The following is a 71700-nucleotide window of genomic DNA, read 5'->3' as shown; positions in this document are numbered from 1 at the left end:
GGGGGCCCGTGGAGATTATTGGCTTGTGCCCATCCCAGTCCTGCAACCAGTGATTTGCCCAAGGTCATACAACAGACAAGGGGCGGAGGCGGGATTGGAACCCAGGTCCTTCCGACTCCCAGGCCTGGGCTCTATAACTAGGCCATGACCTCCTCTAGACTTTGAACTGGAGCAGGGATTGTCACCGTTTATTGTTGTATTGTTCTTTCCCAAGTGCTTAGTACAGTTCTCTGCAAACAGTAAGCGCTCAATAAATAGGATTGAATGAATGAATGAATGACCAGCCATGGCCCTGCCCCTGCCCCTGCCCCTGCCTATCCAACCGGCGGGCACCGGGCCACTGGGTGATGATGCCCCCGCCCAGTTCTCGCCCTGGAGTTCGCTCCGGTCAGCGGGTTCAGCCCCGCGGTGCCCTCAGTGCCCTGCCGCAGCCGGCAGGTGCAGCGAGGGAGAGGTCAGCGGGTTCCCAAGAGCTTGGGTGCACGCTCCTTCTGCACCGCCTAAACTCGGTCACCCCGACACCTGGCAGGGCATCCACGCCCAAAACAAGCGCTGCACCCTCCACCTTCTGCCCAGCCTGCCCCTCCCCCAGGGCTTTGCCCCCTCAGCCCCGCACCCCCACCCTCTCCCAGCCCCACAAGCCCCCAGTCCTCTAATAATAATAATACTGGTATTTGTCAAGCACTTAATAATAATAATAATGCTGGCATTTATTAAGCGCCTACTATGTGCAAAGCACTGTTCTAAGGGCTGGGGAGGTTACAAGGTGATCAGGTTGTCCCACGTGCCAGACACTGTACTGAGCACTGGGGTAGTTACGAGCAAATTCATTCATTCATTCAATCATATTTATTGAGTGCTTACTGCGTGCAGAGCACTGTACTAAGCGCTTGGAAAGTACAAGCTGGCAACTTATAGAGACGGTCCCTGCCCAACCACAGGCTTACAGTCTAGAAATCTAGAAAGCAAATCGATCTGGACATAGGCCCTGTTCCGCACAGGGCTCAAAGTCTTCATCTCCAATTTACAGATAAGGTATTCCCCTCTTTCCCCAGCCCCTTTTCACCCTCCAGGCCCCTTTTCACACCCCCATTCCCCTCTTTCCCCAGACCCTTTTCACCCCCCCCATCCCCTCTCCCCCAGCCCCTTTTCACCCTCCAGGCCCCTTTCCACACCCCTATTCCCCTCTTTCCCCAGCCCCTTTTCACACCCCCAGTCCCCTCTTTCGCCAGCCCCTTTTCACATCCCCAATCCCCAGCCCCTTTTCACACCCCCAGTCCCCTCTCCCCCAGCTCCCTTCCACACCCCTAGTCCCCTCTCCCCCAGATCCTTTCCACACCCCTATTCCCCTCTTTCCCCAGCCCCTTTTCACATCCCTATTCCCCTCTTTCTCCAGCCCCTTTTCACCCTCCCCCAGTCCCCTCTCCCCCAGCCCCTTTTCACCCTCCAGGCCCCTTTTCACACCCCCATTCCCCTCTTTCCTCAGCCCCTTTTCACACCCCCAACCCCCAGCCCCTTTTCACACCCCCATTCCCCTCTCCCCCAGCTCCTTTTCACACCATCTTCTGCCCAGTTTTTTTTTACACTCCATTATTCTTTCACACACCCCTTTCTCCTCTCCCAGACCTTCTTTACCCCCTTCCTCACGACCCTTTTTCACACCCCCATTCTCCTCCCCCATCCCTCTAGACTGTGAGCCCATTGTTGGGTAGGGACTTCTCTATATGTAGTCAACTTGTACTTCCCAAGCGCTTAGTACAGTGCTCTGCACACAGTATCCATAGACAAGTGGTGGAGCTGGGATTAGCTGTTTATTTTACTTGTACATATTTACTATTCTATTTATTTTGTTAATGATGTGCATTTAGCTTTAATTCTATTTGTTCTGATGACTTGACACCTGTCCACATGTTTTGTTTTGTTGCCTGTTTCCCCGTTCTAGACTGTGAGCCCGTTGTTGGGTAGGGACCGACTTGTACTTCCCAAGCGCTTAGTATAGTGCTCTGCACACAGTAAGCACTCAATAAATACGATTGAATGAATGAATGAATGAGTGAATTAGAACCCAGGTCCTTCTGATTCCCAGGCCCGGTCTCTATCCACTTCGCCATACTGCCTCTCTGTTCTGACCTCCACCCCGGCCCCCGGCCTGGCCTCTTCCCTGGTCCCCGTCCTGGCCCCCGGTCCGGCCCCCAGGCCGAGCAGGTGGGGTGGTGCCCAGCAGGTGCCCGTTCAAGGTGGGTGCACCCCACCTGCCCTGCCTGGGGAACCACGAAGCTTCATTATCGCGGGAGACTGGGCGAGCCTCTCCCAAGATTCGGGGGTTTCTTCCTGGTTCACGGGTTCAGGGCGGGGATTGCCCGCCACCTCGGGCAGTGCACAGTGGACGGGTCAGCCCCGGGGAAGCCACGGGTGAGTGGGGCTCCTCCGCTGCAGAGCCCGGCCCCCGGCTGGCCAGCCACACCCCAAGCTCGGGCCCTCCTCACTCCTCCAGCGGCCAAGTGGACCCATGTGGATGGACTTAGGCCCCACGTGAGCCCGATTCCTGGCATGCTAGCGGCTCATTGTGGGGGACAAAGTTCCTCCGGCCCGGGAGGGCGGGGGCCTCCTCTGCTGGGGGGGTGACGTCGCCTGTGGATCTCTCTGGACTCTTGGAGAGTCCAATCGAGGGCTCTGCTCCCAAGAGCCCAGTCCAGTGCTCTGCTCCAGGGAGGAGCCAAGTTCAAGGCATTGGTGCCAGGAGGAGTCCCGTCTAATGCTCTGATCCCAGGAGGCCAGTCTAATGGTCTGCTGCTCAGAGCCCAGTCCAGTGCTCTGTTTCCAGAAAGAGTCAGGGCAGCTCTGCTCTTACTGCAGGATTTAGAGGCTCTTACAACTCATTTTGCAGCCTCTCGCTGACTCATCTCCATTCACTCCTCACCTCTCCCTTTCCTTCCCCTCCCCTCCCCCTGCCCTCCCCTTATCTCCTCCTCTCTTCCCCCTCTTCACCCCTCTCAGTCAGTCATTTGTATTTATTGAGCACTTACTGTGTGCAGAACACCGTACTAGGGCACTTGGGAAAGTACACTACAACAATCAATAGACAAACCTCCCCCTTCCCACTCTCTTTCGTCCCCAGCCTTTCTCCCCGCTCCCCACATCATACTCCCAATCTCTGAACCTCTCCAGGACCCTAGGTCCCCCCAAACCATGGGGACCCCCCAAGATTCCCCTCACTACAACTCTCCCCTCTCTCCTCCCACTTGACTGCAAGCTCCTTGAGAGCAGGAATCATGTCTATCAACTCTATTGTACTCTCCCAAGTGCCTAGTACAGTGCTAGGAAGTGATCAATAAATATCCCCCATTGAATAATTGCTTGACATGATGGCCAGGAGGGCTCTCCCTCTCTGGGACATGACTGCCTGTCCATGTCTTTTCTGGGACCCCAGCTGGACGTCTGGTAGGGGTCGAGGCTGGTTGGGTGGGGAGGTGCCTGGGTAAGTCAGATGGAGGTAGAGGCCTTCCCTGATTTCCCTGATTTAAGCCCCTCTCTGACTTAGAGAAGCAGCATGGCTTGTGGAAAGAGCACAGGCTTGGGAGTCAGAGGTCATGGGTTCTAATCCCGGCTCCGCCGCTTATCAGCTGTGTGACTTTGGGCAAGTCACTTAACTTCTCTGTGCCTCAGTTGCCTCATCTGTAAAATGGAGATTAAGACTGTGTGAACCCCATGTGGGTCAACCTGATGACCTTATATCTACCCCAGTGTTTAGAACAGTGCTTGGCACATAGGAAGCGCTTGAGAAGCAGCGTGGCTCAGTGGAAAGAGCACGGGCTTTGGAGTCAGAGATCATGGGTTCGAATCCCCACTCCATCACTTGTCAGCTGTGTGACTTTGGGCAAGTCACTTCACTTCTCAGTGCCTCAATTCCGTCATCTGTAAAATGGGGATTAAGACTGTGAGCCCCCTGTGGGACAACTCTATCACTTTGTAACCTTCCCCAGCACTGAGCCCACTGTTGGGTAGGGACTGTCTCTATATGTTGCCAATTTGTACTTCCCAAGCGCTTAGTACAGTGCTCTGCACATAGTAAGCGCTCAATAAATACGATTGATGATGATGATGATGTTTTTCTCCACAACATTGCCAAGATCCGCCCTTTCTTCTCCATCCAAACCGCTACCCTGCTCATTCAAGCTCTCATACTATCCTGTCTGGACTATTGTATCAGCCTCCTCTCCGATCTCCCATCCTCCTGCCTCTCCCCACTTCAATCCATACTTCATGCTGCTGCCTGGATTGTCTTTGTCCAGAAACGCTCTGGGCATGTTACTCCCCTCTTCAAAAATCTCCAGTGGCTAACAATCAACCTACGCATCAGTCAGAAACTCCTCACCCTGGGCTTCAAGGCTGTCCATCCCCTCGCCCCCTCCTACCTCACCTCCCGTCTCTCCTTCTCCAGTCCAGCCCGCACCCTCCACTCCTCTGCCGCTAATCTCCTCACCGTGCCTCATTCTCGCCTGTCTCGCCGTCGACCCGCAGCCCATGTCCTCCCCCTGGCCTGGAATGCCCTCCCTCTGCCCATCCGCCCAGCTAGCTCTCTTCCTCCCTTCAAGGCCCTACTGAGAGCTCCCCTCCTCCAGGAGGCCTTCCCACACTGAGCCCCCTCCTTCCTCTCCCCCTCCCCCCTCCATCCCCCCACCTTACCTCCTTCCCTTCCCCACAGCACCTATATATATGTATATATGTTTTTACATATTTAATACTCTATTTATTTATTTTACTTGTATATATTTATTCTATTTATTTTATTTTGTTAATACGTTTGCTTTTGTTCTCTGTCTCCCCCTTCTAGACTGTGAGCCCGCTGTTGGGTAGGAACCGTTGCCAACTTGTACTTCCCAAGCTCTTAGTACAGTGCTCTGCACACAGTAAGTGCACAATAAATACGATTGAATGAATGAATAAATAAATACCATTATTATTATTATTAAACCCCTCATTTCCTCTTCTCCTGCTCCCTTCTCTGTTGCCCTGACTAGCTCCCTTTATTCATTCTCCCTCTCAGCCCCACAGCACTTATGTCTGTATCTATCACTTATTTATTTCTATTAATGTCTGTCTCCCTCCTAGACTCTAAACTCATTGTTGGCAGGGAAGGTGTCTGTTTCTTGTTATATTGTCCTCTCCCAAGCTCTTAGTACAGTGCTTTGTACACAGTAAGCACTCAATAAATATGATTGAATGAATGAATGGAGACCCCCCCACCCCTCCACTGGCTGTGGCCTTGTTACATTATTATTATTATTATTATTATTATTATTATTATTGCCAGGGTGGGTTCCCCAGGCAACCTGAAGCCTCAAGCTTCCCAGCGGCAGTGAAGGGGGTTTCTGGGGAGGTGGAACTGCAGCCCCTTCCCCTGCTCGTATCTCCAGCCACCCTTGGTGGGGCTGGGGGAGGTGAGGGGGCTAGAATGGGGTCACCGGGAGAGGAATCAGTGTCCGGACAGCTTAGCCAGGTTTGGGGCACAGCTTACAATAATAATAATACTAATAATACTAATACTACTACTACTACTAATAATAATGATGATGATGATGATGATACTGGTATTTGTTAAACATCTGCTACGTGCCAAGCACTGTTCTAAGTGCTGGGGTAGATACAAGGTAATCAGTTTGTCCCACGTGGGGCTCACAGGCTTAATCCCCATTTTACAGATGAGGGAGCTGAGGCACAGAGAAGTTAAATGACTTGCTCAAGGTCACACAGCAAACAAGTGGCACTGAGAGCATCCATCTCCGGTGGCCCGGTTTGGCTGCCCCTCCTCGCCCTGCTATATGCCTGGCCCTGGGGTGAGGTGGGGGTGGGGGGGAGAAGGGAGGGGCACAGTGTCAGCTCCCTTGTTCAGAGGCCGAGGAAGTGACATCGAATATCTCCCCCTTCCCTGATGAAACTCTCATCATCATCATCATCATCAATCGTATTTATTGAGTGCTTACTATGTGCAGAGCACTGTACTAAGCGCTTGGGAAGTACAAATTGGCAACATATAGAGACAGTCCCTACCCAACAGTGGGCTCACAGTCTAAAAGGGGGAGACAGAGAACAAAACCAAACATACTAACAAAATAAAATAAATAGAATAGATATGTACAAGTAAAATAAATGAATAAATAAATAGAGTAATAAATATGTACAAACATATATACATATATACAGGTGCTGTGGGGAAGGGAAGGAGGTAAGATGGGGGGGGGATGGAGAGTGGGACGAGAGGGAGAGGAAGGAAGAGGCTCAGCCCGAGGATGTTGCTGGGAGCAGACCGAAGATGTCACCAGAAGGGGAGGGGGTGATCACAGTTAGACACTGCCAGCCTCAGCCCTGGCAGGGATTGAGAAGCAGCAAGCCCAGCAGTGGGACTGGAGGAGGTTCAGATCCTGGGCGAGGGTCTGGCCAGTGCTCCTGGCAGCAGGGAGCAGTGGGAGCTCCGACCCCGGGCGAGGGGATGGTCAGCAAACCAGGTAGCTGGAGACGGTGAGGAGGCTCAGACCCCAGCTGGATGTCTGGTCAGCAGGGGACAAGTGAAAATTCAGGCGAGAGTCCAGGCAGTGGTCTAAGCAGCCGGGGACAAGTGGCGTTCAGACTCCGGGTGAGGGCTTGTCAGTGGTTGGGAGATAGGCCTCAAAGACCTAACTGGGTCGAAAAACAACCTACGCACTTAGATCAGTACACTTTCAGCACTTGATATTCACCCCACCTTCAGCCCAAATGTCTGCCTTCGGGATACGCACTCAGAGTTCCCATGTAAAACAAACTTTTCTTGACTTTTTCGGTCCTGACGCATTGTCTTTTGTGTGGCAGAGCTCTGAGTTTACATTAGGCAAGGAAAAATTACATTTGTTAAGCCAAATCTCTTTGGGAATTGGGCCTTCCCCCAACAATCTAGATTGATGTGACACACTTGGTCTGTGAGCCCACTGTTGGGTAGGGACTGTCTCTATATGTTGCCAACTTGTACTTCCCAAGCACTTAGTACAGTGCTCTGCACACAGTAAGCGCTCAATAAATACAATTGATTGATTGATTGATTGGTGCCGGAGCACATTTTAGCAGCATCTAATAAGGAACATTTGTTGTATAGACCAGAAGGCCAAACAGAGTGCTGCCAGGAAACAAGAAGTGAGTTACTGTACAGGTAGGGAGACATGTACTTGAGGGGAAGCCTTTAAAATACTCTTCTTTAATAGAGTTTGACATAGCGATTTTTTGCAAAAAAAAAAAAAATGGATAGAGATTAGGCAGTTTGGAAGGCCCTGGCTAGAGGCATAAAACATTTTGTCCTATATTTCCAGAAACAAAACTTCCTCTGCAGTGGTAGCAGACTTGACACCTGTCCACATGTTTTGTTTTGTTGTCTGTCTCCCCCTTCTAGACTGTGAGCCCGTTGTTGGGGAGGGACCATCTCTATATGTTGCCAACTCGTACTTCCCAAGCACTTAGTACAGTGCTCGGCACACAGTAAGCGCTCAATAAATACAATTGATCAATTTGCTTGATCCTTCCTTCCTTCCTTCCTTCCTTCCTTCCTTCCTTCCTTCCTTCCTTCCATCCATCTTTCCTTCCTTCCTTCCTTCCTTCCTTCCTTCCTTTTCATTGAAAGCTTACTGTGTGCAGAGCACTGTAGTAAGCATTTGGGAAATACAATGAACAGACACATTCCCCTGCCCACAATGAGCTAACAATCTAGAGGTGGCAGACAGACATCAATTCAGATAAACAAATGACAGATATGGACATAAGTGCTGTGGGGCTGGGAGGGGAGAAGGACAAAAGGAGCAAGACAGGGTGATGCAGAAGGAAATGGGAGAAGAGGAAAGAAGGGACCTAGTCTGAGAAGACCTCTTGGAGGAGATGTGCCTTCAATATGGCTTTGAAGTGGGAGAGTCATTGTCTGTCGGATTTGAGGAGGGAGGGCATGCCAGGTCGGAGGCAAGGCATGGGCCAGGGGTCGGTGGTGAGATAGGCAAGACTGAGGCCCAGTGAGAAGGTTAGCACTAGAGGAGTGAAGTATGTGGGCTGGGTTGTAGAAGGAGAGTAGCGAGGTGAGGTAGGAGGGGGCAAGGTGGCGGAGTTTTTTAAAGCTAATAGTGAGGGGGTTTTGTTTGATGTGGAGGTAGATGGGCAACACTGGAGTTTTTGGAGGAGCGGGGTGACCTGTTCTGATCGTTTCTTTAGAAAAATGATCCGTGCAGCAGAGTAAAAAGTAGGGACTGGAGTGGGGAGAGGCAGGAGAATGGGAGGTCAGCTAGGAGGCTGATGCCTATTCCGACTGGATCTTATCCTATCCCGATTGGATTACTGCATCAGCCTCCTCTTTGTTCTCCCATCCTCCTGTCTCTCCCCACTTCAGTATATACTTCACTCTGCTGCCCGGATCATCTTTGTGCAGAAACACTCTGGGAATGTTACTCCCCTCCTCAAAAATCTCCAGTTGCTACCAGTTAACCTACGCATCAGGTAAAAACTCCTCAATCTCGGATTCAAGGCTCTCCATCACCTCGCCCCCTCCTACCTCACCTCCCTTCTTTCCTTCTACAGCCCGCACCCTCCGCTCCTCTGCCGCTAACCTCCTCACTGTGCCTCGTTCTCACCTGTCCCGCCGTCGACCCCCGGCCCACGTCCTCCCCCTGGCCTGAAATGCCCTCCCTCCGCACATCCGCCAAGCTAGCTCTCTTCCTCCCTTCAAATCCCTACTGAGAGCTCACCTCCTCCAGGACGCCTTCCCAGACTGAGCCCCCTCTTTCCTCTCCCCCTCCCTATCCCCCCGACCCTACCTCCTTCCCCTCCCCACAGCATCTGTATATATGTTTGTACAGATTTATTACTCTAATTTACTTGTACATATTTACTATTCTATTTATTTTGTTAATGATGTGCATCTAGCGTTACTTCTATTTATTCTGATGACTTGACACCTGTCCACATGTGTTGTTTTGTTGTCTGTCTCCCCCTTCTAGACTGTGAGCCCGTTGCTGGGTAGGGACCGTCTCTATATGTTGCCAACTTGTACTTCCCAAGCGCTTAGTACAGTGCTCTGCACACAGTAAGCACTCAATAAATATGATTGAATGAATGAATGATGCAGTAATAATAATAATAATAATAATAATAATAATAATGGCATTTACCACGCACTTATTACAGTGCTCTGCACACAGTACGTGCTCAATAAATACGATTGATTGAATGAATGAATGAATGAATGATGCAGTAATAATAATAATAATAATAATAATAATAATGGCATTTACCACGCACTTATTACAGTGCTCTGCACACAGTACGTGCCCAATAAATACGATTGATTGAATGAATGAATGAATGAATGATGCAGTAATAATAATAATAATAATAATAATAATAATAATAATGGCATTTACCACGCACTTATTACAGTGCTCTGCACACAGTACGTGCTCAATAAATACGATTGATTGAATGAATGAATGAATGAATGATGCAGTAATAATAATAATAATGACATTCATTAAGCACTTACTATGTGCAAAGCACTGTTCTAAGTGCTGGGGAGGGTACAAGGTGATCAGGTTGTCCCATGTGGGGTTCACAGTCTTAATCCCCATTTCACAGATGAGGTAACTGAGGCACAGAGAAGTGAAGTGACTTGCCCAAAGTCACACAGCTGACAAGTGGCGGAGCTGGGATTTGAACCCATGACCTCTGACTTCAAAGCCCGTGCTCTTTCCACTGAGCCACGCTGCTTCTCTAATCCAGTAATCCAGGCAGGATAGGATGAGTGATTGTATTAACATGGTAGCAGTTTGGATGGAGAGGAAAGGGCGAATTTTAGTGATGTTGTGAAGGTGGGACAGACAGGATTTAGTGATGGATTGAATATGTGGGTTGAATGAGAGAGAGGAGTCAAGGATAACACCAAGGTTTCAGGCTTGTGAGATGGGAAGGATGGTAGTGCCGTCTACAATGATGGGAAAGTCAGAGGGAAGACAGGGTTTGGGTGGGTAGATAAGGAGGTAGATAAAGAGTTTATTCTGCTGCTTGGATCATTTTTCTACCAAAACGTTCAGTCCATGTTTCCCCACACTTCAAAAACCCCCAGTGGTAGCCCAACCACCTCTGCATCAAACTCCTTATCACTGACTTTAAAGCACTTAGTCACCTTGCCGCCTCCTACCTTACCTGGCTGCTTTCCTTCTACAATCCAGCCTGCACGACTCTAATGTCAACTTACACACTGTACCTAGATCTCATCTCTCTCGCTGCTGAGCTCTCCCCCACATCCTACCTCTGTCCTAGAAAGTCCTCCCTTTTCATATCCATCAGATGATTACTTTCCCCACCTTCAAAACCTTATTAAAAGCACAGCTCTTCCAAGGGGTCTTCCCCAATTAAGTCCTCATTTTTTCTTCTCTCTTCCCCTTCATTCAGTCATATTTATTAAGTGATTACTGTGTGCAGAGCATTGTACTAAACACTTGGGAAAGTACAATAATGATATAACCCTAATTGTTAGGGTTAGGATTGTTAGATTAGGATTCTATCCTAATCCTCCTCGACCTCTCAGCTGCCTAAGACACTGTGGATCACCCCCTTCTCAACATGCTATCCAACCTTGGCTTCACAGACTCTGTCCTCTCCTGTTTCTCCTCTTATCTCTCTGGCCGTTTATTTTCAGTTTCCTTTGTGGGCTCCTCCTCCCCCTCCCATCCCCTTACTGTAGGGGTTCCTCAAGGATCAGTTCTTGGTCCCCTGCTGTTCTCCATCTACACTCACTCCCTTGGTGAACTCATTCTCTCCCACAGCTTCAACTATCATCTCTACGCTGATGAGCCCACTGTTGGGTAGGGACTGTCTCTATATGTTGCCAATTTGTACTTCCCAAGCGCTTAGTAAAGTGCTCTGCACATAGTAAGCGCTCAATAAATACGATTGATGATGATGATGATGACACCCAAATCTACATCTCCGCCCCTGCTCTCTCTCCCTCCCTCCAGACTCGTATCTCCTCCTGCCTTCAGGACATCTCCATCTGGATGTCTGCCTGCCATCTAAAACTCAATATGACCAAGACTGAACTCCTTATCTTCCCTCCCAAACCCTGCCCTCTCCCTGACTTTCCCGTCACTGTAAATGGCACCACCATCCTTCCCATCTCACAAGCCCACAACCTTGGTGTCATCCTCGACTCCGCTCTCTCGTTCACCCCACACATCCAATCCGTCCCCAGAACCTGCTGATCTCACCTCCGCAACATCTCCAAGATCTGCCCTTTCCTATCCATCCAAATGGCGACCTTACTGGTTCAATCTCTCATCCTCTCCCGACTGGATTACTGCATCAGCCTCCTCTCTGATCGCCCATTCTCCTGTCTCTCCCCACTTCAGTCTATACTTCACACTGCCGCCTGGATTATCTTTCCACAGAAACGCTCTGGGCATGTCACTCCCCTCCTCAAAAATCTCCAGTGGTTGCCTGTCAACCTTCGAATCAAGCAAAAACTCCTCACTCTGGGCTTCAAGGCTATCCATCACCTCGCCCCTTCTACTGCACCTCTCTTCTCTTCTTCTACAGCCCAGCCCACACCCTCCACTCCTCTGATGCTAACCTCCTTACTGGGCCTCGTTCTCGCCTGTCCCGCCATCAACCCTTGACCCACATCCTTCCCCTGGCCTGGAATGCCCTCCCTCCACACTTCTGCCAAATGAACTCTCTTCCTCCCTTCAAAACCCTATTGAGAGCTCACTTCCTCCAGGAGGACTTCCCAGACTGGGCCCCCATTTTCCTCTCCTCCTCCTCATCCCCCCTGCCCTACCTCCTTCCCCTCCCCACAGCATTCGTTACCTATACATATTTACTACTTTATTTTGTTAATGATCAATCAATCAATCAATCAATCAATCGTATTTATTGAGTGCTTACTATATGCAGAGCACTGTACTAAGCGCTTGGGAAGTACAAATTGGCAACACATAGAGACAGTCCCTACCCAACAGTGGGCTCACAGTCTAAAAGGGGGAGACAGAGAACAAAACCAAACATGCCAACAAAATAAAATAAATAGGATAGAAATGTACAAGTAAAATAAATAAATAAATAAATAAATAAATAGAGTAATAAATATGCACAACCATATATACATATATACAGGTGCTGTGGGGAAGGGAAGGAGGTAAGATGGGGGGATGGAGAGGGGGACGAGGGGGAGAGGAAGGAAGGGGCTCAGTCTGGGAAGGCCTCCTGGAGGAGGTGAGCTCTCAGCAGGGCCTTGAAGGGAGGAAGAGAGCTAGCTTGGTGGAGGGGCAGAGGGAGGGCATTCCAGGCCCGGGGGATGACGTGGGCCGGGGGTCGATGGCGGGACAGGCGAGAACGAGGTACGGTGAGGAGATTAGCGGTGGAGGAGCGGAGGGTGCGGGCTGGGCTGGAGAAGGAGAGAAGGGAGGTGAGGTAGGAGGGGGCGAGGGGATGGACAGCCTTGAAGCCCAGGGTGAGGAGTTTCTGCCTGATGCGCAAATTGATCGGTAGCCACTGGAGGTTTTTGAGGAGGGGAGTAATATGCCCAGAGCGTTTCTGGACAAAGATAATCCGGGCAGCAGCATGAAGTATGGATTGAAGTGGGGAGAGACAGTAGATTGGGAGATCAGAGAGAAGGCTGGTGTAGTAGTCCAGACGGGATAGGATGAGAGCTTGAATGAGCAGGGTAGCGGTTTGGATGGAGAGGAAAGGGCGGATCTTGGCAATGTTGCGGAGCTGAGACCGGCAGGTTTTGGTGACGGCTTGGATGTGAGGGGTGAATGAGAGAGCGGAGTCGAGGATGACACCAAGTTTGCGGGCTTGTGAGACGGGAAGGATGGTAGTGCCGTCAACAGAGATGGGAAAGTCAGGGAGAGGACAATGATGTGCATATAGCTCTAATTCTGTTTATTCTTATGATTTTGACACCTGTCTACATGTTTTGTTTTGTTGTCTGTCTCCCCCTTCTAGACTGTGAGCCCGATGTTAGGTAGAGACCGTCTCCATATGTTGCCAACTTAGTACTTCCCAAGCGCTTAGTACAGTGCTCTGCACACAGTAAGTGCTCAATAAATACGAATGACTGACTGAATGAATAACCCTTGCACTTGGTTTGGCACCCTTTATTCACCCTTCCCTCAGTCCCACAGTACTTATGTACATATCCGTAATTGATTTATTTATATTAATGTCTTTCTCCCCTCAAGACTGTAAGGTTTTTGTGGGCAGGGAACAAGTCTACCAACTCTGTTATATTGCACTCTTCCAAGTACCTACTACAGTACACATTAAGCATTCAATTAATACCACTGATTAACTTATCCATTGCGTGTTTAAGGGAAACTCCTACACATTTTGTCTTTGACAATACAGTTGGGCACACTCTCTATCACCTTGCCATGCAGGTGTATTCTCCAAAGCGCTTAGTACAGAGAAGCAGCATGGCTTAATGGAAAAAGCACGGGCTTGGGAGTCAGAGGTCGTGGGTTCTCATCCCGACTCTGCCACTTATAAGCTGTGTGACTTTAGGCAACTCTGTGCCTCAGTTACCTCATCTGTAAATAGGGGATGAAGACTGTGAGCCCCACGTGGGACAACCTGATTACCTTGTATCAACCCCAGCACTTAGAACAGTGTTTTGCACATAGTAAGCACATAACAAATATAATAATAATAATAATAATTATCACAGTGCTCTGCATAGAATAAGCACTCAATAAATACTATTGATTAATTGCTTTAGATTAATGCAGTCCAGTAGCACAGAGTGCACCTTGATTATTTCATCAGCCTCCTTGCTAACCTCCCTGCCTCCTGTCTCTCCTCACATTGATCCATTCTTCACTTTGCCCTCCAGATCATTTTTCTACAAAAACATTCCACATCTTCCCACTCCTCGAGAACCTCCAGTGCCTCTATTTATTTCACTTGCACATATTTACTACTGTATTTATTTTATTAATGATGTGCATATAGCTATAATTCTATTTGTTCTGACGATTTTGACACCTGTCTACATGTTTTGTTTTGTTGTCTGCCTCCCCCTTCTAGACTGTGAGCCCATTGTTGGGTAGGGGCTGTCTCTATATGTTGCTGACTTTTACTTCCCAAGCGCTTAGTACAGTGCTCTGTACACAGTAAGTACTCAATAAATACCATTGATTGATTGATCTCTATCCTATGCCTCTTTCTACTAGCTCCTCATTCACATCTAAGCACCCCCTCTCACATGCTTCAAACAGAAAAATGTCTGAACCATTCATTCATTCATTCAATCACATTTATTGAGCACTTACTGTGTGCAGAGCATTATACTAAGCGCTTAACCAGGTCCCTTTTAGTGGAGAGCATTTTATACGCACACACACACACACACACACACACACACACACACACAGTTCTTTCTCATCATTTGAAGACCCCACTAATGATGAAATTCACTAACAATAATAATAATAATAATAATAATAATGGCATTTGTTAAGCGCTTACTATGTGACAAGCATGGTTCTAAGTTCTGGGGTAGATTAAAAGTAATCAAGTTTTCCCACGTGGGGCTCACAGTCTTAATCCCCATTTTACAGATGAGATAACTAAGGCACAGAGAAGTTAAATGACTTGCCCAAAGTCACACAGCTGATAAGTGGTGGAGCCGGGATAAATGGCGGAATAATTAAGGCATTTGTTAAGTGCTTACTATGTGCCAGGCACTGTATTAAGTGCTGAGGTTGATATAAGCAAATTGGATTGGACTTACTTGCCATCCCACATAGGGATCACAGTCTTCATCCCCATTTTCCAGATGAGGTTTCTGAGGCCCAGAGAAGTGAAGTGACTCACCCAAGGTCACACAGCCGACAAGTGGCTGAGCAAGGATTAGAACTCATGACCCCCGTTTCCTCCGCTGCCCCTCCCCTCCCCATTGCCTCCACTCGCTCCCTCTGCTCTACCCCCCAACCCACAGCACTTGTGTGTATATATGTACATATTTATAATTCTATTTATTTTATTAATGATGTGTATATATCTGTAATTCTATTTATTTATATTGATGCTATTGATGCCTGTTTACTTGTTTTGATGTCTGTCTCCTCCCTTTTAGACTGTGAGCCCGTTGTGGGCAGGCATTGTCTCTTTTGCTGAATTGTACTTTCCAAGCACTTAGTACGGGGCTCTGCACACAGTAAGCGCTCAATAAATACAACTGAATGAATGAATGACCTTCTGGCTTCCAGTCCCCTGCTCTTTCCACTACACCATGCTGTGTGGGAGCCTGGTATGGCCAATATGGGATCCACAGTCCCGGCCTTATTGTGCACACAAAAAAAGCTGTACTTTCTTGGTTTTGGCTCTCCACACGGCAGCTATTTGGGTCTCCTGCTGTCACTCATTCTCCTCGCGCATCCCACCCTGGGATGGGCTAGCATGAGGACGAATTCGATGCTAGGAGACTGAGGAGGTTCCTGAACTTCGTTGTCCATGATCTTGCCTTGCCGTTTGTCAGTGAGTGACACCTGAGTGACACCTGTCAGTGACCCCTGTGGAACTGGTGGAGAAGTCGAATGTGGGGGTCTGGGTTCAGCCAAAGAGAAGGTCAGACAACCCTTCAGCTCTGGACACCTTTAGTCTGGTTTGGAGCGTGATATTAATTAATTCATTCAATCAATTGTATTTCTTGAATGCTTATTGTGTGCAAAGCACTGTACTAAGGGCTTGGGAGAGAACAATATAACAATAGACACATTTCCTGCCCACAAGGAGCTCACAGTCTAGAGGGAATGAGACCCTGCTGCCGCCACACTTAGATCGTCTTTCCGAGAATGTGCTGACCTTCTAGATTCTGTTTTCTATTTCCTCATCTATCACTGGATCCTTCTACATTCTGTTTTCTATTTCCTCGTCTATCCCTGGATCGTTGCTCGCTGTGCTGACTGGAGATTTTATCTCTGCGGCCAACACACAGGTATGCAGGGGCTTAAACTGCGCACGGACAGAAACACGTGGTCTGGAGTTGCCCACGACGTGTTGGTGGGGTCTACCTCGGCGCGCGCGCCGGTACGCAGGGTGTGAAGTTGCACGGGCTCGTTTAGTGGGGTCTGCCTCGGTAAACACAAAGGTACACCAAGTTTCTGAAATGCACACACGGTCTGAAGTCCACACACTGACGTTCGTGCAATTTTTCTAGGCGTGCGCACACATAAATGCAGTCTGAACTGGCTCCCCGCTTGGCTTTAAAAGCAGCCACTGGGATTCCACCTCGGTCTCCACCTACTGCATTGAGTTTCACTGGGGGTCAGATGGACGACGCAACCCTCCTCGCCGACCTCACCTGGATATTGGGTCACATGCCTCCCCGCCCCCACCTTACCCTCCCCGCTGACCCCACCTGGACACCAGGTCACATGCCTCCCCGTCCCCCCCCACCCCTTCACCTTCCCTCTGACCCCACCTCGACACCAGGTCACATGCCTCCCTGCCTCCACCCTGCCCTCCCCTTTGACCCCTTTTAGACTGTGAGCCCACTGTTGGGTAGGGACTGTCTCTATATGTTGCCAATTTGTACTTCCCAACCGCTTAGTACAGTGCTCTGCACATAGTAAACGCTCAATAAATACGATTGATGATGATGATGATGATGATGACCCCAGGTCACCTCAGCTCTCTGAAGCCCCTCCCACTCAGCCCCAGCACCCCTTTTCCCCTCCGTCTGCCACCAACATTTCCCCATTTTCCCTTAGAGAGCCGCAGCCCCCAATTCGTCATCCTCCTTCCCAGAAGCATCCTCTCGTGGTCCCTTGTCTTTTGAACTGAATTTTACAGTACATCTAGCCTTGGTGGGGGGACAGTGTGGGACTGGTTGGGGAGGTTGGGGGGGTGGGAAAGGGGGTGCTTGCCAGGTGGCATTGCCAGGAAGCCCCCTTTCCTCTGCTCCCCACTTTTCGTTCATTCAATCAAATTGAGTGCTTACTATATGCAGAGCATGGTACTAAGCGCGTGGGAAGTACAAGTCAGCAACATATAGAGACGGTCCCTACCCAACGACGGGCTCACAGTCTAGAAGGGGGAGACAGACAACAAAACAAAACAAGTAGACAGGTGTCAAAACCATCAGAATAAATAGAATTATAGCTATATGTTGATGGCATTTGTTAAGCGCTTACTATGTGCAAAGCACTGTTCTAAGCGCTGGGGGGGATACAAGGTGATCAAGTTGTCCCACGTGGGGCTCACAGTCTTAATCCCCATTTTACAGATGAGGTCACTGAGGGTCAGAGAAGTGAAGTGACTTGCCCAAGGTCACACAGAGGACATGTGGCGGAGCCGGGATTCAAACCCACGACCTCTGACTCCAAAGCCCGGGCTCTTTCCACTGAGCCACGCTGCTTCACTTCATCATTAATAAAATAGAGTAGTAAATATGTACAGGTAAAATAAATAAAGTAATAAATATGTACAAATATATACAAATGCTGTGGGGAGGGTAAGGGGGTAGGGCAGGGGGGCAATGGGGGGGGAAGGAAAAAGGGGGGCTTAGTCTGGGAAGGCCTCCTGGAGGAGGTGAGCTCTCAGTAGGGCTTTGAAGGGAGGGAGAGAGCTAGTTTGGCGGATTTGTGGAGGGAGGGCATTCCGGGCCAGGGGGAGGACGTGGGCCAGGGGTCGATGGCGGGACAGGTGAGAATGAGACCCAATGAGGAGGTTAGCGGTGGCAGAGGAGCAGAGGGTACGGGCCGGGCTGGAGAAGGAGAGAAGGGAGGTAAGGTAGGAGGGGGCGAGGAGATGGAGAACTTTGAAGCTGAGAGTGAGGAGTTTTTGCTTGATTCGTAGGTTGACAGGCAGCCACTGGAGATTTTCGAGGAGGGGAGTGACATGCCCAGAGCGTTTCTGTGCAAAGATAATCCGGGCAACAGAGTGAAGTATAGACTGAAGCGGGGAGAGACAGGAGGATGGGAGATCAGAGAGGAGGCTGATGCAGTACTCCAGTCGGGATAGGATGAGAGATTGAACCAGCAAGGTCGCCGTTTGGATGGAGAGGAAAGGGCAGATCTTGGCGGATCTTTTCCTCTGCTCCTCCTCCCCTCCCCATTGCCCCGGCTCCCTCCCTCTGCTCTACCCCCCTCCCCGCCTCACAGTACTTGTGTATATATGTACATATTTATTATTCTATTTATTTTATTAATGATGTGCATATAGCTGTAATTGTATTTATTTATATTGATGCTATTGATGCTTGTCTACTCGTTTTGTTGTCTGTCTCCCCCCTTCTAGACTGCGAGCCCATTGTTGGGTAGGGATCATCTCTGTTTCTGAACTGTATTCTCCAAGGGCTTAGTACAGTGCTCTGCACACAGTAGGTGCTCAATAAATACAGCTGAATGAATGAATGAATGAATGAAAACTCAGACATGCTCATTTGACTACTAATAAAGTAAATGTCAGCTCCTCACACCAGGACCCTCTCTGACTCACTCCAAACACCAAAGGGAGCTATTTGTCCCCTGACTGTCGGCCGCCCAATTCTTGGGGTGTTGTTACAAACATTTTCAAAAAGTCCAGCCATAGTATTTATTGAGCACTTATGCTGTGCAGAGCACTATTCTGAGCATTTGGGAGAGTACAACAGAACTAGTAGAAAAGATCTCACCCCTAAAGGATCCTACAGTTCTCTGGGGAAGGTAGACACTAACTACAGATATGGAGAAGCAACTGAATTAAAGATAATAATAATAATAATAATAATAATAATAATAATAATGGTATTTGTTAAGTTCTTGCCATGTGCAAAGCACTGTTCTAAGCACTGGGGTTGACATAAGGTAATCAGGTTGTCCCACGTGGGGCTCACAACCTTAATCCCAATTTTACAGATGAGCTAATTGAGGCACAGAGAAGTTGTGACTTGCCCAAAATCACACAGCTGGTAAGTGGCGGAGCCGGTATTAGAACCCACCACCTCTGACTCCCAAGCCGTGCTCTTTCCACTAAGCCAGGCTGCTTCTCTTAAAATACGGACATAAGTGCTGTGGGAATGAGGTAGGTATTTTAGGTGCTTAGGGGTGGAGAATTCAAGTGCTGGTAATACGTTTATGGATATATACATATCTATAAATTATATTTTATAAAGTATTTACTTACATTAATGTCTGTCTCCCCCTCTAGACTGTAAGCTCAATGCGGGCAGGGATCGCATCTACCAACTCTGTTGTATTCTCTCAAGCACTTAGTACAGTGCTCTGCACACATTAGTGTTAAAGAAATTCCACTGATTTATTAATCAATACAGTACAGGGGGAAATAGGAGAGGCAAATGGTTAGTCAGGGAAGGCTTCCTGGAAGAGGTATGATTTTAGTGGAGCTTTGAAGATGAAGAGAAAGGTGGTCTGTCAGATATTAAGGGGGAAGGATTTCCAGGCCAGAGGGAGGGCATGAGCAGGGGTTGCTGGTGAGAGGGATGAGATTGAGGCATACTAATTATGTTGGTGTTAGAAGAACAAAGTGTGCAGGCTGGTTGATAAGCCAGGATAATAATATTAAAATAAGAATAATATTGGTATTTATTAAGCGCTTACTATGTGCCAATCAGTGTTCTAAGCGTTGGGGGAGATACAAGGTAATCAGATTGTCCCATGTGGGACTCACAGTCTGTATCCCCATTGTACAGATGAAGTAACTGAGGTACAGAGAAGTTAAGTGACTTGCCCAAGGTCATACAGCTAAGTGGCAGAGGCAGGATTAGAACCCATGACCTCTGACTCCCAAGCCTGGGCTCTTTCCATTAAGCCACGCTGCTTCTAGATCCATAGAGAGGGAGAACTGCTTGAGTGCCTTACGGCGAATGGTAGTGCTTCCCTCTCCCTCTTGGTTGTAAGTTCCCTATAAGCAGGATCATGTCTACCAACTCTACTGTGTTATATTCTCCCAAGTGCTCAATACAGTGCTCTGCGCAGAGTAAGCGCTCAATAAATAATAATAATTATAGTATTTGTTAAGAATTTACTATTTGCCAGTCATTATACTAAGTGCTGGGGTACACACAAGAAAATCGGGTTGGACACAGTCCCTGTCCCACGTGGGGCTCACAGTTTCAATCCGCATTTCACAGATGAGGTAACTGAGGCACAGAGAAGTAAAGTGACTTGCTCAAAGTCATACAGCAAAGTGGCAGAGCTGGGATTAGAACTCATGACCTTACAACCTCCAGGCCGATGCTAATGATAATAATAATAATAATTATGGTATTTGTTAAGCACTTACTATGTGCCAAGTACTGTTCTAAGCATTGGGTAGATACAAGGTTATCAGGTTGTCCCACGTGGGGCTCACAGTCTTAATTCCCATTTTACAGATGAAGCAATTAAGGCACAGAGAAGTGAACTGACTTGCCCAAAGTCACACAGCTGACAAGTGGCGGATCCGGGATTTGAACCCACGACCTCTGACTCCCAAGTCTGTGCTCTTTCCACTGAGTCACACAGCTTTTCATTCTGTCCATTATGCCATGCCGCTTCTATAATCCTTGACTGATTGATGCAGAGATGGACAGGCAACCACTGAAGGCTTTTGAGTCTTAGAGAGACAGGCACAGAACAATTTTTTAGAAAAATGATCTGGGCAGCTAAGGGAAATATGGACTGGAGACAGGAGAGGCTGGAGTCAGGGAGGTCAGCCAGGAGACTGATGAAGTAGTGACAAGTGTTTGGCCCAATGGGATGAAAGTTCTCCCAAGCACTTAGTACAGCGCTGTGCAAGTAGAAAGCGCTCAATAAATACCATATATTGATTGATTGAGAGGAAGAGTGAGCCCGTTGTTGGGTAGGGATTGTCTCTATCTGTTGCTGAATTGCAGTTTCCAAGCGCTTAGTACAGTGCTCTGCACACAGTAAGCGCTCAATAAATACAATTGAATGAATGAAGGGGCTGATTCTGAGAACGTCTGACCTTTGCTCAGGAACCAAACCCACAATCACGGACTCAGTTGATACCCCAAAAAAAAAATCAATCAATCAATCAATCAATCGTATTTATTGAGCACTTACTATGTGCAGAGAACTGTACTAAGCACTTGGGAAGTACAAATTGGCAACACATAGAGACAGTCCCTACCCAACAGTGGGCTCACAGTCTAAAATCAAAAAATCAATTCCAACATGAGATGCTTTAATTTACATGAGCCTCTGAAATAGGTTTTGGGTGGGTCAGTAAGGTTGGGCTGAATCGTCTGCCTCAGGATCTCACAGGAGAACTCCCCTGCTCGACTGAAAAGCACCTCAACCGGAGGGGTTGCATCTTCTCACTTTACGCCCCCAACCCCTCAGTACAGTGCTCACAACAGACCATGAGCTCTCTGAGGGCAGGGATCACGTCTACGGCACCCTCTCAATCCCTCAGTACAGAGTGCTGCCCAGGGTAGACTGCCAGCTCCTTGAGGGGAAGGATTGTGGCTACTACCTCTATTGTCCTCTCCCCAGTGCTCATTATAGGGTTCTGCACCTAGTAGGAGCATGGACTGTGCTCTTTTAGACTGTGAGCCCACTGTTGGGTAGGGACTGTCTCTATACGTTGCCAATTTGTGCTTCCCAAGCGCTTAGTACAGTGCTCTGCACATAGTAAGCGCTCAATAAATACGATTGATTGATTGATTGATTGATTGACTGGCAGACAGGCAGGCGATCTTCCAGCTCTCTGCTCCCTCTGCCCATGATTCCTCTTTCCACAGCCTGTCTGCCATCTTGGGAAGTCCCCTGTAGTCACTCGGGTGGAACAGGCTAAATCCTGCTAAGTTACGCCCCTTAGAGGGGCGACTATCACGATAGGAATGAGGACTCTTGCTCCCCCAACTGCAGCTGGCAGCCGGGGTCCCCCCAGAGAGGGAAGGCAGAGATCAGACACCTCCCGTGGCCCCTCAGCCCCAAGCACTAGTGGGAAGGGGCCTCTGCTCCCTCCAGAGCAGGGCTAGAGAGGGAAGGAGGGAGTGAGCGCCTGTTTGACGGTGGAAGGGGTGGCAATGAGCAGGGGCGCAGGTGAAGTCCGGCTCAGTCCGTGACCACCGGTCAAGCCCCCTAGGCTGCTATGACGGCGGGTCTCGGGGCCATGAGGACCCCAGAGCTCCCCTCCCCTAGTCCCAACACCTATCTGCTTTGGCTTTCATTTTGGGTATTGGTCCTTGCTTTCAGAGTATTTTTATTGCTTAATTTTGCTGTCATATGTGACATCAGAACCCCTCAAACCCTTACTTTGGGACCCCTTTGGAGGACCACAGACTTCATCTGATCTCCCCCGCCCCCCAACCGGGCATTCTTTCCCAGCGCTTAGTCCAGTGCTTTGCACACAGTAGGCGGTATGAGTACAACGACACCCAACCCCATGGCGGGACGGGAAGCAAAGGGGGTTGGGACCCCAGTTCAGTGAACCGAACTCACCCCCTGGGCTGCCATCGCGGTACTCCCGCCCCAGGCTCTGCCGACCGGCCCCTCCAGCCAGGAAGGAGCCGGGGGCGGCAGAACCCGCCTGGCCGGAGGGTGAGGTCCCGGCAACCTGGGCACCTGGGCACCTAGCGGCCCCTACCGCCCCCGCCCACCTGGCCGGGGCTCAATGCATTCAGCCAGCCACTCCACGCCCCATTGCCCGGCTCTGGTGCCTGGCACCATGCCCTGGGCACCGCGCCCTGCAGCTGGCGGGGGTGTGTGACTGTGGTTAGGTAGAGAGCCTGCAGGGTCATGACCAGGCTAAGGGGGCAGGGGGGAAGAGGCCAGCCAGCCCCAGGGGGCAGGAGGGCTGGTTCCAGGCTCGGCATCAGGAATGTCCCGCAGGCTAGGCCCTTTCTCCCCGTGCCTCAGTTTCCCTCACTGTGACAAGCTGCTGGTTGGGTCAGCCCAGGATCGATGCCGGTTGTGTGTGTGTTGGAGGGCAGTCACCACAGCAAAGGTCAAAGCCTGGGGCAAACCCAGGGCCAGAGGTCGGAGCCGGGCAGGTTATCTGCTCCATACCGGGTCAAGAGGTGGGTCTTGGCCCGGGGCAGGGAAGGGGCAGGAGAAGGCTAGGCCGCCACCGAGGTGCTGGGCATGGAGGGAACCAGGCCTGGCTGGGAACAGGGCGCTGGCCCAGTTGGTCTCCAGAGGTCAATCCGGCCCAGCCCAGCCAACCTCTCCTCAGCTTCCCCAGGGGCAGAGTGGTGTCAAGGTCTCCAACTGGGGGCGAGAGGGCCCAGCATTCTCTCTCTCTGGGGACCTCCTGAAATTCAAAAATAGCCGTGTGAAAGGGGAATGGTGGCTGGGTTTGGGGCAGCAAATAGAATCAGTTGTTGCGAGCCACAGCATTAGGATTTTTGACCTTCCATAAGGGGGCTGGCTTCCTGACCTTCCCCCGTCCTCCCCACCCCCCATCGCACCTTGGCCAGCTGCACTGGCCGCCTCTGCAATCCCCCCACCCCCCAAATTGGCCTAATTGCAATCCACTTCCTCCTCCACCCTCGGGGTGAGGGTGTCCTCCCCCGCAGGGAGAGGCATTTGAGTCTCACCACTGAACCGCCCAGCCGGAGCGCGCGGGCCAGGGCCGTGGGATCCGAGGAGGACAGGCGCCCTCTTCCAACCAGAACTGGGCTGACCTCCCTGTCTTGATGATGATGATAATGGCATTTGTTAAGCGCTTACTATGTGCAAAGCACTGTTCTAAGCGCTGGGGGGGATACAATGTGATCAGGTTGTCCCACGGGGGGCTCACAGTCTTAATCCCCATTTTTACAGATGAGGGAACTGAGGCCCAGAGAAGTTAAGTGACTTGCCCAAGGTCACACAGCAGACTTGTGGTGGAGCTGGGATTTGAACCCATGACCTCTGACTCCAAAGCCTGGGCTCCTTCCGCTGAGCCATGCTGCTTCTCTAAGCAGTGTTGGCTGCTGAGGGCCTGGGGGACCGGAGTGGGGACAGAGGCACAAGGACACGGCTAGGCAGCAAAGTATCAGGACTCCGGTCTGCGCCAAGGCGGTAAAGGTCTGGGCACAGACACAAAGCCCATGGGGTGCCTTTATGCACATCGACATGTACACAAGCCATGTCGGAGGCAAATACCTAGAGAGCCTACATGCTCTCTGGCTGAGCCTTGGGCGGGCACTAGAAGTCAACACTCTAAGGGAAGAGGCGATGGAGGCCCTAACTATGCCCAGCTCCTCCTGGGCCCCCCTGGTTTGGCTGGTAATAACAGTAATAATTACGGTCCTTGTTATGCGCTATGTGCCAAGCACTGTTCTAAGCCCTGGGAGAGATACAAGGTAGTCAGGTTGGACAGAGTCCCTGTCCCACATAGGGCTCACACAGTCTTAATCCCCATTTTACAGACGAGGTAACTGAGGCACGGAGAAGTGAAGTGACTTGCCCAAGGTCACACAGCAGATATGTGGCAGGGCCGGGATTAGAACCCATGACCTTCCGACTTCCAGGCCTGGGCTCTATCATCATCATCATCATCATCAATCGTATTTATTGATGATGGCTCTATCCACTGAGCCACGCTGCTGTCTTCCCCCTCCCAAAAACCAGGCTGTTACTGGGCGACCCCCTTCTGCCCCTCCTCAATTTGCCCCCTGAAGGGCCGGGGGTGCCAAATTGCAGGGACTCCCGCTGACTGGACCCTCCCCACCCCACATCCCCCCGGTCCGTGGCTCCCCGCTGCCGCAGAGCGTGAGGAGCGGGGCTGCAAACTGGGTTCCATGTTCCCGTAGGCCAGGGGGTCGGAGGAGGTCCTCCTCACTTTCCTGCGGGATACTACTACTAATAATAATTATGGTACCCATTAAGCGCTCACTCTGTGCCAAGCACTGTTGTAAGCACTGGGGTAAATACAAGGTGATCAGGTTATTCCATGTAGGGCTCACAGTCTTCTTTTAGACTGCGAGCCCCCTCTTTTAGACTGTGAGCCCACTGTTGGGTAGGGACTGTCTCTATGTTGCCAATTTGTACTTAATAATAATGGCATTTATTAGGTGCTTACTATGTGCAAAGCACTGTTCTAAGCGCTGGGGAGGTTACAAGGTGATCAGATTGTCCCACGGGTGGCTCACAGTCTTCATCCCCATTTTACAGATGAGGTAACTGAGGCACAGAGAAGTGAAGTGACTTTTCCAAAGTCACACAGCTGACAATTGGCGGAGCCGGCATTTGAACCCATGACCTCTGACTCCAAAGCCCGGGCTCTTTCCACTGAGCCACGCTGCTTCTCTAGCGCATAGCGCTTGTACTTCCCAAGCGCTTAGTCCAGCGCTCTGCACACAGTAAGCGCTCAATAAATACGACTGGTTGATTGATTGATTCATCCCCATTTTCCAGATGAGGTCACGCGGGCCCAGAGAAGTGAAGCGGCTCGCCCAAGGTCACACAGCGGAGGCGGGATTAGAACCCACGGCCTCTGACTCCCAATAATGGTAATAACGATGACGGACTCTGTGCCGAGCGCCGGGGGAGATGGGAGGAGGCGCTGAGGTTGTCCCACCGGGGACCAGACGATCCAGTCTGTCTCCGGATGAAGGGACTGGGCCGAGGTCGGGCGGAGGCGGGCGGAGGCCCTCCTGGGGGCGGCGGGCTCACACGTGGTAGACCCTCGGCCCGTCGCCCTCGCCCAGGTCCAGGCCCGGGTTGACGCGGCCCATCATGCTGCGGCGGAGGAGGTCCCAGCCGCGGGAGGAGGACGAGGAGGAGGAGGAGGAGCAGCAGGAGGACGGAGAGGAGGAAGAGGAGGACGGGGAGGAGGAGGAGGAGGAGGAGGAGGAGGAGGAGGAGCAGGGGGCGCAGAGGGTCGGGGCCGCCCCGTCGGAGGCCTGCTCCAGCTCCTCGCGCTCCGGGCACTTGAAGGCTTCGGCGTAGCGGCGCATGCGCAGCGGGTTCTGGTCGTGCCGCTCTTCCACCCTGCGGACCGGGCAAGGCTCAGTCGGGGGGCGGGGCGGGCGGGACGGGGCGGGGCCGGAGGGGACGGGGCGGGGCCGGAGGGGAAAGGGGGCGGGGTCTGTGGGGGAGGAGCCAAGGTGGAGGGCGGGGCCTGTGTGGGCGGAACCGAGAGGGAGGGAGGGGTGTCTGGGGAGGAGCCAAGTGTTGGGCGGGGTCTGTGTGGGCGGAGCCGAGAGGGAGGCAGGGGTCTGTGGGGGGAGGAGCCAAGGTGGAGGGCGGGCCCTGTTGGGGAGGAGCCAAGAGAGAGGACGGGGTCTTTGGGGGGAGGAGCCAAGATGGGGGGTGGGGCCTGCGTGGGCGGAGCCGAGAGTGAGGGAGGGGTCTCTGGGGAGGAGCCAAGTGGTGGGTGGGATCTGTGGGGGCGGAGCCGAGAGGGAGGGAGGGGGTCTGTGGGGGCGGAGCCAAGAGGGAGGGATGGGTCTCTGGGGGAGGAGCCAAGAGGGAGGGAGGGGCCTGCGTGGGCGGAGCCGAGAGTGAGGGAGGGGTCTCTGGGGAGGAGCCAAGTGGTGGGCGGGGTCTGCGTGGGCGGAGCCGAGAGGGAGGGAGGGGTCTGTGGGGGGAGGAGCCAAGGTGGAGGGTGGGCCCTGTTGGGGAGGAGCCAGGAGAGAGGGCGGGGCCTGTGGGGGCGGAGCCAAGATGGAGGGCGGGGCCTGCGTGGGCGGATCCGAGAGTGAGGGAGGGGTCTCTGGGGAGGAGCCAAATGGTGGGCGGGATCTGTGGGGGTGGAGCCGAGAGGGAGGGAGGGGTCTGTGGGGGGAAGAGCCAAGATGGAGGGCGGGCCCTGTTGGGGAGGAGCCAAGAGAGAGGGCGGGGCCTGTGGGGGCGGAGCCAAGAGGGAGGGCGGGGTCTCCGGGGGAGGAGCCAAGAGGGAGGGAGGGGTCTGGGGGGGAGGAGACCAAGTGTTTTCTTTTGTGAATATGTTTTGTTTTGTTGTCTGTCTCCCCCTTCTAGACTGTGAGTCCACTGTTGGGTAGGGACCGTCTCAATGTGTTGCCAACTTGGACTTCCCAAGCGCTTAGTACAGTGCTCTGTGCACAGTGAGCGCTCAATAAATACGATTGAATGAATAATAATAATGATGATGATGGCATTATGTGCAGAGCACTGTTCTAACCACTGAGGGGGTGTTATCGACAAGTATGGTGCAAAATAGGTTAATCGGTGTAAATCGGCCGAATGATGATGGCATTTGTTAAGTGCTTACTATGTGCAGAGCACTGTTCTAAGCGCTGGGGGGGGGATACAAGGTGATCAAGTTGCCCCACGTGGGGCTCACAATCAATCCCCATTTTCCAGATGAGGTAACTGAGGCTCAGAGAAGTTAAGTGACTTGCCCGAGGTCACACAGCCGTCATGTGGTGGAGTCGGGATTCGAACCCATGACCTCTGACTCCACAGGCCGTGCTGTTTTCACTGAGCCACGCTGCTTCTTCGAATGAAGAAGCCCACTGTGAGCTTTTTAGACTGTGAGCCCACTGTTGGGTAGGGACTGTCTCTATATGTTGCCAATTTGTGCTTCCCAAGCGCTTAGTACAGTGCTCTGCACATAGTAAGCGCTCAATAAATACGATTGATTGATTGATTGAATGAATGAAAGTAGTGGGCGGGGTCTGCGTGGGCGGAGCCAAGATGGAGGGCGGGGTCTGTGGGGGCTGAGACAAGATGGAGGGCGGGGCATGTGGGGGAGGAGCCAAGTGGTGGGCAGGGTCTATAGGGGCAGAGCCAAGATGGAGGGTGGGGTTTATGAGGCGGAGCCAAGAGGGAGGCGGGGCCTGTGGGGAAGGAGCCATGTGTGGGCAGGGCTTGTGTGGGGGAACTGAGGCCCAGAGAAGTGAACTGACCTACCCAAGGTCACACAGAGAAGTGATGTGACTTGCCCATGGTCACCCACAGAAGTAAATTGACTCACCCAAGGTCACACAGAGAAGTGATGTGACTTGCCCATGGTCACCCACAGAAGTAAATTGACTCACCCAAGGTCACACAGAGAAGTGAAGTGACTTGCCCAAGGTCACCCACAGAAGTAAATTGACTCACCCAAGGTCACACAGAGAAGTGAAGTGACTTACCCAAGGTCACCCACAGAATCAATCAATCAATCAATCATATTTATTGAGCGCTTACTATGTGCAGAGCACTGTACTGAGCGCTTGGGAAGTACAAATTGGCAACATATAGAGACGGTCCCTACCCAACAGTGGGCTCACAGTCTAAAAGTAAGAAGTAAACAGAAGTAAATTGACTCACCCAATGTCACACAGAGAAGTGAAGTGACTTGCCCAAGGTCACCCAGCAGACAAGTGGCAGAGCCGGAATTAGAATCCACATCCTCTGACTCCCAGGCCAATAATAATAATAATAATAATAATAATAATGGCATTTATTAAGCGCTTACTATGTGCAAAGCACTGTTCTAAGCGCTGAGGAGGTTACAAGCTGATCAGGTTGTCCCATGGTGGGCTCACAGTCTTCATCCCCATTTTACAGATGAGGGAACTGAGGCCAAGAAAAGTGAAGCGACTTGCCCAAAGTCACATGGCTGACAATTGGTGGAGCAGGAATTTGAACCCATGACCTCTGACTCCGAAGCCCGGGCTCTTTCCACTGAGCCACGCCGCTTCCCAGGCCCATGCTCTAGCCACTACCATTCAGGAGTCAGAGGTCGCGGGCTCTAATCCCGGTACCGCCACTTGTCTGCTGTGTGACCTTGGGCAAGTCTCTGGGCCTCGGTTCCCTCATCTGTAAAATGGGGATTAAGTCTGTGAGCCCCACGTGGGGCAACCTGATTACCTAGTATCTACCCCAGCGCTTACAACGGTGCTTGGCACAGAGTGAGTGCTTAACAAACTGTCATTATTCAGCCCTTAAAACAGTGCTTGGCACACACTAAACACTTAGCAAATGCCATCATTATTATTACTCAATCGTATTTATTGAGTGCTTACTGTGTGCCGAGCACTGTATTAAGCGCTTGGAAAGTGCAATACAGCAATCAAGAAAGACAATCACTGCCCACTACTGTTCTAAGCGCTGGGGTAGAGACAAGCTAATCAGGTTGGATACATTCCCTGTTTTATTTGGGGCTCACAGTCTTAATCCCGATTTTACAGATGAGGTGACTGAGGCACAGAAAAATTAAGTAATAATAATAATAAAAAAACCTATAATAATGGTATTTGTTAAGCACTATTTAGGTGCCCTCCACTTCTCCCCCCCAGTGAGAATGACCAAGGGTGGACTGTCCAACTATCACTGTCTCTACAGATACAGGTCAGACTGTGAGCCCACTGTTGGGTAGGGACCATCTCTATACGTTGCCGACCCAAGTGCTTAGTACCGTGCTCTGCGCGCAGTAAGCACTCAATAAATACAATTGAATGAATGAATGAATGAATGAATGCGGAGGCCAAGAGAGATCAGTGAGATTAGAGAAGCAGCCTGGCTCAGTGGAAAGAGCACAGGCTTTGAAGTCAAAGGTCATGGGTTCAAACCCCAACTCCACCAGTTATCAGCTGTGTGACACTGGGCAAGTCACTTAACTTCTCTGTGCCTCAGCTCCCTCATCTGTAAAATGGGGATTAAGACTGTGAGCCACCCGTGGGACAATCTGATCACCTTGTAAACTCCCCAGAGTTTAGAACAGTGCTTTGCACATAGTAAGCACTTACTATGTGCAAAGCACTGTTCTAAGCAGTGGGGGGGATACAAGGTGATCAGCTTGTCCCACATGGGGCTCACAATCCTAATCCCCATTTTACAGATAAGGTAACTGAGGCACCTCTACGCACACCAGGCAACACCTAAGTATCAAGCAAAAACTCCTCACTATTGGCTTCAAAACTGTCCATCCCCTCGCCCCCTCCTACCTCACCTCCCTTCTCTTTTTCTCCAGCCCAGCCCACACCCTCGGCTCCTCTGCCTCCGCTAACCTCCGCACTGGGCCTCGTTCTTGCCTGTTCCGCTGTTGACCCCTGGCCCACATCCTATCTCTGGCCTGGGATGCCCTTCCTCCAAATATTCATTCATTCATTCATTCATTCAATCGTATTTATTGAGCGCTTCCTGTGTGCAGAGCACTGTACTAAGCACTTGGAAAGTACAAGTTGGCAACATATAGAGACGGTTCCTGCCCAACAACAGGCTCACAGTCTAGAAGACAGGCTCAGCTCTCTTCCTCCCTTCAAAGCCCTACTGACAGCTTACCTCCTCCAGGAGGCCTTCCAGGACTAAACTTTTCCTCTGCTCCTCCTCCCCTCCCCTGGCCCCCACTTGCTCCCTCTGCTCTACCCCCCTCCCTGACCCACGGCACTTGTGTAAGCAGCGTGGCTCAGTGGAAAGAGCCTGGGCTTTGGAGTAAGACGTCATGGGTTCAAATCCCAGCTCCCCCACTTAGCTGTGTGACTTTGGGCAAGTCACTTAACTTCTCTGCGCCTCAGTTATCTCATCTGTAAAATGAGGATTAAGACTGTGAGCCCCCCCGTGGGCCAACCTGATCACCTTGTAACCTCCCCAGCGCTTAGAACAGTGCCTTGCACATAGTAAGCGCTTAATAAATGCTATCATTTATGAGATAAGCAGCGTGTTATTATTTATCCACGTGTTATCATTTATTAGAGAAGCAGCGTGGCTCAGTGGAAAGAGCACGGGCTTTGGAGTCAGAGGTCATGGGTTCAAATCCCGCTCCGCCAATTGTCAGCTGTGTGACTTTGGGCAAGTCACAACTTCTCTGGGCCCCAGTTCCCTCATCTGTAAAATGGGGATTAAGACTGTGAGCCCCACGTGGGACAACGTTATCACCTTGTGTGACCCAGTGCTTAGAGCAGTGCTTTGCACATAGTAAGCGCTTAACAAATACCATCATTATCATTATTCTCCCCCTTTTAGACTGTGAGCCCACTGTTGGGTAGGGACGGTCTCTATATGTTGCCAATTTGTACTTCCCAAGCGCTTAGTACAGTGCTCTGCACATAGTAAGCACTCAATAAATACGATTGATGATGATGATGATGATGATTATTATTATTACTTATTTATTATTCTATTTATTTTATCAATGACGTGTATATATCTATAATTCTATTTACTTAGATTGATGCCTATTTACTTGCTTTGATGTCTGCCTCCCCCCCTTCTAGACTGTAAGCCCGTTGTTGGGCAGGGATTGTCTCTATTTGTTGCTGAATTTTGCTTTCCAAGTGCTTAGTACAGTGCTCTGCACAGAGTAAGCGCTCTATAAATACGGTTGAATTGAATTGAAGACACCGAGGAACACAACTGCCACCCAGTGGGCCTGGGGATGGTCTCAGGGAGGAAATCAATTGGGGGGGGGCAAGGGGGGTGAAGGGGGATGGAAGGAGTGGGGCGGGCGATGGACGGGGTGGGGGAGTGGAAGGGGCAGAGGGGGTGGGAGTGGGGAATTTGTCTGCCAGGGGAGGGGACAGGAGGTGTAGAGGTCCCACCCGCTCCCCGCAGAACCCAGTGGTCCTCAGCCCCATTCCCTCACACTCACTCACCGCAGGCCCCAGTGGTCCTCAGCCCCGTCCCCCCGCACACTCACTCCCCGCGGGACCCAGTGGTCCTCAGCCCCCCACCCCGCATACTCACTCACCGCAGGAACCAGCGGTCGCCCAGCCCGTAGTCGCGCCCGCAGATCCCCGAGCGGGGCCAGAGGCAGCGCGGCATCTTCCGCTCCAGCATCACCGTGGTGGCCACCACCTGCGGGACAAGGCCGCAGATCAGGGCGAGGCACAGGCCCGCAGCGTGGGGCTCTTAGCAACAAAAACGTTGGGCCCAGGTCTCCCCGCTCCCCAAGAACCTCCCGTGGTTGCCCGTCCACTTCCGCACCAAACAGAAACTCCTCACCAGCGGCTTTAAAGCCGTCCATCAGGTCACCCCCTCCTACCTCACCTCACTGATGTCCTACTGCAGCCCATCCCGCACGCCCCGCTCCACTATCACCAGCTTACTTATTGAGCTCCCGTCTGGTCGTCTAGCTCACCGCCGACCCCTTTCCCACATTGTCCCGCTAGCCTGGAACTCCTCTCCCTCTGTAGATGCCAGGCCACAACTCTCCCCACCTTCAAAGCATTATTAAGGTCACATCTTTTAGACTGTGAGCCCACTGTTGGGTAGGGACTGTCTCTATATGTTGCCAACTTGTACTTCCCAAGTGCTTAGTACAGTGCTCTGCACACAGTAAGCGCTCAATAAATACGATTGATTGATTGATTGATCTCCTCCAAGAGGCCTTCCCTGATCAAGCCCTCTATTCCCGGCTCTCATTCATTCATTCAATCGTGTTTATTGAGCACTTACTGTGTGCAGAACACTACAGAAGCCCGTGGGAAAGTACAATACAGCAATAAACTTTGGGCAAGTCACTTAACTTCTCTGTGCCTCAGTTGCCTCATCTGTAAAATGGGGATGAAGACTGCGAGCCCCACGTGGGACAATCTGATCGCCTTGTATCCTCTCCAGCACTTAGAACGGTGGTTTGCAATAGTAAGCGCTTCACAAATGCCATCATTATTAATAAACAGTGACAACCCCTGCCCACAATGAGCTCACAGTCTGGCGGGGTGGGGGGAAGACAGATACCAATACAAATGAATAAAATGACAGATCTGGACATAAGTGCTGTGGGGATGGGAAGGTGGGGGGAAGAGCAAAGGGAGCAAGTCAGGGCTACGAAGAAGGGAGTGGGAGATGGGGACAAGAGCTAAGTCTGGGAAGGCCTCTTGGAGGAGATGGGCCTTCAATAAGGCTTTGAAGAGGAGGGGGAGAGTCATTGTCTGTCGGATTTGAGGAGGCAGGACATGGGCCAGAGGTCCGTGGCGAGACAGGCGAGATGGAGGCCCAGTGAGAAGGTTAGTGGCACAAGAGGAGCGGAGTGTGTGGGCTGGAATGGAGAAGTAGAGAAGTGAGGTGAGGTAAGAGGGGGCAAGTTGGTGGGCTGCTTTAAAGCCAATGGAGAGGAGTTTTTGTGTGATGTGGAGGTGGATGGGCAACTACTAGAGTTTTTTGAGGAGCGGGGTGACATGTCCAGAATGTTTTCGTAGACAGATTTTCTGGGCAGCAGAGTGAAGTATGGACTGGAGTGGGGAGAGACAGCAGGTGGGAAGGTCAGCAAGAAGGCTGATTGCGGTAATCTAGGTGGGAAATTATGAATGATTGTATTAACTTGGTAACAGTTTGGATGATGAGGAAAGGGCAGATTTTAGTGACCTTATGAAGGTGGGACCGACAGGATTTGGTGATGGATATGTGGGTTGAATGAGAGAGTGGAGTCAAGGATAATGCCAAGGTTATGGATTGTGAGACATGCGTAATCTACGCATCTCAATCTGTGACCTTTGGACACTCAATATTCTTCCTACCCCCAACCTCATAGCACTTGTGTACGTATCTTTAAATTATACATTATAAATTACTCATTTATTCATATTAATGTCTATCGTGCCCTGTAGACTGTAAACTCACTGTAGGTGGGGCACGTTTCTGCTAATTCTGTTCATTCAATCTTATTTATTGAGCGCTTAATATGAGCAGAACACTGTACTAAGCATTTGGGAGAGAACCATACAACAATAAACAGACACTTTTCCCGCCCACAACCAGCGTACAGTCTAGAGGGGAGAGACAGACATTAATATAGATAAATCAATTACAGATATTTCTAGACTGTGAGCCCACTGTTGGGTAGGGACCGTCTCTATATGTTGCCAACTTGTACTTCCCAAGCGCTTAGTACAGTGCTCTGCACACAGTAAGCGCTCAATAAATATGATTGATTGAATGAATGAATATGTTCATAAGTGCTGTGAGGCTGGCGGGGGGGAAATGAATAAAGGGAGTAAGTCAGGGTGCCACAAAAGGGAGTGAGAGAAGGGAAAAGGGAGTGGGAGAAGGGGAAAGGAAGGCTTAGTCAGGGAAGGCCTCTTGGAGGAGATGTGCCTTCAATAGGGCTTTGAAGGAGGGGAGAGTCATTGTCTGTGGGATTTGAGGAGGGAGGGCGTCCTAGACCAGAGGTGGGACGTGGGCCAGGGGTCCGTGGAGAGATAAGTGAGATGGAGGCACCGTGAGAGGTTAATGCTAATCAGAGGAGGGAATTGTGCGGGCTGGGTTTAGTAGGAGAGAAGCGAGGTGAGGTAGGAGGGGGCAAGATGATGGACTGCTTTAAAGTCAGTGGTGAGGACTTTCTGTTTTGATGTGGAGGTGGATGGGCAACCACTGGAGTTTATTTGAGGGGTGGGGAGACATGTGCTGAATGTTTCTGTAGAAAAATGATCCGGGCAGCAGTGCAATGTATGGACTGCTCATGGGTTCTGACTGGACCCCCTCGTCCCCCTCTCCATCCCCCCATCTTACCTCCTTCCCTTCCCCACAGCAACTGTATATATGTATATATGTTTGTACATATTTATTACTCTATTTATTTATTCATTTTACTTGTACATATCTATTCTATTTATTTTGTTTTGTTAGTATGTTTGGTTTTGTTCTCTGTCTCCCCCTTTTAGACTGTGAGCCCACTGTTGTGTAGGCACTGTCTCTATATGTTGCCAATTTGTACTTCCCAAGCGCTTAGTACAGTGCTCTGCACATAGTAAGCGCTCAATAAATACGATTGATGATGATGATGATGATGACTGGAGGGGGGAGAGACAGGAGGTTGGGAGGTCAGCAAAGGGGGTTGATACAGTAATCAAGGTGGGAGAGGATGGGTTGTAGTGCACTGTCCCAAGCGCTTAGTATAGTGCTCTCCAGGAGGCCTTCCCAGACTGAGGCCCCTCTTTCCTCTCCCCCTCCCCATCCCCCCGCCCTACCTCTTTCCCCTCCCCACAGCACCTGTGTATATGTTTGTACAGATTTATTATTCTGTTTATTAACCTTGTGCATATTTACTATTCTATTTATTTTGTTAATGATGTGCATCCAGCTTTGCTTCTATTTATTCTGATGACTTGACACATGTCCACGTTTTGTTTTGTTGCCTGTCTCCCCCTTCTAGACCGTGAGCCCGTTGTTGGGTAGGGACCATCTCTCTATGTTGCCGACTTGTGCTTCCCAAGCGCTTAGTACAGTGCTCTGCACACAGTGAGCGCTCAATAGATGTGATTGAATGAATGAATGAATGTAGCACAGATGTATACTCTATTACTCTAATTTGTACATATTCTATTTATTTTATTTTGTTAATATGTTTTGTTTTGTTCTCTGTCTCCCCCTTCTAGACTGCGAGCCCGCTGTTGGGTAGGGACCGTCTCCATATGTTGCCAACTTGTACTTCCCAAGCGCTTAGTACAGTGCTCTGCACACAGTAAGCGCTCAATAAATACGATTGAATGAATGAATAGGAAGCGCTCAAGAAATACAATTGATTGATTGACTGATCTGGTGGGAGGGTCAGAGCCTGTATTAGGACGAGACAGAGAGGGGGGAGACAGAGACAGGGCCCCAGGGTGGGGGTGGGGGCAGGGATCCCGAGGGTGGGAAGGAGGAGGGAGCAGTGGCATGGGGGAAGGGGAGAAGAAAAGGGGAGGGGAGCCGGCTCACTTGCCCGGCCTCACCCCCCGCCTCCCAATCCCACAGGGGCTCCGTCCACAACCCCTCACCTGCACCATAATAATAATAATGATGATGATGGTATTTATTAAGTGCTTACTATGTGCTAACCACTGTTCTAAGCGTTATCAAACAGAAACTCCTCACCATTGGCTATAAAGCTCTCCATCACCTCGTCCCTTCCTCCCTCACCTCCCTTCTGTCCTCCTCCATCCCAGCCAGCACCCCCCAACTCCTCTGCCACCGCTAACCTCCTCAGTGGGCCTCGTTCTCGTCTGTCCCATCGTCGACCCCTGGCCCATGTCCTGCCTCTGGCCTGGAACGCCCTCCCTCCTCAAATCCCACAGACAATGACTCTTCCCCCCTATCAAAGCCCTACTGAAGCCCTAGAGAAGCAGCGTGCCTCAGTGGAAAGAGCACGGGCTAGGGAGCCAGAGGGCGTGGGTTCTAATCCCGGCTCCGCCACTTGTCAGCTGTGTGACCTTGGGCAAGTCAGTTAACTTCTCTGGGCCTCGGTTCCCTCCTCTGTAAAATGGGGATGAAGACTGTGAGTCCCACGGGGGACAACCTGACTACTTTGTATCTACCCCAGTGCTTAGAACAGTGTTTGGCACATAGTAAATGCTTAACAAAATGCCAATATTATTACTGAAGGCCCATCTCCTCCAAGAGGCCTTCTCAGACTAAGCCCCACTTTTCCTCAGATCCCCCTCCCCACCCCATCGCCCCCACTCGCTCCCTCTGCTCTACCCCCCCACAGCACTTGTGTGCATATATGTACATATTTATAATTCTATCTATTTTAATAATGATTTATATGCATATGAATATATAATTCCATTTATTTATATTGATGCTATTGATGCCTATTTACTTGTTTTGATGTCTGTCCCCCCCTTCTAGACTAAGAGACCTTTGTGGACAGGGATTGTCTCTCTTTGTTGCTGAAATGTACTTTCATTCATTCATTCAGTCAGTCAGTCAGTCGTATTTATTGAGCGCTTACTGTGTGCAGAGCACCCTACTAAGCGTTTGGGAAGTACAAATCGGCAACAGACAGAGAAGGTCCCTACCCAACAGCGGGCTCACAGTCTAGAAGGGGGAGCCAGACAACAAAACATATTAACAAAATAAAATAAATTCATTCATTCAGTCGTATTTATTGAGCGCTTACTGTGTGCAGAGCACTGTACTAAGCGCTTGGGAAGTCCAAGTCGGCAGCATCTAGAGACGGCCCCGCCCCCCCAGCCCTCTCCCCCAAGGCCGTGACCCCATCCACCGGCCGGCGGCCGACCCACCTGTGCCCTCCAGAGCTCGTCCCGCTCGTGGGCCACGCGCCAGTGGGTATCGCCCATCATGGCGATGAGCAGGTTGAGCATGAGCAGGGCGGCGATGACGGCGAAGGCCGAGTACACCACGCAGTACATGAACGGCAGGTCCACCTCGTAGTTGGCCGGGCCGTCGATGATGGTCAGGAACAGCTCGAAGGTGCTGAACAACGCCATGGGGTAGTCGGAGAAGTGGCCCAGTTTACTGGGATTCTCCGTCTGGAAGATGACGTAGAAGGCTGCCCGGCCCCGGGGCTGGCCGTTAGGGTGACGGTGGTTGTTAGGGTGACGGTTGTTAGGGTGATGGTTGTTAGGGTTACGGTTAGGAAGGTGGGACGGGGGCGAGGACAGCTAGGGGAATCCAGTTGGACCTCAGGCTCCCCGGGGGACTTTGGGAAAGACGACTGGGTGGGCAGTGGCTGAACGAGAAGCAGCGTGGCTCAGTGGAAAGAGCCCGGGCTTTGGAGTCAGAGGTCATGGGTTCAAATCCCGGCTCTGCCACTTGTCAGCCGTGTGACTTTGGGCAAGTCACTGCACTTCTCTGGGCCTCAGTTCCCTCATCTGTAAAATGGGTTTAAGACTGTGGGCTCCCCCTGGGACAACCTGATCACCTTGTAACCTCCCCAGCGCTTAGAACAGTGCTTTGCACATAGTAAGTGATTAATCAATGCCATCATTATGATTATTATTATCGCAGGCAGAGGATGTGTCCGTTTACTATTGTAGCGTTCTCTCCCAAGCGCTTAGTCCAGTGCTTTGCTCCCAGCAAGCATTCAAGAAATGCAACCGGATGAACTGAATGAATGACTGCGGGATCCGCTCCTGCAGTGGTCAGAGTTCGAGTTCTGGCCTGTGAGGCTCCTTGGGCCCCAGGACAAGTGGAAAGAAACACACACACACACACACACACACACACACACACACACACACACTGTGCAGTGCCACTTGTCTGCTGGGTGACTTTAGGCGAGTCACTTAATTTCTCTGGCCTCCGTTACCACATCTGTAAAATGGGGATTAAGGTTGTGAGCCCCATGAGGGACAGGGACTATGTCCAATCTGATTAGCTTGAGTCTACCCTGGCGCTTAGAATAGTGCCTGACACATAGTAAATTTAATAAATACCATCGGGAAGCCTGTTGGCTATCAGAAAATCCTCAAAGAGGCTGGTACTGGGATCACCTGAGGCCTACTTCCCCAACACCCTCGCGGTATCTCAATCTCGTCTAAATGAATTAAATTAATGATGGTATTTGTTAAGTACTTACTATGTGTCGAGCACTGTTCCAAGCACAGGGGGAGATACAGGGTGAGCAGGTTGTCCCACATAGGGCTTACTGTCTTAATCCCCATTTTACAGATGAGGGAACCGAGTCACAGAGAAGTCAAGCGAATTGCCCAAAGTCACACTTTCCCGAGGTCACACAGCAGACAAGTGTTGGAGCCGGGATTAGAACCCATGACCTCTGACTCCCAAACCCGTACTCTTGCCACTAAGCCACGCTGCTTCTCTTTGCCAAATCCTTGCAACTTCCTCCCCCAGGCCTGGAACTCCCTCTCCACTCATACCTGACAGTCCACCGCTCTTCTCTCCTTCAAAACCCTCCTAAAATCATATCTCGTGGCCTAATGGATCGAGCACATGCTTGGGAGTCAGGAAGTCATGGGTTCTAATCCCGGCCCCAACACTTGTTTGCTGTGTGACCTCGGGCAAGTCACTTAACTTCTCTGGGCCTCAGCTCCCTCATCTGTAAAATGGGGATTGAGACTGTGAGCCCCACGTGAGATAGATAAGGAACTCTCCAGCCTGATTTGCTTTTACCCTTCCCAGCGCTTTGTACAGTACCTGGCACATAGGGCTCAAGAAATATTCAATCAAATCAAACAAAGACCATAAAAATAATTACTATTATGTCTAAGAGGCCTTCTCTGACTAAACCCTCATTTCCCCTATCCATACTTCCCTCTATTATCAATGGACTTGGCTGTATACCCTTTAATCCATCAGTTAATCAATGGTACTTATTGAGCGCTTTCTGTTCACTGAGCACTGTACTAAGATATTTGGGAGAGTACAATACAAATCATGTTCCCTGCCCACAAGGAGCATACAGTCTACAGAGAACACTTTAATATTGGCCCCAGCCATACAGGACTCAAGTACACGTATTTATACTTTACTATTTCCCCTATCTGTAATTTTAATGTCTGTCTCCCACTGTACATTGTAAGCTCCTTGTGGGCAGGGATCATGTCTACCATTTCTATAATACTGTACTTTCCCAAGCACTTAGTGCAGTAAACACACACAGTAAATGCTCAATAAATACCACTGGTTGGTTGTTGGATGGAGGGCTGGAGCTGAGCTGGATTTGGGCAGGGAGTGTAAGCTTTCTGGTGGACAGGGCGTGTTTTTCAAGCACTCAGTGGCAGTGACCCAACAAAGAACTCTGTACTGATTGACTGATTGATTGGTGTTTGGTTGGCATAAGCCTGAGGGGCAGAGATTGGAGGTGCAGATTCCTTCCTTCCTTCCTTCATTCATTCATTCAATTGTATTGACTGAGTGCTTACTGTGTGCAGGCACTGTACTAAGTGCTTGGGAGAGTACAATATAACAATAAACAGACACATTCCCTGCCCACAACGAGCTTAAAGTCTAGAGCACCAGATTGGGTAATGCAAGGCCCTTCATTCAACATGCTCAACCAATTTTGGATCAAGAGGAGGAGGGAGGGTGGGCTGAGGGTAGCATTTGATGGACTTTGACTGGCCCCTCTTGCCCCATCCCACCCCCCTTGCTCTGCCCATCCCTGATTTTGGGGTAACTGCAAAACCTGGGCTCTAACCCTCTGGTACAACCAGTGCCCGGCCTGCCCCTGGTTCGGGGAGAATGAAAGTCTTGGAGGGGACGACACCCTCTGAGTAATCTGTCAGAACACCGTGGAACAAGCTGAGTTGGCACGTGGGACTGGGAAGGCTGGGACTGTCCTGGGCACTGCCAGGCTGGCCCAGCCTCTCTGCTCTCCACCCCTCGGAGCCCTTCTTACCAGAAGCGAAGCCCAGGATCACCACAGCCATCAGCCAACAGAACCGCATCAGATCCCCAAAAATGATCTGGGGCGGGGGGGGAGGGAAAGGGGGCACAAGAAGGGTGAGAGAGTCAGTGCCCGCAGCCCAGGGCCCTCATCCCTCTCCCAACCCTGGGACAGGGGAGAGCGGACTATCACTTCTAAGGTCCTGTAGCCACTCCCTCCCCCCATCTTTTCCCCTGTAGTCTCCCCTGGTCCACCCCCGGGGGCTCTTTCCCTCCCAGCACTGGCTGGCAGGGTGAGGGGAGGGGGCTCACACCTTCTGGATCATGATGGTGAAGGGGCCCAGCATCTGGAAGCCGCGGGCGAAGTACATGACGTTGCACCAGCCCAGCACCAGAGCACAGGCCATGGGCACTACCTCGCCATCCGTGTTGGTCAGACGCATGACCAGCGTCCCCAGGATCATGCACGCGAACGTGATGCTGGCGGCGGTGGCCGAGAGAAGAGGAGAAGGAGGAGGAGGAGGAGCCGGGGACACATGACAAACACAAATCAGAACCTCTCCAGACATAGGGGATGGGGATGGGGAGAAGAAGAAAAAGAGGAGGAGGAGGACGATGCAGGAAGAAGAGGAGGGGAGGGGAGGCTGGGAAAATGGGCAGGAAGATGAGGAAGAGGGAGGAGAGGACGGGGAAGATGGGGGGAGAAGGAGGGAGGGGAAGACACTCACATGATGGCGTGGAAAGGCCCCCCAAGGATGGTCTGTCCAAAGTAGCGGGTCACTCCCACCCTAAAGATGTCCGGGATCTGCTGGGGACAGACCGGTGTTACTGACCACGGCCGATGAGGCCACATGGAGTTGGAGACCGGCTGGGGATTAGGGGGTCAGGGGGTGCTGTCCAAAGAAACGGTCCCAGATGACTCCACCTCCCTTCCTTGGAACCCTCCTTCCCCCCTCACCTCCAGTAGCAGAATGGCCACGGCCCCGACCACGGTCAGCATCTCCCCCACCAGCCGGACGGCATCTGAGGGTGTCTTGTACGAATCCTGGCAAGGAACAATCAAGTCATGGGGAGAGTAGGGGGTGACAGCCCCTCAGCCGGGGGACCCAGAATGACCGGCGGGGAGGGGGGCGGGGACTCTCCTTCCTCCCCTCCACCACCTCCTATAGCTCCTCCTGACCCTAATCAAGGACAGCCTTGGACGGTGGGAGAAATATTGGCCTAGACTTAGGGATGATTCCCAAATCTCCCTCTCCAGCCAAGACCTCAGTCCTTTTCTGCAGTCTTGATTTCTCCTTCAGGACCTTTCTACTTGGATAATAATAATGATGGCATTTATTAAGTGCTTACTATGTGCCAAGCACTGTTCTAAGCGCTGGGGAGGTTACACAGCGATCAGGTTGTCCCACAGGGGGCTCATAGTCTTCATCCCCCTTTTACAGATGAGGGAACTGAGGCCCAGAGAAGTGAAGTGACTTGGCCAGAGTCACACTGCTGACAATTGGCAGAGCCGGGATTTGAACCCCTGACCCCTGACTCCAAAGCCCGTGCTCTTTCCACTGAGCCACGCTGCTTCTCAGTGAGGTGCCCCACTGACACCTCACCCTTAACACGTCCAAAACCGAGCTTCTCATCTTCCCACCCAAACCCTGTCCTCCCCCATGACTTTCCCATCACTGTAGACAGCACCGCCTTCCTCTTTGTCTCACAAGCCTATCACCGTGGTGTCATCCTCTGTTCCTCTCTCTCATTCAGCCCACATAATCAATCTGTCACCAAATCCTGGCGGTTCAAGCTTTGCAACATCGCTAAAATCTACCTTCTCTTCTTCAAACCGCTACCGTGTTAATCCAAACACTTATTCTATCCCACCTTGATTACTGCATCAGCCTCCTCACTGACCTCCCTCTCTCCTATATTTTCCCACTTCTCAAGAACCTCCAGTGGTTTCCCATCCAACTCTGCATCAGGCAGAAAGTCCTTACTGCTGGATTTAAAGCCCTCAATCTCCTTGCCCCCTCCTACCTTACCTCACCGCTCTCCTATTCCAACCCAGCCTATACACTTTACTTTCTAATGCCGACCTACTCACTGTATTTCCAGCTCATTTATCTCGTCCGCGTCCTGCCTCTAGCCTGGAACACCCTCCCTCTTCATATCTGACGTAGCTCACTCTCCCCACCTTCAAAGCCTTATTGAAGGCACATCTCCTCCAAGAGGCCTTCCGAGAAGCAGCGTGGCTCAGTGGAAAGAGCACAGGCTTTGGAGTCAGAGGTAATGGGTTCAAATCCTGGCTCTGCCAACTGTCAGCTGGGTGACTTTGGGCAAGTCACTTAATTTCTCTGGGCCTCAGTTACCTCAACTGTAAAATGGGGATTAAGACTGTGAGCCCCCCGTGGGACAACCTGATCACCTTGTAACCGCCCCAGCGCTTAGAACAGTGTTTTGCACATAGTAAGCGCTTAACTAATACCTTTATTATTATTATTCTCTGACTAAGCCCTCATTTCCTCTTCTCCCAATTCTTACTGCAAGGCCCTTGCTCTTAGATTTGTTCCCTTTATTCACACCCCCTGGAGCCCAACAGCACTTATGTACATATCTATAATTTATTTATTTATAATAATGTCTGTCTCCCTCTCTAGGCCATAAGCTTGTTGTGGGAAGGGAACGTACGTGCCAACTCTATTGTACTGCATCATCATCATCATCATCATCATCAATCGCATTTATTGAGAGCTTACTATGTGCAGAGCACTGTACTAAGTGCTTGGGAAGTACAAATTGGCAACATATAGAGATGGTCCCTACCCAACAGTGGGCTCACAGTCTAAAAGGGGGAGACAGAGAACAAAACCAAACATACTAACAAAATAAAATAAATAGAATAGATATGTACAAGTAAAATAAATAAATAAATAAATAGAGTAATAAATATGTACAAACATATATACATATGTACAGGTGCTGTGGGGAAGGGAAGGAGGTAAGATGGGGGGGATGGAGAGGGGGACGAGGGGGAGAGGAAGGAAGGGGCTCAGTCTGGGAAGGCCTCCTGGAGGAGGTGAGCTCTCAGTAGGGCCTTGTAGTAGTACTGCACTCTTCCAGTCACTTAGTACAGTGCTCTGCACACAGTAAGAGCGCAATAAATATGATTGATTGATTGTGTTTGTGTGTAAATATCTGTCTCCGGGGCTACATGGCCCACTCTCCCAGCCCTCTGCCCCTCTGGGCTCTGTGTCCACCCCCTGGCCTCCTTCCACCCCCGGCCGTCCACCCCGCGTCCTCCCACCCCCCAGCCTCCCCACCATCACCTGCAGCAGTTTCTGCACGGCTACAGTGGTGTCGCGGTCCCCGGTGCAGTTGCCGGGCCTGGGTTTCAGCGGGCGGTAGACGCAGCACGTGGTGAAGCAGACCATGTAGAGGACGTAGACGACGCCGAGCAGGCAGAAGTAAGGGCGGCCGAACCTCTTCCACTTGAGGCTCACCAGCTCCTTCACCGGAGTCTGGTCCAGGATCTGGCGGGCCTGGCCGGGTTGGGTGGGGTGGGGGGGAATGGGACGGCGAGGGGTCACTCACTGGTGGGGATCAGCTGGGACTTGTTAGAAAGCCAGAAGCGACGGCGGTCAGCCGGTCAGTTGGTCATATTTATTGAGTGCTACAGTGTGCGGAACACCGTAGTAAGCCCTTGAACAGTGCTCCAGCGCTTAGAACAGTGCTCTGCACATAGTAAGTGCTTAACAAATGCCATCATTATTATTATTATTATTCTAATCCCGGCTCTGTCGTTTGTCTGCTGCGTGACCTTGGGCAATTCACTTAATTTCACTATGTCTCAGTTACCTCATCTGTAAAATGGGGATTATCACTGTGAGCCCCACGCGGGACGTGGACCGTGTCCAGCTGATTTGCTTGTATCAAGCCCAGCGCTTAGTTCAGCGCTTGGCACATAGTAAGGGCTTAACAAGTACCATGATTATTACAATACAACAATCAGCATACACATTTCCTGCCCAAATGGGCTTACAGTCCAGAGGGGGAGACAGATATTAATATAAATACATTACAGACACAGACATTAAAATAAATGACCGATATGTACTTAAGTGCTGGGGGCTGAGTGTGGGGTGACTAACAAGTGCTTAAAGGGGACAGATCCAGGGGTGGCTCAGGACACTGGGACTATTTATTTATTTTACTTGTACATATCTATTCTATTTATTTTATTTTGTTAGTAAGTTTGGTTTTGTTCTCTGTCTCCCCCTTTTAGACTGTGAGCCCACTGTTGGGTAGGGACTGTCTCTATATGTTGCCAACTTGGACTTCCCAAGCGCTTAGTACAGTGCTCTGCACACAGTAAGTGCTCAATAAATACGATTGATGATGATGATGATGATGAAGACAAAGACACCATGGGAGGAGAATCCAGGGTACCCAGGGGCAGCCCGGGGCACTGTGGTGGGAGAGAAGCAGCATGGCTCAGTGGAAAGAGCATGGGCTTTGGAGTCAGAGGTCATGGGTTCAAATCCCAGCTCCACCAATTGTCAGCTATGTGACCTTGGGCAAGTCACTTAACTTTTCTGTGCCTCAATTACTTCATCTGTAAAATGGGGATTAAGAATGCGAGCCCCACGTGTGACAACCTGATCACCTTGTAACCTCCCCAGCGCTTAGAACAGTGCTTTGCACATAGTAAGCACTTAATAAATGCCATCGTTATTATTATTATTAGAGTCCTGAGCCTGGGAGGAGGCCCAGGGCACCGGGGTCACGGGACAGTCCAGAAGGGACACCCGGGGGTGGCCCTGGACACTGTGGAGGGAGAGTCCAGGACCGCACTGTTGGGAGGGGAGGAAGCTGATTCCCGTCCCACTCCACTTCTGTTCTCTCCTGCTCTGCGGTTGCGATGGGTGCCTTTCCTGTGGTCCGCCCCCTCACCCCCACCCCAAAACGAACCTCTCGCTTCTTCGTGGAGACCACCAGCTCCAGGAAGGACAGCTCCTCCCCCCATGAGTCAATCTCGGTCAGGTCATAGAGGGTGGAGGTCAGCGGCCCGAAAGACCACTGGACGTGCTTCCTCTTCTGCATCAGGTGCTGGAACATCTGATGGGGGGGTAAGCAGGAAGGAGGGGGGGGTCTCTAACCATCCCCATGTCTGGGAAGTGGTCAGCAAAAACGGATGGGGTCCCCAAGGGTCCCCTTTGAAAATAATAATATGAGTATTTTTTTAGCTTATTATGTGCCAGGCACTGTACTAAGTGCTGGGGTGGATACAAGCAAATCGGGTTGGACACAGTCCCTGTCCCAGATGAGGCTCACACTCTTAATCCTCATTTTCCAGATGAGGTAACTGAGGCTCAGAGAAGTGACGTGACCTGCCCAGGGTCATACAGCAGACAAGTGGCGGAGCCAAGATTAGAACTACGACCTTCTGACTCGCAGGCCTGTGCTCTTTCCACTGCGCCATGCTTGAGGATGTGAGAAGCGATGTTGGGTTGGGGGGCTCACCACGGTGTTGCCCTCGACACCCGCCAGCTTGAAGGGGGTGAGGCCCTGGTGGTTGGGGATGAGTTCGAGGGGCTGCAGGCCACCCCCCTGTTTCTCGTAGGACAGCAGCAGGTTGTACATCTGGCAGGCAAAAGTCTTGCTGGGCTGCAGAACCAGGATATGGAGCACGGTGTTTCCTGGGGGGCAAGGGGGAAACTGAGGCTCTGCTTGCCCCCACACACCCACTTCCTCCTCCCCGAGCCGCTCCCTCCACCCTAGACCTCTAGCTGTCCCCATCCCCTGGGCCCTGGCAGTACCCCCTCCTCCCCCTCTCCCGGTCCCCCAGGCCCATGGACCCTTGGCCCCCCGACCCCCTGGGCCCAGCCACGGCCTGACAGCTCACCCAGAGAGTCCTGGGCCCGGATGTCAGCTCCATGCTCCAGGATCAGTCGCACGATCTCCTCACTGCCCACGCAGGCCGCGAAGGACAGAGGGTGCTCCCCTGGGGGGGGCGGGGATGGGCGGTCAGCCCCGGGGAGGGGGCACGGCCAGGGGGAAGGGAGGGCACCCAGGAGGAGGGCAGGGAGGACGGTGGGAGGAGGACCAGGTGAGTGGAGGGAGGAGGGAGGAGGAGGTGAGTGAAGGAGTGGGGAAGAAGAGTGGGAGGGGGAGTGGATGGTGGAGGGGAGGACAGTGTGGTGAACGGTGTGAGATTGGTACGGAGAGTGGCAGGGAGGGTGGCGGGAGGAGGGAAATGGGGAGGAGCAGGTGAGTGAAGTAGGGGGAGGAAGAGTGCGAGGTGGAGAGGAAGTCAGGAGGAGGGTGTGGAGAATGGCGTGAGGATGGTGGGGAGGATGGTATGGAAACTGCCAGAGAGGATGGTGCACAGAGTGGCAAGGAGGATGGTGGGGAGGATGGTGGGAGGAGGTGAGGAGAAGGAGCAGGTGAATGGAGGGAGGGTCTGAGCAGGGGAAAAGGAGGAGGGAGGATGAGGAATGGGTGAGCGAAGGAGGGGGAGGAAAAGGGGAGGGGGAAGAAAAGAGGGAGGGGGAGTGGACTGAAGGGAGGATGGTAAGGAGAATGGCGTGGAGGCCGGAGGGGAGGAGGAAGGTGTGGAGAGTGGCAGGTAGGATGGAGTGGGGAGGATAATGTTGGGGAGGAGGCCGGTGGTGCGGAGAGTGGAAGGGAGGATGGAGGCGGGGAGGCCGGTGGTGGGGAGGAGGACATTGGGGAGGAGGTCAGCAATGGGAAGATGGTGCGGAGAGTGGCAGGAAGGACGGAGGTGGGGAGGATGGAGGGGAGGAGGACCTTAGGGAGGAGGCTGGCAGTGGGAAGGATGGTATGGAGAGTGGCAGGCGGAGGCTGGTGGGGAGGTCTGTGTGGAGAATGGCCGAGGGAGGCCGGCGTGGAGGGCCCTCACCGAAGTAGATGAGGTTGTGCGGGGTCCGGCGGAAGGCGTAGCCGGTGGCGCGGGCGGAGACGTGGGCCCCGCGGGCCAGCAGGGCACGCACCAGGGCCACGTTCTGGTTCACGGCGGCCACGTGCAGAGCCGTCTGACCTGTGACCCCCGCCAAGGACGGACCGACAGGCGGGCCTCAGGGAGGACGCCCGGCCCCAGGCCGGCCCTGATTAACTCCCACCACACAGCCTCCTCCAGGCCTACTGCCAACCCACCTGACCATTCATTCATTCATTCACTCAATAGTATTTATTGAGCGTTTCCTGTGTGCGGAGCACTGCACTAAGCGCTTGGGAAGTACAAATCGGCAACATATAGAGACGGTCCCTGCCCAATATCGGGCTCACAGTCTAGAAGGGGGAGACAGACAACAACACAAAACAAGTAGACAGGCGTCAATACCATCAGAATAACTAAAATTATAGCTATAGACACATCATTACTAAAATACAGTAATAAATATGTACAAATACACACAAGTGCTGTATATATCAACAAGCTGTTGATAGAGTCATCCCAACTCTGAACCTCCCTGTAGAGTTGAACCCCCAGAACCGATCTGAGGCCTTTGCTGGGTCTTCCTGGGCCCCTCCGTCCCATAATGAGGCACTTCCCCTTCTCCTTAGTGTAACAACATTAATAATAATAATAACAATACTGATTGTGGCATTTGTTAAGCGCTTACTAAGTGCCAGGCACTGTACTAAGCGCTGGGGTGGGTACCAGCAACTTGGGTTGGATGCAGTCCCTGTCCCACGTGGGGCTCACAGTCTCAATCCCCATTTTACAGATGAGGGCACTGAGACACGGAGACACGGACTTGCCCAAGCTCACACAGCAGACATATGGTGGAGCTGGAATTAGAACCCAGATCCTTCTGACTTCCAGGCCCTTACTCTATTCATTCATTCATTCAATCGTATTTATTGAGCGCTTACTGTGTGCAGAGCACTGTAGAAGCAGCGTGGCTCAGTGGAAAGAGCCCGGGCTTTGGAGTCAGAAGTCATGGGTTCGAATCCCGGCTCTGCCAATTGTCAGCTGTGTGACTCTGGGCAAGTCACTTCACTTCTCTGGGCCTCAGTTCCCTCATCTGTAAAATGGGGATTAAGACTGCGAGCCCCCCGTGGGACAACCTGATCACCTTGTAACTTCTGCAATGTTTAGAACAGTGCTTTGCACATAGTAAGCGCTTAATAAATGCCATTATTATTATTATTATTTTTACTAAGTGCTCTATCCACAGTGCCATGCGGCTTCTCACTACTAACTGGTGTTTGTTTAGCTGTTAGTGTGTGTCCAAGTACTGTGCTAAATGCTACGGCAAGTACAAGATAAACCCAGTGGGAACACTCACTGTCCCACACAGTGTTCATTGTCAGAGGGGGCTGGAGAACAGGTTTTTAATCCCCATTTTATAGAGGTAGAAACTAAGACCAAGAGAAGTGAGATGACTTGCCCCAGGTCGCACAGCAAGTGAGTGGCACAAAACCTAGGTCTCCCGACTCCTCAGCCCGTGATCTCTCCATTAGGCCACCCTGCTTCTCAGTGTAGTCCAGCACACAATCAATCAATCAATCGTATTTATTGAGCGCTTACTGTGTGCAGAGCACTGGACTAAACGCTTGGGAAGTACAAGTTGGCAACATATAGAGACAGTCCCTACCCAACAGTGGGTTCACAGTCTAAAAGGGGGAGACGGAGAACAAAACCAAACATACTAACAAAATAAAATAAATAGAATAGATATGTACAAGTAAAATAAATAAATAAATAGAGTAACAAATATGTACAAACATATATACATATAAACAGGTGCTGTGGGGAAGGGAAGGAGGCAAGATGGGGGGATGGAGAGGGGGATGAGGGGGAGAGGAAGGAAGGGGCTCAGTCTGGGAAGGCCTCCTGGAGGAGGTGAGCTCTCAGTAGGGCCTTGAAGGGAGGAAGAGAGCTAGCTTGGCGGATGGGCAGAGGGAGCAGGGCATTCCAGGCCCGGGGGATGACGTGGGCCGGAGGTCGATGGTGGGACAGGCGAGAACGAGGTACGGGGAGGAGATTAGCGGCAGAGGAGCGGAGGGTGCGGGCTGGGCTGGAGAAGGACAGAAGGGAGGTGAGGTAGGAGGGGGCGAGGGGATGGATGGACAGCCTTGAAGCCCAGGGTGAGGAGTTTCTGCCTGATGCAGGATTGACATTCCCTTGACTCCTTTCCCTGTTTGTGCCACCCCAAGTCCGATAAACTCATTGGCCCACCCTAGCATTTCTACACAGACTTACACTGATTGATGAGAAGCAGCATGGCGTAGTGGATAGAGCCCGGGACTCGGAGTCAGAAGGTCATGGTTTCTCATCCCGGCTCCGCCACTTTTTTGCTATGTGACTTTGGGCAAGTCACTTGACTTCTCTGGGCCTCAGTGACCTCATCTGTAAAATGGGGATTGAGACTGTGAGCCCCACGTGGGACAGGGACTGTGTCCAACCCGATTTGCTTGTATCCGCCCCAGTGCTTAGTACAGTACCTGGCACATAGTAAGTGCTTAACAAATACCATAATTATTCATTCAATCGTATTTATTGAGCGCTTACTGTGCGCAGAGCACTGTACTAAGCACTTAGGAAGTACAAGTTGGCAACATATAGAGACGGTCCCTACCCAACAGCGGGCTCACAGTCTAGAAGAAAAAAATTAATGGTGGCATTTATTAAGCGCTTACTATGTGCACAGCACTGTTCTAACTGTGAGCCTCATGGGGGCTCACAGTCTTCATCCCCATTTTACAGATAAGGTCACTGAGGCACAGAGAAGTTAAGTGACTTGCCCAAGTCACACAGCTGACAATTGACAGAGTCAGGATTTGAACCCATGACCTCTGACTCCAAAGCCCGGGCTCTTTTCACTGAGCCACACTGCTTCTCTAATAATAATAATAATAATAATAATAATAATAATAATAATAATAATAAATATTATTATTTTATTTATAATTACACTCATGCTCAGAACAGAACTCGTACACACACACACACACACACACACACACACACACACACACACACACACACACACACACACTAGGGCCTAGTGAATACAGCATGGGTCTGGGAATCAGAAGGACCTGGGTTTTAATCCCAGGTCCTCCATTTGTCTGCAATAATAATAATAATAATAATAATAATAATAATAATAATAATAATAATGGAATTTGTTAAGTGCTTACTATGTGCCAAGCACTGTTCTCAGCACTGGATGTGATCTTGGGCAAGCCACTTCACTTCTCTGTGCTTCAATTACCCAATTCATTCATTCATTCAATCATATTTATTGAGTGCTTACTGTGTGCAGAGCACTGTACTAAGCGCTTGGAAAGTACAATAGAGCAATTAAGAGGGAAAATCCCTGCCCATATTTTATCTGTAAAATGAGGATTAGGACTGTGAGCCCCATGTGAGACATGAACTATGTCCAAACTAATTACTTTGTATCTACCCCAGCGTTTACTACAGTGCCTGACATATAGTAAGGACTTCAATATCATTTTAAAAATACCACAATTATTACTAAAGAAGTGGACTGTGAGCCCGTTGTTTGTTAGGGGCCGTCTCTATATGTTGTCGACTTGTACTTCCCAAGCACTTAGTACGGTGCTCTGCACACAGCAAGCGCTCAATAAATATGACTGAGTGAATGAATGAATGAGGTCCAAAGAGAGAAGCAGAATGGCCTAGCTGAAAGAGCCCAGGACTACCATCATCATCATCAATCGTATTTATTGAGCGCTTACTATGTGCAGAGCACTGTACTAAGCGCTTGGGAAGTACAAATTGGCAACATATAGAGACAGTCGCTACCCAACAGTGGGCTCACAGTCTAAAAGGGGAAGACAGAGAACAAAACCAAACATACTAAGAAAATAAATATTTTATTTATTTATTTAGGAGTCAGGAGACACAGGTTCTAAACCTGCTCCAACACTTGATCGCTGTGTGGCCTTTAGCAAGTCAGTTAAGTGCTCTGTGCCTCAGTATCCTCTTCTGTATAAGACAGATTCAATATCTGGTCTCCCTTCCCCTCAGGAAATTATAATTCCCCTCAGATTGTGAGCCTCGTGTGGAACAGGGTCTGTGTCTGCTCTGATTGTATTGTATCAACCCCAGTGCTCAGCACCTAGTACACCCTTAAATACCACAATCATCTGTAAATTGGGGATAATGACTGTGAACCCCAGTTGCCTTGTATCTATCCCAGCATTTACTATAGGGCTTGGCACATAGTAAGTGCTTAAGAATAACAATAATAATTATAATTCCAGTATTTGTTAAACACTTACTACGTACAAAGCACTGGGGTGGATACAAGCAAATTGGGTTGGACTCAGTTCCTGTCCCACATGGGGCTCACAGTCTCAATCCCCATTTTACAGATGAGGGAATTGAGGCACAGAGAAGTTAAGGGACTGGCCCAAAGTCACACAGCTGACAAGTGGCAGAGCAGGGAATAATCATGGTATTTGTTAAGTGCTTACTATGTGCCAAGCACTGTTGTAAGCGCTGGGGTAGATCCAAGGTCATCAGGTTGTCCCATGTGGGGCTCACAGTCTTAATCCCCATTTTCCAGATGAGGTCACTGAGGCACAGAGAAGTTAAGTGGCTTGCCCAAGGTCACACAGCAGACAAGTGGCGGAGCCGGGACTAGAACCCACGTCCCCTGGCTCCCAAGCCCATGCTCTTTCCACTAAACCACACTGCTTAACAAGCACCACAATTATTATTATTCACATATGCCCATTTCGATATGCAGTCTATCAATTCCGATTATTCCATTTCAGTTGATGGAATGCGCTGAGCGGCTACAGTGTGCAGAACACTATTCCGAGCGCCTGTGAGAATACAATAGTTGGTAGACACAATCCCTGTCCTCAGGGAGTTTACGTTCTACTGTGTGGATAGCACCGTACAGAACGGATCTGAGAGTACAACAGAGTAAATAGACTTAATCCCTGCCCTCAGGGAGTTTATAGTGTACTGTGTACACTTGGGAGAGTTTGGGGAGGGGATAAGAGAGTTAATAACACAATTCCTGACCTCAAGGAGCTTAGACTCTACTGTGTGCTGACCACTGTACTAAGTGTTTGATCAACAATCAATGCAAATACGTTTTGTTCTGTTCTCTGTCTCCCCCTTCTAGACTGTGAGCCCACTGTTGGGTAGGGACCATCTCTATATGTTGCGAATTTGTACTTCCCAAGCGCTTAGTACAGTGCTCTGCACACAGTAAGCGCTCAATAAATGCGATTGAATGAATGAATGAATGTAGTAAGTACTTGGGAGAGTACAATATAACCAAATAACAGACAGATTCCCTGCCCACAGGAGTTTGGAGAAGTCCTTAAGAGAGTACAGTGAGAGAAGCAGCATGGTGTAGCCGATACAGCCCGGTCCTGGGAGTCAGAAGGTCGTGGGTTCTAATCCCGGCTCCACCACTTCTCTGCTGTGTGACCTTGGGCAAGTCACTTCACTTCTCTGGGCCTCAGCTACCTCATCTGTAAAATGGGGATTGAGACTGTGAGCTCCTCATGGCACAGGGACTGTGTCCAACTCGATTTACTTGTATCCACCCCAGTGTTTAGTACAGTGCCAGGCACATAGTAAGTGCTTAACAAATACCATCATTTGAGAAGCAGCGTGGCTCAGTGGAAAGAGCCCGGGCTTTGGAGTCAGAGGTCATGGGTTCAAATCCCGGCTCTGCCACTTGTCAGCTGTGTGACTTTGGGCAAGTCACTTAACTTCTCTGTGCCTCAGTTTCCTCATCTGTAAAATGGGGATTAAGACTGTGAGCCCCCCATGGGGCAACCTGATCACCTTGTAATCTCCCCAGCGCTTAGAACAGTGCTTTGCAGATAGTAAGCGCTTAATAAATGCCATTATTATTATTATTATTATTATTTATCATTATTATTATTACAATGCAACAGAGTTGGCCGACTTGTTTCCTGCCCACAGGAGCTGAGACAGTAGATGTGCAGTAGATGTCCTCCCCCCCACATCCCCTCGCTTTACCTCCTTCCCCTCCCCACAGCACCTGTATATATGCATATATGTTTGTACGTATTTATTACTCTATTTATTTATTTTATTTGTACATATTTATTCTATTTCTTTTATTTTGTTAATATGTTTTGTTTTTTTCACTGTCTCCCCCGTCTAGACTGTGAGCCCACTGTTGGGTAGGGACCGTCTCTATATGTTGCCAACTTGTACTTCCCAAGCGCTTAGTACAGTGCTCTGCACACAGTAAGCGCTCAATAAATACGATTGAATGAATGAATGAATGTGTAGTAACCTGATCCCGGCCCTCGAGGAGTTTGCAGTGTAATTAATGAAGAGCACTGAACTAAATTCATTCATTCATTCATTCATTCGTATTTATTGAGCGCTTACTGTGTGCAGAGCACTGTACTAAGCACTTGGGAAGTACAATTTGGCAACATATAGAGACGGTCCCTACCCAACAACGGGCTCACGCGGTCTAGAAAGCAGCATGGCGTAGTGGATAGAGCGTGGGCCTGGGGGTCAAAGTCATGGGTCCTAATCCCCGCTCCACCACCTGTCTGCTGTGTGACCTTGGGTAAGTCATTTCACTTCTCTGGGCCTCAGTTACCTTATCTGTAAAATGGGGATTGAGGCTGAGCCCCATGGGGAACGGGGACCGTGTCCAACCCGATATCCACTTGCAATATTTGCTTGTAAGCTTGTATTTGGAAGAGTGTACTTGGAACAGTGCTTTGCACCTAGTAAGCGCTTAATAAATGTCATTATTATTATTCTTGGAGCCTCAGTTACCTCGTCTGTAAAATGGGGATGAAGACTGTGAGCTCCCCCCCACACCGTGGGATAAACTGATCACCTCGTAACCTCCCCAGCACTTAGAACAGTGCTTTGCACATAGTAAGTGCTTAATAAATGCCATTATTATTATTATTATTATTATTATTTGCTTAGTACTGTGCTAGGACACATAGAAAGCACTTAAAGATACCATCGTCATTATTATTATTATTATCATTCATGTTTGCACTACACATACACACACACTCTCACACCTAAGTGCAAACACACGGGCGGTATTGCACACACACGCAAACTAAGGCATGCACATGCTTTGCCCACGAGGGTACCCTCACCTGCGTACAGGTCAGAGGTCATGGGCTCCGTGACCAGGTCCGGGGCGGCCTCCATGATGACCTTGGCGGCCTCCAGGTTGTCATAGAGGGCTGCCACGTGCAGCGCCGTCTCCCCCAGAGCCCCTGCGGTGGGAGGTAGCGGGGAGGGGAGGGAGGGTCAGGGTTTGGGGGGGCCTGGGGTGGGACAGGATGGGGGTAGAAGCATCCCTGAAACGTTCAGGTCGCGTTTCCCCACTCCTCAAGCCCCTCTGATGGCTGCCCATCCACCTCAGCGACAAACAGAAACTCCTCACCACTGGCTTTTACGCCGTCGATCCCCTCGCCCCCTCCTACCTCACCTCGCTACTCTCCTGCTTCAGCCCAGCCCGCACACTCTGCTCCTCTAATGCCAACCTGCTCACCGGGCCTCCATCTCGTCTATCTCTCCGCCAACCCCTCACCCATCGTCATCATCGTCATCAATCGTATTTATTGAGCGCTTACTGTGTGCAGAGCACTGTACTAAGCGCTTGGGAAGTACAATTTGGCAACATATAGAGACAGTCCCTACCCAACAGTGGGCTCACAGTCTAAAAGGGGGAGACGGAGAACAAAACCAAACATACTAACAAAATAAAATAAATAGAATAGATATGTACAAGTAAAATAAATAGATAGAGTAATAAATATGTACAAACATATATACATATATACAGGTGCTGAGGGGAAGGGAAGGAGGTAAGATAGGGGGGATGGAGAGGGGGACGAGGGGCACCCACATCCTGCCTCTGGCCTGGAACGCCCTCCCTCCTCCAATCCAAAAGACAATTACTCTCTCCCCCTTCAAAGCCTTGCTGAAAGTACATCTAGTAATAATAACAACTAGGGTATTTGCCGAATGCTTACTGTGTGTCAGGCACCATACTAAGCGCTGGGGTGGATATAAGCTAATTGGGTTGGACAGAGTTTCTGTCCCGTGTGGGGCTCAGTCTCAATCCTCATTTTACAGATGAGGTAACTGAGGCACAGAGAAATTAAGTGACTTGCCCAAGGTCACACAGTAGATGAGTGGCAGAGCAGGGAAGAAGCAGTGTGACTCAAATGAAGCAGTGTGATTCAGTGGAAAGAGCCCGGGCTTTGGAGTCAGAGATCATAGCTTCGAATCCCGACTCTGCCACATGGAAAAGCAGCGTGGCTCAGTGGAAAGAGCCCGGGCCTTGGAGTCAGAGGTCATGGGTTCAAATCCTGGCTCCGCCACTTGTCAGCTGTGTGACTTTGGGCAAGTCACTTCACTTCTCTGGGCCTCAGTCACCTCATCTGGAAAATGGGGATTAATATTGTAAGCACCACATGGGACAACCTGATCACCTTGTATCCTCCCCAGCGCTTAGAACAGTGCTTTGCACATAGTAAGAACTTAACAAATACCAAAATTTATTTATTTTATTTTTGTCTGCTGTGTGACCTTGGGTAGGCCACTTAACTTCTCTGAGCCTCAGTTACCTCATCTGTAAAATGGGGATTAAGACTGTGAGCCCCACACGGGACAACCTCATTACCTTGTTTCCCCTCCCCAGCGCTTAGAACAGTGCTTTGCACATAGTAAGCGCTTAACAAATGCCATTATTATTATTATTATTATTATTATTAGAACCCATGACCTTCTGACTCCCAAGCCTGTGTGCTATCACTATGCCAGCCCTTCCCTGACTAGGCGCTCCTTTTCTCTTCTCCCACTCCCTTCTGCGTCACCCTGACTTGTTCCCTTTATTCATCCCCTCTCCCAGCCCCACTTACGTCCAGATCCGTCATTTATTTATTTCTACTAATGTCTGCCTCCCCCTCTAGACTGTAAGCTCGTTGTGGGCAGGGAATGTGTCGGTTCACTGTTATATTGTACTCCCCAGATGCTCAGTACAGTGCTCTGCACACAATAAGCACTCAATAAATACGATTGAATGAATGCATGGGTTAGGGCAGGAGGGCAGGAGGGTCCTTGTGGAGGGGAGGGTGAAAAGAGGGTTAGGAAAGTCCTTGAGGTGGGGCAGGGTAAGGGGAGAGGTCAGAGCTGAGCCTGGATCTCCCCGTCCCCATCCTCAGCTCCGGGCTCCATCTCAGAGCAGGGGGCAGCAGGCCAGCCGGGCGGGGAGGCCGCCTGCGGGCCCGGGCCTTGGGCATGGCTGGCCGGAGTTGAGCCAGCGGGCCCCGTGGCCCACCGGCCACCCAAGCATGCACTCACCCCTCTGGCGCAGGTGGCACGTGCTGTCCAGCAGCAGCTTCCTGAGGGCGGGCAGACTGTTCTCCTTGGCGGCCTGCAGCAGCGGAGACTCCCAGATCCTGCGGCCGGAGGGACACGCAAGGACACTCATACGCCACGTCCCCTCAGCCCCGCACCTCCCGTGCCCCCAGCCCATCGTCCCCCAAGCACGGTGCCCCACCCACCCCTGAGATCCCCTACCTCAAGCCGCCATGGCCCCCATCCTCTTTCCTTCTTGGTCCTCTGTGCCAACTTAGTCCTCGTGCCCCACCCACCATCATCATCAATCGTATTTATTGAGCGCTTACTGTGTGCAGAGCACTGTACTAAGCGCTTGGGAAGTACAAGTTGGCAACATCTAGAGACAGTCCCTACCCAACAGTGGGCTCACAGTCTAAAAGGGGGAGACAGAGAACAAAACCAAACATACTAACAAAATAAAATAAATAGAATAGGTATGTACAAGTAAAATAAATAAATAGAGTAACAAATATGTACAAACATATATACATATATACGGGTGCTGTGGGGAAGGGAAGGAGGTAAGATGGGGGGGTGGAGGGGGGACGAGGGGGAGAGGAAGGAAGGGGCTCAGTCTGGGAAGGCCTCCTGGAGGAGGTGAGCTCTCAGTAGGGCCCTGAAGGGAGGAAGAGAGCTAGCTTGGCGGATGGGCAGAGGGAGGGCATTCCAGGCCCGGGGGATGACGTGGGCCGGGGGTCGATGGCGGGACAGGAGAGAGCGAGGTACGGTGAGGAGATCAGCGGCGGAGGAGCGGAGGGTGCGGGCTGGGCTGGAGAAGGAGAGAAGGCAGGTGAGGTAGGAGGGGGCGAAGGGATGGATGGACAGCCTTGAAGCCCAGGGTGAGGAGTTTCTGCCTGATGCGCAGATTGATTGGTAGCCACTGGAGATTTTTGAGGAGTCCCCCACCCCAGGGTCCCCTACCTTTGTTTCCCCCAGCACCACCCAGCCCCTGTGACCCCCATCCAAGTCTCCCTGCCCCTCATCCCAAGCCCCCCGTTGTACCTCCCCAGCCCTGTGCCTCCAAGAGAGAGACAGTCAATTGTATTTATTGAGCGCTTACTGTGTGCAGAGCACTGTACTAAGCGCTTGGGAGAATACAATATAATAGGTGTAAAAGGTAAATGGAGATTGAGACTGTGAGCCCCATGTTGGACAGTGACTGTGTCCAATCTGATTTGCTTGTATCCACCCCAGAGCTTAGAAATAGTAATAATAATAATAATGATAACAATGGTGGTATTTGTTAAGTGCTCACTGTGTGCCAAGCACTGTTCTAAGCACCGGGGGGATACAAGGTAATCAAGGTTGTCCCACATGGGGCTCACAATCTTAATCCCTATTTTACAGTTGGGGAAACTGAGGCACAGAGAAGTGAAGTGACTTGCCCAAAGTCACCCAGCTGACAAGTGGTGGAGCGGAATTAGAACCCACGACCTCTGACTCCCAAGTCCGTGCTCTTTCCACTGAGCCACACTGCTTCTCTAGTACAGTGCCTGGCACCCAGTAAGTGCTTAACAAATACCACAATTATTATTATTAACAATATAAAAGACACATTTCCTACCCACAGTGAGCTTACAGTCTAGAGGGGGAGGCAGACATTAATAGAGAGAAATACATGACAGATGTGGGCATAAGTGCTGTGGGGCTGGAAGGGGGAAAGGATACAGGGAGCAAGTCAGGGAGACACAGAAGGGAGTTGAAGAAAATCAATCAATCAATCGTATTTATTGAGCGCTTACGGTGTGCAGAGCACTGTACTAAACGCTTGGGAAGTACAAGTTGGCAACATATAGAGACAGTCCCTACCCAACAGTGGGCTCACAGTCTAGAAGGGGGAGACAGAGAACAAAACCAGACATATTAACAAAATAAAATAAATAGAATAGATACGTACAAATAAAATAAATAAATAAATAAATAGAGTAATAAATATGTACAAACATATATACATAGATACAGGTGCTGTGGGGAAGGGAAGGAGGTAAGACGGGGGGATGGAGGGGGGATGAGGGGGAGAGGAAGGAGGGGGCTCAGTCTGGGAAGGCCTCCTGGAGGAGGTGAGCTCTGAGGGTAGGGAATGTGAGTGAGGTGGGGGGCAGGGAGAATTCAGATTCTTCCTCCAGCCCAGATGGGGAGACTGAGGCCCATGCTCCGGTCAGTGGCAGCCTGACTGGGGTCCTGTACTTCCAGCACCCCCCCGTGGCTCAATGGAAAGAGACTGGGCTTTGGAGTCAGAGGTCATGGGTTCAAATTCCGCTCTGCCATTTGTCAGCTATGTGACTTTGGGCAAGTCACTTTATTTCTCTGGGCCTCAGTTACCTTATCTGTAAAATGGGGATTAATAATAATAATGATGGTACTTGTTAAGCGCTTACTATGTGCAAAGCACTATTCTAACTGCTGGGGAGGTTACAAGGTGATCAGGTTCTCCCATGGGGGGCTCACAGTTTTAATCCCCATTTTACAGATGAGGTAACTGAGGCACAGAGAAGTTAAGTGGCTTGCTCAAAGTCACACAGCTGACAGTTGGCAGAGCCAGGATTTGAACCCATGACCTCTAACTCCAAACCCCGTGCTCTTTCCACCGAGCCACGCTGCTTTGAGCCCCCAGTGGGACAACCTGATCACCTTGTAACCTCCCCAGGCTTAGAACGGTGCTTTGCACATAGTAAGCACTTAATAAAATGCTATTATTATTATCATTATTATTATTATTATCATTATTATTACCCCAGCCAGGATGAACAGGGAGTCAGAGTCGATGAGACCACCCAAGCATTCTACCCAGGGGGCCTCCCCCGGGAGAGCTGCGGGTCAGGAGGAGGAAGAGGAGGACGGGCAGGAAGAGGAGGACTGATGGGAAGACAGTATCTACTCCAAGGCTTAGAATAGCGCCTGGAATATAATAAACACAATGTATATCATAACAATGCCCTCCCTCTGCCCATCCGCCAAGCTAGCTCTCTTCCTCCCTTCAGGGCCCTACTGAGAGCTCACCCCCTCCAGGAGGCCTGCCCAGACTGAGCCCCTTCCTTCCTCTCCCCCTCGTCCCCCTCTCCATCCCCCCCATCTTACCTCCTTCCCTTCCCCACAGCACCTGTATATATGTATATATGTTTGTACATATTTATTACTCTATATATTTATTTATTTATTTTACTTATACATATCTATTCTATTTATTTTATTTTGTTAGTATGTTTGGTTTTGTTCTCTGTCTCCCCCTTTTAGACTGTGAGCCCACTGTTGGGTAGGGACTGTCTCTATATGTTGCCAACTTGTACTTCCCAAGCGCTTAGTACAGTGCTCTGCACACAGTAAGCGCTCAATAAATACGACTGATGATGTGAAGACAGACGGGAAGGGGGGCTGGGGAGGATCCAGGGGAGAAGGGAGGAGCGGGGAACGGGAGGGAGGGGGAGCCCCGAGGGGAGAAGGGAGGAAGAGGAGGAGGTCTGAGGGGAAGGAATGATCCTCTCTGATGCAGCGTGGCTCAGTGGAAAGAGCCCGGGCTTTGGAGTCAGAGGGCATGGGTCCAAATCCCGGCTCCGCTAACTGTCAGCTGTGTGACTTTGGGAAAGTCATTTCCCTTCTCTGTGCCTCAGTGACCTCATCTGTAAAATGGGGATTAAGACTGTGAGCCCCCCGTGGAACAGCCTGATCACCTTGTAACCTCCCCAGCGCTTAGAACAGTGCTTTGCACATAGTAAGCGCTTAATAAATGCCATTATTATAATTATAATTATAATCCTGGATGGTTTCTGTACCCCCGGCGGCTTCGAGCAAAACAAACCCGTGCCAAGCTGACTGAGACACGGAAATCCAGGGGCTCTGCCGGGCGGCTCTGGTAGCAGACACATCTCCCATCCCCCCATTCCCAAAACTCCCCACTTCCGCGTCCCCCTCCCACCCCAATCGATCGGTGGTATCTATTGAGCACATATTTAAATAATCATAATAGAAGAGAATAGTAATAAAAATAGCAGCAGCGTGGCTTAGTGGAAAGAACACGGGCTTGGGAGTCAGAGGACATGGGTTCTAATCCCGGCTGCGTCACCTGTCTGCCGTGTGACCTTGGGCAAACCACTTAACTTCTCTGAGGCCTCAGTGACCTCAGCTGTAAAATGGGAATTAAGACTGTGAGCCCCCCGTGGGACAACTTGATCACCTTGTAACCTCTCCAGCGCTGAGAACAGTGCTTTGCACATAGTAAGTGCTTAATAAATGCCATTACTATTATTATTGAGTACATACTTTAATAATAATAATCATAACAGAATTGAATAATGACAAAAATAGAAGCAGCCTGGCTTAGTGGAAAGAACACGGGCTTGGGAGTCAGAGGACAGGGGTTCTAATTCCGGCTCCGCCACTTGTCTGCCGTGAGACCTTGGGCAAGCAGTTGAACTTCTCTGGGCCTCAGTGACCTCATCTGTAAAATGGGGATTGACTGTGAGTCCCACGTGGGACAACCCGATTATCTTGTATCTACTCCAGCGCTTAGAACAGTGCTTGGTACACAGTAAGTGCTTAACAAATACCATCATTATTATTATCGGATGCAGAAAACTCAGCACCCCTCCTTCCCACATCCCCCCTCCCCATCACCTGCCCCCCAGCCCCTGGGGGTAATGAGCTTGTCAAGGAAGGCGGGGGAGAGTTTGGGGAGGGGCAGGGGGAAGGGGGTTCTTTCTCATCCGACAGGGAGTGGAAAACCTCTGCCCTTTCTCCCCTTTCGTCTATTTATTTTATTTTGTTAGTATGTTTGGTTTTGTTCTCTGTCTCCCCCTTTTAGACTGTGAGCCCACTGTTGGGTAGGGGCTGTCTCTATATGTTGCCAACTTGTACTTCCCAAGCGCTTAGTACAGTGCTCTGCACACAGTAAGCGCTCAATAAATACGATTGATTGATTGATTGATTGAGAAGGGTGGAGAAGCACTGTGGTCTCAGGTGCCTGGGTTCCTGCCCCCCAGGCCCCCGCCCCTTCCTCCAGTTGGCTCTCTGGGAGCACGCCTTGTTTCAGGGATGGGGAAACTGAGGCACAGGAGTGCAGGTGGGGTTCTCTCCTTCCTGGGCAGGATTGGAGGTTTAGGGTTTCGGGACTGGAGCTCTGCCCTCGGCTCCTCTGCCCACGCCCCAGCCTTTGCAGTGGCAAGAGTTGGGGAGCAGCTTTTGCCTGTCCTGGGCCTCTCCTGTACCCCCCAATCCCTGTTCCTGGGCCCCTCCCTTCCGTGGGCCTCCTGGGCCTCCCCAAAGCCTCAACAAACACTGCTTGGCTGAAGTCAGCCCCACAGGGCAGGGGTCAGCTCGGCCCAACCCCCACGCTCCCAAGCTCTCCAGGCAGCTGCAGTCTCTAGCTGCCCCCAAATCAGGCGTCTAGCCCACGAGGGCGGGGAACGGACCCCTCCCCAGCTGGATCCTCTCCAGCACAGAAATTAGGGCCAGAAATCAGCTTCATCGGGCAGCCAGGCCCCAGAGCAGAGCCTGTCCCAGCCACAGGCAGAAATGCTGGACTCCCCACATCCCCAGGCGGCAGCCAAGACCCCCAAAAGAAATCCCCAAGGGTGAAGCCAAGGTCCCCCCACCCCTGTCTCCTCCACCATCCTACTGAGGAGCAGAGTCAAGGCCCTGGCCCCCCTCCCTTTCCATAAGGTTGGAGTTAAGGCCCTCCGCCTTCGACCCTGTGAGCATCCTGAAGTGTAGACTTCTACTCCTCCTTCATCAGCTCAGTCCAGTACCAGGGCATAGTCCAGTCTCAGCAAGAAACCCTGAATAACACTGCACACCACTGCACAGCACTGCATTCCATTATATGTTACTGCATGCCACTGAGCACCAGTCCATGCCACTAAACACCACTGGGCACTCTGCGTTTCACATTTCGAGGCGTGCCCCTCAGTGCCATTGTGCGTATCAACACCACTGCACATCGCTATATGCCACTGCATATCACTGTACACCCCCATTGTGCAGCACGGCATGCCACTGAATGCCCCTGCATTCCACTGTGTCACTACATGCGGTTGCATGCCACTTTCTTCCCACCCACCTTTTGACCTCCGCACTTCTTAGATATGACTAACCTCTCCTCCCCCCTCCTCCTCCCCACTTCTTCCTCCTCCTCCTCTTCCTCCTTCTTCTCCTTCTCCGCCTCTCTCCCCAGTGTCCCATCGTGAAGCAGGGAGTAGAACTGCCCTCCAGACAAAGCCCCCCGCACCCAAGGACTCCAAGGACCTTCCCAAAGCCTCAACAAACACTGCTTGGATGAGGTCAACCCATAGGGCAAGGAGCAGCTCCGCCCAACCCCCAGTCTCCCAGCTCCCGGGGACAAGGAGCAGATGGGAGGGGGAAAGGGAGGAAAGAAAGGAAGGAAGGGAGGGAGGAAGGAAAAGCTCATCTGTGGTTCATTAATTTGTCTTTCTAGTATTTGGAGAGGATTCTCTAGGTGCTGAGGGGGGTGGGGGTGGATCTGAGTGAGAAGGCATGGTGTAGTGGATAGAATTAATGGCTTGGGAGTCAGAAGGTCATGGGTTCTAATCCTCCACTAGTCTGCTGTGTGCTCTTGGGCAAGTCCCTTCACTTCTCTGGGGCCTCAGTTCCTTCATCTGTAAAATGGGGATTAAAACTGTGAGCCCCACGTGGAACAACTTGACTACCCTGTATCTACTGTGGCGCTTAGAACAGTGCTTGGCACATAGTAAGCGCTTAACAAATACCATCACCATTATTATTATTATTATTATTATTATTATTATTATTATTATTAGAAGGGGAAGGAAGAGAGGAGGACAGAGAGAGTCCCTGGAAGTCGGGGAGGCGGAAAAGATGTAAGGGAGAGGGAAGCAGGGTGGAGGGAGGGAGGGAGAGAGAAGAGGAGAGGGAAGAGGAGACGAGAGGAGCAGAGAGGAGAGAAGAGCAGAGGAGAGAAGTGGACAGGAGAGGACAGGAGAGAAGAAGAGAGGAGAGGAGAGACCTACTTTTTATGATGCAGCAGGCTGGCCTCCTCCACATGCTGGGCCCAGGTCTTCTGACCCTGCAGCCAGGTGCTGACCAGCCCCCACAGCATGGCCCAGGGACCCTTCCCCTCCCTCAGAGACCCCCCCATCCCTGGCTGGGTCCCGGTCCTCAGTGGCTGCCTGAGGTGTGGTCAGCAGAGAGGGGCCTGGAAGGGGGGAAGTCCAGCTTCCTGGTGCCCTGCAGCCCCCCTCCTGACCCCCACCCGAAGCCCCCCACTTTCTGCTCTCTGAACAAGCCCGTCTCCCCACCCCTCTGGAGCTGGACTGCAGCCGGGCACTCTGCGGTCTGGGAGGGAGTTTACCTGTCCAGCTCAGGAGGGAAGGAGGAGCCAGGAGCCTTTAAAGGGTCCGGGCTAGGGGTGGCTGAGCCGCCCTGCCTCTCAGCTGGGGCGATCCGGATGGGCTGGGGAGGGGGCAGTAGCAGGGCACTGGGGGGGTGAGGGGTCCTGTGTCTCTGGGAGCCTCCAAAGAGGGGAGAGGGGTTTTGAGGAGGGGCCGCAGACAGTCTGAGAGGGCAGAGGGCAGCCAAGGTCACCCATTAGGGAGAGCAGAGAAGGGGCAGGATGAAGGAAAGCTGACCCCTACACCAGGTGACCCCTCTCCCCCCACCAGGATATAGGGGTGGGGATGGATCCAGGGGTCCTGCTGGGGGAAATCCAGTCTAGGTCAGGGAGGAGGGGCTCCAAAGAGAGCCCTCCTGGCACCTGCCCCTTTCTCCTCATTCTCGGGGGCAGAAGCCTGGGGCAGAGGGTGAAAAAATTAGAATTTGGAGGACACTGCCATGGAAGTCTAAGGTTTTACACATTGTGGGAAGAAGGGAATTCTAGGGAGAGAGATGGAGGAGGGGGAGAAGTGAGGGGAAGGGGGAAAGGAGAGAAGAAGAGGGAGGGGTTAGAGGAGGAGGTAGAAGAAGCAAAAGAGAGAGGCTGATGATGAAGAGTAAAATGGGAAGATGAAAAGAGGAGGAGGGGGAGAAAGGAGAGGGAGGTAAGGGAGGTAGAGGAGAGGCAGAGACAGAGAGACAGGGAGGGGAGAGAGAGAGAGAGAGAGAGAGAGAGAGAGAGAGAGAGAGATGTCGAGAGAAAGAAGGGCAGAAACGGAGAGACGGGAATGAGAGGAGGTGCAGAGACATAAGAGAGGCAGAGACAGAGAGACGGAGGGGAGGAGAGACACAGGCTGAGACACAGAAAGGCTGGAGAAAAGGCAGAGACAGAGACGGAGACAGAATAGAAGAGACAGAGGCTGGCCCAGGGAGAAGTGAGGCGAGAGACAGTCAAAAACAGAGATGGAAGTGAGATGCAGAGACAGAGGAATGATAGAGGCAGAGACAGAGGGATAGAAGCAAAGAGACGGGGGAAGAGAGACAGAGCACTTACTATGTGCCAAACACTGTACTAAGCGCTGGGGTAGATACATGCTAATCAGTCCCTGAATTAAGGTCTGTCTCCTTCTACACTATAAGCTCATGGTGGGCAGGGAATGGTTGTATTGTTTATTGTTATAGTGTTCTCTCCCAAGTGCTTAGTACAGTGCTCTGCACACAGTAAGAGCTCTTGTTTACTGTAGCAGCATGGCTCAGTGGAAAGGGCATGGGCTTGGGAGTCAGGGGATGTAGGTCTAATTCTGGCTTGGCCACTTGTCTGCTGCGTGACCTTAGGCAAGCCACTTAACTTCTCAGTGCCTCAGTTACCTCACCTGTAAAATGGGAATTAAGACTGTGAGCCCTATGTGGAACAAGCTGATTACCTTGTATCTACCCCAGCGCTAGGCACATAGTGAGCACTTAAAAAATACCGTCATTATTCATTAGTCTAGACTTACTGAATGAATGAATTATCCATTCATTATTTCTAGACTGTGAGCCCGTTGTTGGGTAGGGACCATCTCTATATGTTGCTGATTTGTACTCTCCCAAGCACTTGGTACAGTGCTCTGCACACAGTAAGTGCTCAATAAAGACAATTGAATGAATGAATGAATTATGATTATTATTTTCCTCTCCCAGGCACTCAGTACAGTGTTCTGCCCACAGTAAGCATGAGAAGCAGCGTGGCTCAGTGGAAAGAGCACGGGCTTTGGAGTCAGAGGTCATGGGTTCAAATCCCGGCTCCGCCAATTGTCAGCTGTATGACTTTGGGCAAGTCGCTTAACTTCTCTGTGCCTCAGTTCCCTCATCTGTAAAATGGGGATTAAGACTGTGAGCCCCACGTGGGACAACCTCATCACCTTGTATCCCCCCCAGCACTTAGAACAGTGCTTTGCACATAGTAAGTGCTCAATAAATACCATCATTATTATTATTATTAGTAGTAGTAGTAAGCGCTCTTGCTGATTGTTATATTGTTTATTGTTCTAGTGTCCTCTCCCAAGCGCTTAGAACAGTGCTCTGTACACAGTAAGCACTCAATAAATCCAATTGAATGAATGAAGCGGCGAGGCCCGGGGAGGAGGCCGGAGTAAGTGTCCACATTCTCAGATAGCCAGATGGCAGGAGGCAGCTGAGCGGGCACAGAGGTGTGAGTCAGTTCCGCTCTGCTGGGGGCCTGGGGCCTCCGGGGGTGGCAGGGGGGTTGGCAGGGGGCGAGGAGGAGGGGGCCGGAGGAGATGGAGCGGGCGATAGGAAGGCGCGGGGGTAAGATGGGACGATAAGGTGGGAGCCTCGAGCGGTTCGCAGGCAGCCGCCGAGGAAACACGAGGCTCATAACAGGCCCCTTCCTCCGCCCTCTCCCGCTCCTTGGGCCTGGGGCAGGGGGCGAGCCAAGCGGGCTCCCCGGAGGAGGGCCAGCACGGGGGCAGCGAGGGCTGGGGAACCGGGGGGAAGAGGGTGGGCCGGGGGCAGCAGGTGAGACCCAGTCAGGGCTGCTCGGGCTCGGTGGGGGGGGGCGCCCCCGCAGCCGGATGAGTTCACTGAGGTCACCCAAGGAATCACAGCCCCGCCGCCCGAGCACCCCTCCCCTCCAAACTTGTCTCTTGGGTGACCTTGGGTGAGTCACTTCACTCCTCTAGCCTCAGTCACCTCGTCTGGAAAATGGGGGTTGATTCTGGGAGCCCCCGCATGGGCCAGGGATTGGGTCCAGCTTGGTTGGCTTGTTTCCACCCCAGTGCTTCATGGCATCGTCCTCTCCTGGTTCTCCTCCTACCTCTCTGGCAGCTCATTCTCACTCTCTTTCTTGGGCTCCTCCTCTGCCTCCCACCCCCTAACTGTGGGAGCCCCTCAAGGCTCAGTTCTGGATCCCCTTCTATTCTCCATCTACACCCACTCCGTTGGAGAACTCCCTTGCTCCCATGGCATCTACTATCATCTCCATGGAGATGATTCCCCAATCTCCCTCTCCAGCCCTGATGTTCTTTCTTCTCTGCAGTCTCTCATCTCGTCCTGCCTTCGGGAGATCTCTACTTTGATATCCCACTGAGACCTCAAACCTAACATGTCCAAAACGGAACTCAGTGTCTTCACACCCAAACCCTGTCCTCTCCTTGACTTTCCCGTCACTGTAGACAGTACCACCTCCTAGTACCACCTCACAAACCCATAACCTTGGCAATATTCTCTATTCATTATTCTCTTTAGTACAATACTCTGCACACAGTAAAGCACTCAATATATGATTGATCGGTTGATTGACGGATTCAACCCACATAGTCAACCTGTCACCAAATCTTATTTGTTCCAACTTCACAACATTGCTAAAATCCTCCTTTTTCTCTCCATCCAAACTGCTACCCCATTAAACCAAGCACTTATCCTACCCCTCCTTGATTAATTACTGCATCAGCCTCCTCGCTGACCTCCTTGCCTCCTGTCGTTCCCCTCTCCAGGCCATACTTCACTCTGCTGCCCAGATCGATTTTTTTTTACATACAGAAAGTTCTGTCCACATCTCCCCACTCCTCAAGACCCTCCTCTTGTTGCCCATCCACTTCCACATCAAACAGCAATTCCTTATCATCCACTTTAAAGCACTCAATCAGCTCACCCCCACCTACTTTATCTCTCTGATTTTTTTTAGAGAAGCAGCAAGGCTCAGTGGAAAGAGCCAGGGCTTGGGAGTCAGACTGGGTCATGGGTTCTAATCCCAACTCTGTCAATTGTCAGCTGTGTGACTTTGGGCAAATCACTTAACATCTCTGTGCCTCAGTTACCTCATCTGTAAAATGGGGATGAAACCTGTGAGCCCCACGTGGGACAACCTGATCACCTTGTGTCCTCCCCAGTGCTTAGAACAGTGCTTTGTGCATAGTAAGCACTTAACAAATGCCATCATTATTATTATTATTACATGGGTCTCACATTATAAGTAGGAGGGAGAACAGGTATTGTGAGATTGATTGTGAGCCATCTTCTAGACTCTGAGCCCACTTTTGGGTAGGGGCCATCTCTATATGTTGCCAACTTGTACTTCCCAAGCGCTTAGTACAGTGCTCTGCACACAGTAAGTGCTCAATAAATACGATTGAATGAATGAATGAATGAATCCCCATTTTACAGGTGACTGTGGTACTTGTTAAGTGCTTACTGTGGGCCAGGCACTGTACTAAGCATTGGGGTGGATACAAGCAAATCGAGTTAAACACAGTGCCTGCCCCACCCGGATCTCACAGTTCTAATCCCCATTTGACAGATGAGGGAACTGAGGGCCAGAGAAGTGAAGTGACTTGCCCAAGGTCACACAGCAGGCAAGTGGCAGAGGAGAGATTAGAACCCAGGACATTTGACTCTGTTTTGTTCTCTGTGTCCCCCTTTTAGACTGTGAGCCCACTGTTGGGTAGGGACTGTCTCTATATGTTGCCAATTTGTACTTCCCAAGCACTTAGTACAGTGCTCTGCACATAGTAAGTGCTCAATAAATACGATTGATGATGATGATGGTGATGACTCCCAGACCAGTGTTCTTTCCATTAAGGATCGTTGCTTCTCCCCACCTCAAAGCCTTATTAAAATCCCATCTCCTCCAAGAGGCTTTCCCAATCTAAACCTTCATTTCCCCTATTCTTTCTCCCTTCTGCATCATGCCTGCACGTGGATTTGCACTCTTATTCGCTCCACCCTCAGCTTCACAGCACTCCTTTGGTGAAGTAATTCGCTCCCAAGGCTTCAACTATGCTGATGACACCCAAATCTACTTCTCCTCCCCTGCTCTCTCTCTCCCTCCCTCCAGGCTCATATCTCCTCCTGCCTTCAGGATATCTCCATCAGGATGTCTGCCCGTCATCTCAAACTAGACATGTCCAAGACTGAGCTCCTTGTCTTCCCTCCCAAACCCAGTCCTCTCCCTGACTTTCCCGTCACCGTGGACAGCACTACCATCCTTCCCGTCTCACGAGCCCACAACCTTGGTGTCATCCTCGACTCCGCTCTCTCATTCACCCCACACGTCCAATCCGTCACCAAAACCTGCCGGTCTCACCTCCACAACATCGCCAAGGTCCGCCCTTTCCTCTCCATCCAAACCACTACCTTGCTGGTTCAATCTCTCATCCTCTCCCGACTGGATTACTGCATCAGCCTCCTCTCTGATCTCCCATCCTCCTGTCTCCCCCTGCTTCAGTCCGTACTTCACTCTGCTGCTCGGAATATCTCTTTGTACAGAAACACTCTGGGCATGTCACTCCCCTCCTCAAAAATCTCCATTCATTCATTCATTCATTCAATTGTATTTATTGAGCACTTACAGTGTGCAAAACACTGTAGTAAGCGCTTGGGAAGCGCTCGTCCCCCTCTCCATCCCCACCATCTTACCTCCTTCCCTTCCCCACAGCACCTGTATATATGTATATATGTTTGTACATATTTATTACTCTATTTATTTACTTTACTTGTACATATCTATTCTATTTATTTTATTTTGTTAGTATGTTTGGTTTTGTTCTCTGTCTCCCCCTTTTAGACTGTGAGCCCACTGTTGGGTAGGGACTGTCTCTATATGTTGCCAACTTGTACTTCCCAAGCACTTAGTACAGTGCTCTGCACACAGTAAGCGCTCAATAAATATGATTGATTGATTGGAAAGTACAATAATGATAATAGTAATGATGGCATTTATTAAGCACTTACTATGTGCAAAGCACTGTTCTAAGCACTGGGGGGGGGGGGGGGATACAAAGTGATCAGGTTGTCCCCCGTGGGGCTCAGCACCATATAGAGATGGTCCCTACCCAACAACGGGCTCACAGCCTAGAAGGGGGAGACAGACAACAAAACAAAACAAGTAGACAGGTGCCCAAACCATCAGAATACATAAAATAAATAGTGGTTATTCATGTGGTTGCCTGTCAACTTTCGAATCAAGCAAAAACTCACTCTTGGCTTCAAGGTTCTTCATCACCTTGCCCCCTCCTACCTCACCTCCCTTCTCTCCTTCTCCAGCCCAGCCCGCACCCTGTGCTTCTCTGCCACTAACCTTCTCACTGTGCCTCATTCATCATCAATCGTATTTATTGAGCACTTACTGTGTGCAGAGCACTGTACTAAGCGCTTGGGAAGTACAAGTACTCATTCTCTCCTGTCCCGCCGTCGACCCCCGGCCCACGTCTTCCCCCAGGCCTGCAATGCCCTCCCTCCGCGCATCCGCCAAGCTAGCTCTCTTCCTCCCTTCAAATCCCTACTGAGAGCTCACCTCCTCCAGGAGGCCTTCCCAGACTGAGCCCGCCCTTATCCTCTCCTCCTCCTCCCTCCCCCTCACCCCCACTCCCTCCCTCTGCCCTACCCCCTTCTCCTCCCCACAGTACTTGTGTATATTTGTACATATTTATTACTCTATTCATTTTATTAACGATGTGTGCATAGCTATAATTCTATTTATTTTGATGGTATTGACGCCTGTCCACTTGTTCTGTTTTGCTATCTTTCTCCCCCTTCTAGACTGTGAGCCCGTTGTTGGGTAGCGACCGTCTCTGTTGCCAAATTGTACTTTCCAAGCACTTAGTACAGTGCTCAGCACCAAGAAAGCGCTCAATAAATATGAATGAATGAATGAATGTATGCTATCTATCTATAATTGATTTATATTCATAATAATAATAATAATAATGGCATTTGTTAAGCGCTTACTATGTGCAAAGCACTGTTCTAAGTGCTGGGGGGGTACAAGGTGATCACATTGTCTCACGTGGGGCTCGAAGTCTTAATCCCCATTTTACAGATGAGGTAACTGAGGCCCAGAGAAGTTAAGTGACTTGCCCAAGGTCACACAGCAGACATGTGGGGGAGCTTTGAACCCATGACCTCTGACTCCCAAGCCTGTGCTCTTTCCACTGAGCCACACTGCTTTCTGCCACACCCTCTAGATTGCAAAATCCTTGCGGGCGGGAGGAAGGGGAAGAGGGTGAAGGGAAGGAAGAGATGAGGGAAAGAAAATAAAGAAGGGAGGGGAGAAGTTGGAACAGACTGGTGGAAGGGAAAAGGCTGAAGGGAAAAGGAGAAATGGGGAGGAAGAAGGACACATCTGGGCAATGAGAAGCATTGTAGCCTAAGGGAAAGAGCCTGGACCTGGGAGTAAAAAAAACCTGGGTTCGAATCCCAGCTCCACCACTTGTCTGCTGTGCGATCCTGGGCAAGTCACTTCACTTCTCTATGCCTCAGGAACCTCATCTGCAAAATGGGGATTCAATCCCTGTTCTCCCGTCTACTTAGATGTGACCTCCCGGTGGGACAGGGACTGTCTTACTAGATCAACTTGAATTTATCCCAGTGCTTGGGATGGTGCTTGAAACACGGTAAGTGCTTAAAAGATACCATTAAAAAAATTGGGAAGGAATAATAATAATGATGATGGTATTTGTTAAGCGCTTACTATGTGCAAAGCACTGTACTAAGTGCTGGGGGGATACAAGGTGATCAGGGTGTCCCACATGGGGCTCACAGTCTTAATCCCCATTTTACTGATGAGGGAACTAAGGCACAGAGAAGTGAAGTTACTTGCCCAAAGTCACACATGCGATAAGTGGCGGAGCTGGGATTAGAACCCATGACCTCTGACTCCCAAGCCCAGGCTCTTTCCACTGAGCCACACTGAGCCAGGGAAAGGGAAGGAGAAAGGACCGAATCTGAGAAGCTGTGCAACCTAGAGGAAAGAGCCTGAGCCTGGGAGTCGGAGGACCTGGCAGTATGGCTTAGTGGATAGAGCCTGAAGGACCTGAGTTCTAATCCTGCTCTGCTCCATGTCTGCTGTGTGACCTTGGGCAAATTACTTCACTTCTCTGTGCCTCAGTTACCACATCTGTAAAATGGGGATTCAGACTGTGAGCCCTATGTGGGGTGGGAATTATGTCCATTCCAATTACCTTTTATCTACCCCAGCATTTAGTGCAGTGCCTAGCACATAGTAAGCACTTAACAAACACCACAATTATTATCATTATTATTATTAGTAGTAGTTGTAGTAGAATTCACATTTGCCTATTTTAA

The 71700-nt window shown here is 50.8% G+C and overlaps 1 protein-coding gene across 1 annotated transcript; it reads right to left on the bottom strand.

Moving 5' to 3' along the window:
- Nucleotides 1-25464: 25464 nt before the first annotated feature.
- TRPV5 (transient receptor potential cation channel subfamily V member 5) lies at nucleotides 25465-63382 on the bottom strand. The gene is made up of 15 exons (XM_038770152.1): nucleotides 63255-63382; nucleotides 56236-56333; nucleotides 54018-54140; nucleotides 46804-46941; nucleotides 45787-45885; nucleotides 45405-45580; nucleotides 44853-44999; nucleotides 43211-43423; nucleotides 40855-40941; nucleotides 40625-40701; nucleotides 40211-40376; nucleotides 39910-39976; nucleotides 36830-37098; nucleotides 31576-31682; nucleotides 25465-25928 (listed from the first exon to the last, which is right to left on the bottom strand). Exons 1-15 carry the CDS (start codon nucleotides 63380-63382, stop codon nucleotides 25607-25609), a joined length of 2217 nt encoding a protein of 738 aa, XP_038626080.1. The 3' UTR covers nucleotides 25465-25606.
- Between the last annotated feature and the right edge of the window lie 8318 nt (nucleotides 63383-71700).

Source organism: Tachyglossus aculeatus, chromosome 2, assembly GCF_015852505.1.
Source record: "Tachyglossus aculeatus isolate mTacAcu1 chromosome 2, mTacAcu1.pri, whole genome shotgun sequence".
Lineage (NCBI taxonomy): Eukaryota > Metazoa > Chordata > Mammalia > Monotremata > Tachyglossidae > Tachyglossus > Tachyglossus aculeatus.
This window is presented reverse-complemented; position numbering and strand designations above follow the sequence as displayed.

Bases quoted from the DNA above. Each gene is read 5' to 3' on its own strand.
- TRPV5 (XM_038770152.1), bottom strand. From the start codon at position 63,382: ATGGGGGGGTCTCTGAGGGAGGGGAAGGGTCCCTGGGCCATGCTGTGG. The intron at 45,886-46,803 runs GTGAGGGCCCTC...CGCCCCCCCCAG, and splicing joins GCACAACCTCATCTACTTCG to GGGAGCACCCTCTGTCCTTC. The intron at 25,929-31,575 runs GTGAGTGAGTAT...CCCGGTCCGCAG, and splicing joins GGCGACCGCTGGTTCCTGCG to GGTGGAAGAGCGGCACGACC.